This window comes from Dromiciops gliroides, chromosome 1 (assembly GCF_019393635.1).
Source record: "Dromiciops gliroides isolate mDroGli1 chromosome 1, mDroGli1.pri, whole genome shotgun sequence".
Classification (NCBI taxonomy): domain Eukaryota; kingdom Metazoa; phylum Chordata; class Mammalia; order Microbiotheria; family Microbiotheriidae; genus Dromiciops; species Dromiciops gliroides.
This window is the reverse complement of record NC_057861.1, coordinates 496,314,332-496,386,420: the sequence shown is the minus strand read 5'-3', so window position 1 is coordinate 496,386,420 and position 72,089 is coordinate 496,314,332. Positions and strand designations below refer to the sequence as shown.

Sequence of the window (72,089 nt, the reverse complement as noted above, 5' to 3'; positions counted from 1 at the left end):
AATTATACCTCATGCTCCCTCTGCTTGCCCTTCCCCAAGTTGAGATGGCTGCTGACACTTGAAGTAGATCTGGTTTCAAATGCCATGGCAATCTTCCCCTCATTACAGCTCATTTGCCCTTGAATCTGTATTAGCAGAGAAAGGGAAAAAATGTTCAAAAGAAAACTTGGAAAGGGAACAATTTCTGAAGGTCAGTTAGAAAAAAATCACCCACAATTTTCATATGACAAAGTATTTTTGGACATCCAATGTCATTAGATAAAAGAGAGTGATTTTCCACTAAATAGTCTACAAGTCAGTAATTTTATGAAACCCACAAATTCATCATTTGAGAAGCTCAAATCACATCTCATTGATTCTCCACAACCCTCTGGGGCAGAGGTGGTACCAGGCTTAGGCAGCCATCTGTGCAGGGTATAACACAAATTGGAGTGTGATATACTGGGGGCTGAAAAGGGATATTTAAAAAAAATGCAAAGGAATCTCGTGATCTCTTGTTTGGAGTTAAGTTGCTTGTACTACAGTGAAGGATCACAGCCTCCAATGGTTGGTAACATATAGGGGGTATGATTTTCATTTCTTTGCATTTAATTTAATTTAATTTAATTTCTCTCTCTCTCTCTCTCTCTCTCTCTCTCTCTCTCTCTCTCTCTCTCTCTCTCTCTCTCTTTCTTTTTTGCAGGGCAATGAGGGTTAAGTGACTTGCCCAGGGTCACAGCTAGTAAGTGTCAAGTGTCTGAGGCCAGATTTGAACTCAGGTCCTCCTGAATCCAGGGCCGGTGCTTTATCCACTGCGCCACCTAGCCGCCCCTTGGGAAATATTTAAGTAGAAACATTTTAATTCCTATTTTATAGTTGGAGGGGAAAAAAGCAGGGATGTGGGGTTCAGTTGGTAGGAGAAGGCAGTATAGGGTGTAGGGTTATCACTTTGGAGGATTTTTTGGATATGGCATGTGTACTCATTTCCCTCACTGTTATTAGAAGAGTGAAATAGCACAAGATGAACACAGAGGGCATTCTGTAAGGGGAAAAGAAGTTCTAAAATGGAATCATAGAGTTTATTAGAAGTAGGAAGGAATGAGAGAGAGTTCTATTCTATCATGTTGATCAAGAGAGAGGAGAGGTGGTTGTAGGCAGATTTATGGGAATAAGAATTAGGCCACCTTGGCACCAGCTGCTATAAGGGTCTTCTTCCTCTTCCCTTACTCAATGCCTAGCTTCCTGTTAAGTAGGAGCACTCCAAAGTATCCCATTCCTATATGCATCCTTCTTTGGATGATTTTTCATAGTCGCTGTTTACTGAGTGTCTGCATGCTGGGCATTATTTAATATACTTTAGAGAATACAGATGTTGCACAAATACCACCCCCTTGATGTATTTCTTATAAAGTGACAGAAAAAAAGATGGTTATAGAATACCCCTTAGTATTTAGCTCATCCATTATGTACCATTTTGATTCCTCTTCCTAACCATCTTTTTTCCTCTTGTTCTTATACCACTCACAGAATTGGACAAACTGGACACACATTTATATACCTACTATGATCAAGGTGCTAGGGATACAAAAACTAAATAAGATGCAGATACTACCATCAAAGAGTTTTCCATCTAATGGGTGAAGAGGAACAGAGACACATTAAGTTTGATGAAATACACTGGATGGGGAGAAACCAGATGATCCCATATATAGTCCATAAAATTCACTGATGTTTTCCTAGTCTAAACTGAAAACTGGTTGGGCATTATCAATTTGGATGTCGGGGCTAAGATGCTGCCATGTTGCTTTGAGAATGGGCCGATATGATCCCCTTAGCTAAGGATGATAAGGTCCTTCTTCTTAATAATGCTCTTTGTGTCAATCAGAGCATTTGCTTTTGAAGGATCAGTATGATATGATATCATGTGTTTCATGACCTGCTTTTGACTGACAGATTGATTATAGTGGCCCTTGTCCCCCATCTTAGTGCAAGAGGTTTCCTCTTATTCCAGTTTACTTTCAAGGAATGCCAATATGATACCACCATGATGGTTACTATCCAAGTTCTTATAGAATATATCTTTTTTCCTTATAGGACTTTTGCACCATTGCCTCTGATCAGGACATTCCATTTACTGTGTCACAGGTTTAATACTGGGCCAGCTACAATGACATCTGCTGTGTTTTAAAATCTTCAGTGTGGGGGGGCAGCTAGGTGGTACGGTGGATAGAGCACTGGTCTTGGATTCAGGAGGACCTGAGTTCAAATCCAACCTCAGACACTTACTAGCTGTATGACCCTGGGCAAGTTACTTAACCCTCATTGCACTGACCCCCCAAAATCTTCAATTGGTATTGTTGAATGCTAGAATGGACTTTTAAAACAAGTTTCATTTTCATGCCCCTGATTTTTGAGACTGTGTGTTCTCTCTCCCAGAAGTTGTGTCTGTGATAACTCAGTGCTACCCTAGGAAGGGGGAAAGCTCTCCAGTCTATCAGTTTCTTGGATTCAGCCTCCTGGAAGATTTATCTGACAAGGATAAGCTACTTCTAAACATAGTCCCAGTTGGCCTTTTCTTGTCCTTCCTTATTCCATTCTTTACTCAGAGTTGATCAGTTCTTGAGGTTTCTATGAAGTTCTAGACTAGTGGTGCCAAATTCAAATAGAAATGGATTGCTACAGGCCACCTATTAACTCAGAAAACCACAAATTAACATTATCTGGATTGTACTATAATTTTACTTTTTTTTTTTTTTTTTTTTGGTGAGGCAATTGGGGTTAAGTGACTTGCCCATGGTCACACAGCTGGTACATGTCAAGTGTTTGAAGTTGGATTTGAACTCAGGTCCTTCTGAATCCAGGGCTGGTGTTCTTTCCACTGTGCCACCTAGCTGCCCCCTATTTTTACTTATTTAAATAAAATATTTCCCATTTATATTTTAATCTGCTTTGGACTGCACTTATGGGCCAGTTGCTGCCTCTGAAACCTCTGTAATCTAGATATCCCTGAAAAACAGTTCAGATCCCCCTTAAATGTCTTATTCCCCCATGGATCATTCAGACAACTTTTTCATGAAAAGGATTTTAGGGGTCCAAAAGGGGCAATCATTAGGAGGTATTTTGCTTTTTAATGATGTGGGTAAGGTAAAGCTGGCTTTTTATAATCTTGATGAAAAGGAATTCACCTCAAGGAGAGGGGATTCTTTAATGGGCTTGGTGTCCCTAGGAGAAGGAGAAGGTGAATCTGTTCCAATAGCTACATAAGAAGGAGATAGACCTCTACAAGGGCAACAAAAGAGAACATTCTGCTTATTGGGCTCTGAGGGTGGAGGAAGATTTTATTAATGGGGCAGAGAATAATGAATGAATGGTAATATGGGGTGTCTTGTTATCAATGTAGACCCAGGGACATGATGCATGAAAGGAGTCTCATGACCTATTCGCTGTCTCACTGTAGATGACCTGGACTTGTAATGGTAATTGGTACAGGAGATGTGATCATTGATATTGTACCAAGAGGTGTTACTGTTCATCATTGTTGTTTTACATTGGAGGATCCTTTATGAACTGCTCCTGATATATTACTCTTACTTCCTTGATTGTATTTTTAAAAGAATCTTTGTATTTTCTGTTTTTATTACATATGTTCTGCCTCTAGTGAAATCTGTGCTAGGTTTCTTTCTGAAGTCAGAGTAATTTTAATGAATTATTAGAGGTGGATGGTCCTCTGGAGGATTTTTGGCCTCTTGTCACTAAGGGGTGGGATGTTATAGGAACAGTATTTATTTTATATACACTGGGATGGTTTCCTTTTAAAAAGTCAATCGGGGGAAGCTAGGTGGCACAGTGGATAGAGTACCGGCCCTGGAGTCAGGAGGACCTGAGTTCAAATCCGGCCTCACACACTTAACACTTACTAGCTGTGTAACCCTGGGCAAGTCACTTAACCCCAATTGCCTCACAAAAAAAAAAAAAAAAGCCAATCAGGATATCTTTGGGACTTAGTTGATTTGGAGGATGTATGTAAAGTCCAGTCTAGGTAGAGTTGTGAGAGTTTAAGCAGAATTCCCTCTGTGAGGAAGCCTTTATGACTTAACATGACAATTTATTGCTATGGAAAATATGAAGGTGGAAGGGTATAGGTTTTTTTTTTTTTTTTTTTTTTTTTGGTGAGGCAATTGGGGTTAAGTGACTTGCCCAGGGTCACACAGCTAGTGTCAAGTGTCTGAGACTGGATTTGAACTCAAGTCCTCCTGAATCCAGGGTCGGTGCTCTATCTAGGTGGGGCACCACTTAGCTGCCCCTGAAGGGTATAGTTTTTTTTTTCCTGCATTAGTCATGTTATAAGAGAATCAGAGCAAAAAAGGAAAAACCTCAAAACAGAAAAACAACAGCACCAAAAACAAAAGAAATAGTATGGTCCAATCAGCATCCATATTCCATAGTTCCTTTTTTTTTTTCTGGATTTGGAGAGCCTTTCCCATCATGAGTCCTTTGGAACTTTCTTGTACCATTGGATTGGTGAGAAGAATCTAGTCTATCACAGTTGATCAACACATAATGTTGATGATACTGTGTATAATGTTCTTCTGGTTCTGCTCATCTCACTCATCATCAGTTCATGCAAGTCCTGAAGGGTATAGTTTTAAAAAATTTGTCTTTAAGGGGGTAGCTAGGTGGCACAGTGGATAAAGCATCAGTCTTGGATTCAGGAGGACCTGAGTTGAAATCTGGCCTCAGACACTCGACACTTACTAGCTATGTGACCCTGGGCAAAAAATTGTCTTTAATAAGAAATTTCATCCTTTAAAATCTGATTATAAGGAGATTCAAGATGGTTTTATTGTATTTTATGGTTCTCAAGTATTTATATCATTGATTTCTAATCCCAAACCTGAATCACTGGACTAGTCTTCGGCTAGGCTTGGCCCAGAATAAGAGAAATGTCCATTTCATTCAAAGCATCTAGTTAATGACAGTCCCCAGAATCAGATTCAATCAACAGATCTGTAACTAATAATTCATGCTTATTAAGAACAGAACAATGTTTGGTTTCAAATAAGCCTTTTTTTAAGGTGGGGAGTGGGAGGAGGCAGTACTAAGGTGAATGGCCAAAGGAGCATGTATAAAACTTTCCAGACATGGCTGCTTTCTGCTAAGGTTGTTGACATAATCTTTCATACAAATGTTAACTGTCTAGTGCTTATTACTGAAGCGCCATCTCATTCTGGACAAATGGAGTAGCTGTCACCACTCCAGTAGAAGCATGTACATTTCATAAATGGACCTTGAAGAGACTTAGTTCCAGGTTATTAGCTGTGTTAACTTCAGATGGGAGATGCTGTCCCCTGTAGCTCACTATACTTTTAGAGGTTCTTGCCTTGGATTATTGGGGTGCTTAGTTACTACTTTATGAAAGTATTTATGTAATAACTATATCCCTACAACCAAAATCAGAAATTTGATATATTACATGAACCCAGTATGATATTCACATTTTTGTTGGCATATACAGACCATTAGTTCCTGGCAATGATTGTTGCTCTTGGTACTATGAAAATGTAATAATAAAATATTATTATTCTAATTTATTTTGTGACTAACATATTTACACAAGTTTTCTTTTCTGCAATTATTTCCTATTACTCCCCATATTATTTCAATCAATTAACTCTTTTGTTTCCAAATCACTTTTCTATTCCTAAGAGAATAGTGATGAACCTTGCCTTGTAACAAGCAAAACCAACCAACTGTAAAGAATTAATTGTTATTTGAGGTTTTTATGCCTCGGGGTGCACTGGCCTGGGGCTCCGCAAACCGCAAGGTGCTCCACCCACTGGTTATAGCTGTTGCCAGGGCTCTGGCACCTCAAGTCATCACCACTACATGGGCCTGGCAAAATTATAATGATTGGAAGCCTAGTGAGGGCAGTCATATGACTGTCAGAGCGGCCATCCCATTGGCTGGGGCTGTGTGGGGTGTTTCTAGGTTTGGGGGAGGAGAATTGGGCATTAGAGGTGGAAGCTGGAAAGGGACAGGCGTTCTGCTGCGTATTTTCAGCTGATTCCTGGGCGGTGGTATTTTTTCAAGTATTATAATTTCCCTTTCCCCATTTTATTTCCTTTCCCTTGATCCTACTGATCCTGTTTGTGTTTTGTTTTGTTTTAAGTTCGTTCTTGTTAAAATAAATCTTGTTCTGTTTTGAGGGAGGCTGCCGGTCTCCTTCCTTGCCCCAATATTATGGCGAGTCGCTTAGCTAGCACTCCCGAATTAAAAATTGGTCCCCACACAACATACAAAATTGAAAATATATGCAGTATCTTAGATCTGGCCTACCCTTATCTAAGAGAGACTATAATTTCTCTCTAGTAATAGTTTAGATAGGTGATAATGAATGACATAGTATAGAAAAATTCTCATCTGTAATCTGTTACTAATTTAATATACTTCAAGGATATGTGTTCTTTTTGACAATGGTACTGCATTTATCAATGTAAATTACAACCCATATATAACTTAATATATAATGCTTAGCATAGTACCTGGCACATATTAGGTGCTTAATAAATGCTGATTGATTGATAATCTTAGAACATTCCTGAAGCAGAAGACTTCATTATTCTGTAGTCAATCTAGTAATGAATTTTTCTGAACTTATCGAGGCTAGCCCACAGATGACAAGCATTTGATTTGCCCCCTGACCCATACTCAAAACCTTTCCAGATGAACATATCTTACCAGGGTTTGCATTTCACTGGTGTGGCTTCTGTTTTTTTTTTTTTTTTTTTTTTTGTGGGGCAATGGGGGTTAAGTGACTTGCCCAGGGTCACACAACTAGTAAGTGTCAAGTGTCTGAGGCCGGATTTGAACTCAGGTACTCCTGAATCCAGGGCCGGTGCTTTATCCACTGTGCTATCTAGCCACCCCCACTGGTGTGGCTTCTGAAAAACTTGGGGTCACTTCCACACCTTGATAAGACATTGGAGTCAATTCCAACTCCACATTCTCTCTTCTCTCCTTTCTATCCATATTCTATCTTCTCTATCCTCTCACCTGCCCTTCTTTTAATACATCTTCTCCTTTCTATTTCCACTTCAATCAACCCAATACATGTACTCATTGCTGACCACCTGAACTATTAAAATAACCTTCTGATAGTTTTTTCTGACTATTTTTCTCTAAGCAATCCTTCATGTTCCTGGCAGAATCATTTTTTTAATACATGTATCTGGTCACATTCCTCCTTTCCTCAAAAATCTTCAGTGCTTCCTACTGTCTACCAAGGAAAGTTTAAAGTCGCCTTCCCACTAGTCACATGGCTCTATAACCTTCTACATGTATACTAAGCACAAGTCAAATTGAGCCTGCCCTCTAAACAGGCACTGGTCTCCATGGGTATTGACATGGTATGTTTGGAATACCCTCCCTCCTTTATTTTAACTGTTGAATTCTGACCTAACCTTTAAAGACCAAATCAAATGCCACCTTCTCTCTGATCCATCTTGTTAACACTAACCTGCCTCCTCACACTTCTTATAGCATTGTTTTACCATAATCCGAAGCACATATCAAGCAATATTATATATTCCCATTCTGCTTTTGCCTACTCCTCTTGCTAGACTATAAACACTTTGAAGGCAGTAATTATATCTTATCTAAGGTTTGTATATCTCTAGCACTTGGGACAGGTAGAATTAGTTCTTAGTGTTTGCTACACTGAGTATTGATGGGAATTAGAGAGGAGGACATGGATGCAAGAAATATTTTTTAAAGTAGAAGTGACAAGACTTGTTAACTGATTGATATGAATGGGAGAGTGTGAGGTTAAGAATCAAAGATGACATCCTGGTTTTGAACTTGGGAAAGGAGGTATATAATGTTGCCACTGGCAGAAACAGACAAATCAGAAGGAGAAGCAGGCTTAGGGAGTAAGATAACAAGCTCACTTTGAGACACATTGAATTAAAGTCTTGGGAAACTTCAAGGAGGAGATATAGAAAAATGAAGATATAGATTTAAAGCTCAGCATGTAAGTCAGAGCTAGAGATTTGAAAATCATCTGCAGAGGCATTATAGAGTTAGATTTGCAAGAAAGCTTCATGTTATCTAATCCAACCCTCTAATTTTTCAGGTAAAAACAGCCTACAGTGGTAAAGTCACTTATCCTGTCACCCATGTAGTAAGTGGCAAGGTCAAGATTAAAACTGAAGTCCTGGGGCAGTTAGGTAGCACAGTGGATAAAGCACTGGCCCTGGATTCAGGAGGAACTAAGTACAAATCTGGCCTCAGACACTTGATACTTACTAGCTGTGTGACCCTGGGCAAGTCACGTAACCCTCATTGCCACACCCAAAAAATCCCCCCCCCCAAACTGAGGTCCTCTGACTCCAGATACAATACCCTTCCACTGTCCTAAGTTGTGAGTTAATGAAGTTGAAAAGAGAGTTGCCAAGAAAAAAGAGCTAAGGGCATGATCCCAGGGAATAACCAATTTCATTTATTGAGAAGAAAATGAAGAGTTAGCAAAGGAGACAGATCAGGAATGGGTGAAAAGATAGAGGAACTATTAGAATATGGTTTCACTGAAGCCAAGGGAGAAGGAAGTATTTAGCAAGAGGAGTTGAGAGAGCAGCTAGGTGGCGCAGTGGATAGAGCACCTGCCCTGGAGTCAGGACTATCTGAGTTCAAATCCGGCTTTAGACACTTAACACTTACTAGCTCTGTGACCTTGGGCAAGTCACTTAACCCCAATTGCCTCACTAAAAAACAAAAAACAAACAAACAAACAAAAAACAAGAGGAGTTGGAAGACAGAGTCAAAATCCAGAGTGATAAGGGAGAAAAAAGACTGGGAACAGGGAGGGGGTGGGGGAGATATTGCATAGATTCATACTTTGGTGTGCCCCTTTTGATTTAGTGATAACAGATTTCAAAGGGCAGAGAAACATAGGTAGAACCCCCTGACCTGAACTTCTATAGGCAAAATCAGATCAAAAGATTTGGGAAGTTCTAAAAATTGAAATTGAAGATGCAACCTTTGTTGCAGTTCAGATGAGGAAGAAAAGGGGGAGCTGTCTAAAGAGACAGAGGTACAAGGAAATTTATTAACTGACAGATTTGAAAAAGACATGCATAAAAGATGAAAACAAGGGTAGATAATGAAGGATGAATACAAATGATTGACACAGTCCTATAAGAATGTTGTCAGGAGTGCTAAAATATGAATGATTTGAGGCTGGTGAGGAAAGCTAAGGAGAACAATGGCCAAACCCCCCTCTTTTTTAAAGCTGAATTCATTGGTAACAAGAGGAAGGTCAAAGGACAGAAAAGACTAACTGGGATGGAGAAGATGATCATAAGGAATGGTGAAAAAGCCTAATATCTTGTTGATTTGGTCATAAGAGAATACTCCATTTTTAAAACCTTGATTAGAAAGAATTGAAAGTGATGGGGAAGGGGGCAGCTAGGTGGTGCAGTGGATAAAGCACCGGCCCTGGATTTAGGAATACCTGAGTTCAAATCTGGCCTCAAACATTTGACACTTACTAGCTGTGTGACCCTGGGCAAGTCACTTAACCCTCATTGCCCTGCAAAAAGAAAAAAAAAGAAAGTGATGGGGAAATCATAAACTTTAATTTTTTCATGTCATCAAGGAAATTACTCATCATGCATTAATTTATCAGGTACCTATTATGGGTCAGGCATTGTGCTAAGTGCTTAGAATTCAGTGCAAAAAAAAAATCAGGCAGAATTCAAGAAATCTCTTGCCCATTGTGCTACTGGGACTCTAACTCCCTATAAGATCTATAGATATAAAAATAGTCATAGCCACACTATTTGTGTTACATAATATTTGTGCCCACCAATTCATGAATGACTGAACAAATTGGAATATATGAATTGAATGTAATATTACTGTGCCATAAAAGAATGACATATATAAGAATTCAGAAAAACATTAGAAGATTTATATGAATTGATGCAGAGTAAAGAAAGCAGAGTCAAAGGAACAGAACAATGATTATAGCAATATAAAGACAATATTTCGAGGCAAAAACATTTGGTTCAGATAAAACCCAATGGTGGTACCATATTTCAAAGTTGAAACTAATACATTGTCCTTCTGCTTACAATAAATAAACTACAAAAGTGGAAAACAGGGGGCAGCTAGGTGGCACAGTGGATAGAGCACTGGCCCTGGATTCAGGAGTACTTGAGTTCAAATCCGGATTCAGACACTTGACACTTACTAGCTGTGTGACCCTGGGCAAGTCACTTAACCCCAATTGCCTCACCAAAAAAAAAAAAAAAAGTGGAAAACAGTATGCTATTATGTGCAATAGTGTTATCAGACCATTTTGCTTAACTATTTTTAGAGAATATACTTTGTAATGAGGGAGGGAGATATGATTGTTTGGATATTTGCTGGAAAGTGTTTGTTGTAGCCAAACAAAATGTATCTCTGCCCTTCCCTAACAAAAAAGACATAAATCCCATATTTAAGTAAAAGTCAATATTAGAATTACATTCTCTAGGGAATTTCTAAAATCTTAGAGCTAGAAGAGATCTGTCTGTTTGAATCATATTTGTATTATATCAAATAGGATTTGGTAATCTTTGGTAATACAAGCCAGTACCTAATGTTATATGCCAGCAGCTAGATGGCACAGTGGACAGAGTGCTAGAACTGGAGTCAGGAAGACCTGAGTTCAAATCTGGTTTCAGTCACTTACTAGCTATGAGACCCTGGGAAAGTCACATAACCGTATTTGCCTCAGTTTCCTCAAATGTGAAATGAGCTGGAGAAGGAAATGGCAAACCATTCCAGTCTCTTTGCCAAGAAAACCCAATGGGGTCATAAAGAGTTCAACAGGACTGAACAACAATAATAAATTGTTATATATATTTAAAAATAAAATTTTGTTGATATCTTTTATATTTCTACATAATCAAAATTTCTCCCAATATTACTGCCCCTCATCCCTCCCGGTGAGCAATCTCATTTAATGGATAATTTTTAAAAGAGAAAAATAGCAGCAAAATCAATACATGGGAAAAGTGTGAAAATGTGTGCAATATACAACACCCATATACCTCCTAACACTATGAAGGAGCAGATGGGATTGTCTTAAATCTTTTTTTTTTTTGAGTAATTTTTCTTTTTGGTAATTTTGTAACATTCACTTTTGATTTTGCTGTGTTTGTTTTTTTAGTTACATTTTTTTTGGTGGGGCAATGAGGGTTAAGTGACTTGCCCAAGGACACACAGCTACTAAGTGTCAAGTGCCTGAATCTGGATTTGAACTCGGGTCCTCCTGAATCGAGGGCCGGCACTTTATCCACTGTACCACCTAGCTGCCTCTATGGTTACATTGTTGTCATTGAATATATTGTTTTCTTGGTTTGGTTTACTTCGCTCTGCATTAGTTCATGTAAATCATTCTGTATTTCTCTCTGTTCATCATATTCGTCATTTTCTTATAGAACAGTAATATTTAATTGAATTTGTGTACCAATTTATTTAACAATTCCACTACCAATGGGTATGACTGTTTTTAATTCTTCACTATTTAAAAAAGTATTGTTATCGATATTTTGATGTACATGAAGACTTTCTTCTGATCAATGGCCTCCTTGAAATATAAAACTAGTAATGGAATCTGTGCGTGAAAGGGTATGGAAATTTTACTTACTTTATTTGCCAAATTCCAAATTGCTTTTCGTAATAGATATACTAATGCTCCTACCTTCCCACAACCCTTTCAACATTGGCTATTTCTATCTTTTGTAATTTTTTTGCCAATCTGCAGGCAATGAGGGTGAAACCATGGAATGTTTTGATTATGTTACTCTTATTATTAATAATTTGGAACATTTTTTCATATTGTTGTTAATAGTTTGCAATTCCTTTGACAACTGTTTTTCCATATCCTTTGATGCCTAATGGTATATTTGTCATAGGAAGAACTTTTTCCTCTGAATTCCTCTAGCTCTTTATTTGCTTCTCTTTATTTTACTTTTGTATTCTTTATATGAATAGGTAAACTCCTAAAAGGGCCAGGATTATATTTTACTCTTTGTATTCTCATAGTATTGTAAAAAAAATTATTATTAGTTTGCTAATCTAGTCTGAAAAATTATATAATTGGCCTTATAAAAATTATAACTATATGAAAAATTATAAGCTTAGAAAAATTATAATTGGGCTGTAAGTCCTGCCACAGTCACCACTCAAATGTAGAAATATTTTGATTTACTGGCCTAATTTGGGGGGACTAATCTGACTGGAGGACTAATCTGGGGACTTTTGACTAACTGGCTATTTGACTGCTATTAACTTAATATGGGCCGTTTAAAAGTTCCACCACACTGCTCCCAAATTGATAAGCAAAAGATTAAGAAGCCTCTTAACTAAATAATCAAAGCAGAGTTTATTTATGAGATACTATTTAAAATTAAGAATACAGGGAAATAAAATGAACAATTTGACTGCATTGCTGCGCATCTCTTTCCACTGCGTCTCTTTCCCACCTGCTGGGCCTGGAATTTTTTTTTAATGCAATAAGGGCCTTGCCGCCTCTTGCCTTAGGGTATGTTCCACTTTCACTACTCAGGTCCTTTATTCTAACTCTGAGCCCCTTTCACTTTGTGGATCCCCCTGCTTCTAACTTTCCTCTCCTTACTGCCACTGCTGAACCCATGTGTTTCTCTCTCACCGACCTCTCCTTCCGTTCTCCTAGTGCTCCAGTGTCCTTCTGGTCTCTTAATCTTCGCTTTCTCCAACCTGTACCCTGTGCTGACCGCTTCTGTGCTCTCCACTGCCTTCTGTTCTGTCTGTCTGTCTGTCTGCTTCGTCAGTCTGCCCTCTGCCGCCTTTGCTGCCCGTCCTTCTCCATTCTTCTAATCTTGTCAGTCCCCCTGAGTCTAGTTTTTCAGCCTCCCTCCCTTCTTGCTCTTAGCTTTTTCTCCTTCCTCTGTCTCTTAGTGCTACAGCCTTTCTGCTCCCCTAATCTTCTCAGCCCCTCTCAGTCTTGTCTGCCGGTCCCTCTATCTTGTCCTTTGGCCTCCACTCACCGACCTTCTAATCTTGTCAGTCCTCCAGTCCTCTTAATCTTGTCTGCTGGCCTCTCCCAAGCTCTGTACATCTGCTTCTAGTCCTTTAGCCTTCTCCTGCATCCTTATCCGTTCCCTAATCTTGTCAGTCCTCCTCTCTGTTCTTCTAATCTTGTCAGTCCTTCGGCCTCCCCTCTTTTCTGTCTTGTCTCCCAGCCCCCTTGAGTCTAATTCCCAGGTCTATATATATTTTCCTTTACTCCACCCAAATCTCGGGGCTTTTTTTCACCCCCACAGACCCCAAGCTAATCTGCCAGCCAGGGCTGCGGCTGGGGCTGGGGGGGACGCTTGAGCATCACGTGCCTCAGCACAGGCTATGCCAGAGCCTGGCCTGGACAAGCCCAGGATCTCTGGGATAGATCTGCTCAGGTCAGAGGGAGCTGGGGGCTTTTCTGACCTGGTGTCTCATACAGCCCAAGGGGCTTTTTGGCTCAGCTGAAGTGGAGGGGGAGGGGCACCAGCACCTCCCACACAGAAGAGACCCTGAAGGCCTAAGGCTTTCTAATCTCAGCCCAAAGGTAGGGTCCCCAAATCAAAATAAATTTCCACAGTACCTAAACAATGACATATACATAGTAGATGATTAATAAATATTTGATGAATGGATAGTTTAATACTACATAGAAACTTCATTCCTTTCTCTATGCTGTATTCCCTGCAAGTCTAGTCATCACCTCTTTCTCTCATTAGAACTCAAGCTCCCAATCTTGGGAGCTCTGATTGGTCAGCATTTGACTTAGCTCATATGGTTCTAGGCCTACCATGCTACTTCAAGTTGCTGGACCTGTACCCTCTTCATTTTAGCTCCAAGAATAGTAATTAAGTCAATACTACCATTTCTGGAAAGATAATGCCAATCAATAAATTGTTGTTGTTACTGAGTCATTTTAGTCATGTCTGACTCTCCATGATCCCATTTGGGGTTTTCTTGGCAAGGATACTGTAATGCTTTGCCATTTCTTTCTCTAGATCTGTGTGTGTGGCAATTGGGGTTAAGTGACTTGCCCAGGGTCACACAACTAGTAAGTGTTAAGTGTCTGAGGTCGGATTTGAACTCAGGTCCTCCTGACTCCAGGGCAGGTGCTCTATCCACTGTGCCACCTGGCTGCCCCAGTGCCACCTAGCTGCCCCCAGATCTTTTTACAGATGAGGAATTGAAGCAAAAAGGGTAAAATGACTTGTCCAGGGTCCCACAACCATTAAGTTCCTGAGACTAGATTTGAACAGGGGTCTTCCTGAATCTCTGGTACAATGCTCTCTCCACTGTGTCACCTAGCTACCCCAACCAATCAATTGCATTACGAGTAATCAATATCTCTCTGACATCTTGGTCCAAACATTCCTTCCTGGCCAGCATTCCTCTATATGTGTTGTTTTGCACTATTAAAATGTAAGCTTGTTGAGGACGGAGGCTATCTTGCTTTTTCTATTTCTATTCCTAGTGCCTAGCATAGTGTCTGGCTTATTTACCTTGGAAACTAGTTAATTATGGTTAAATATATGAATCAGGAAATTAGATATTGTTCTAGTTTAACTAAAACCCATGTTCTAACCATCCCCTCTCCCCCTCTGCCAATTCTAAAGTACTACTACAGATCCTCCCTGCTATAAAAGAAAAAGGTCACTGTTTATTAGTACCAGCTTCTGCTCAGAATTGTCTCCCCAAACAAGGGACCCATTGGCATTTTATATAGCTATGATAAAATGGCTGGGAATTTTTGGTATATAGGCTATCTGGCAAGTGTTAAAAATGATCTTTCTATTTATGCTTATGGTTTTGAAAAATCGATGCAGCTTTAACAGTCTTTATCAATCAATCTTGGTCTGAGAAGAGCTGAGGAAGTGCTTCTGCTTCTTTGCACTAGATAGATAGGCAATTGACTAAGGGCTTGGAATTTTACATACACTGTTAGATACAACTAGTTTTACCTAATATTTTTGGGGTTTCAAGGGAGGGCTAATTTAGTGGTGTCTTCCTATTGGGGAACTGCTAAATAAATTATGGTTTATGTAATGGGATATTATTGTGACAGAAGTAATGAGAGTAATAGTATTGGAGGAAAATGGGGAAATCTCTGTGAAGTGATCTGAAGTAGGAAAACAATTTATGGAATGGCAACAGTGTAGAAAAAACACTTGGAAAGATTTTAAATTCTGTCAATGAATTGATAAATCACAAGTCCAGAAGACAAAGATCCTGTTGGAGAGTTGATTAATGTAAAATGCAGAGAGAGATATCAGGAATGGGCAATGTGGGAATTTGTTTCGCTGGAATATGCAGGTTTAAGATCATAGTTTAATTTTTTTCATCTTTATTATTATTCAACTGGGGGGCATGGATAAATAAGCAAAAAATTAAATTTGGTAATAATTTAAAAAATAAAATTGTGTATAAATAACAAGAAGAAAGATAGGGATGGGTAGGGATAGTCTAGACCTCACGCTCATTTCAAATATCTTTGTTTTATTTATGTTATGACTATTATTGTAAAAATAGCCTCAACCTAAAAAAAATCCTTTGAGAAATATTTTACACACATTCTATCTTGCCACTATGGTGCATTTTCCCCACTGTCTTCCATGACTTGCTTTATTGCTGGGGATGATTGTACAAAAAGAGGATTGTTATTGCTTGGGAGTCCATCTGCTACTGCTGCTGGTTTTATATATGGCTATAATCCCGTGCATGTGACTTTCCATATATTTAAAAGTATTTGAAGGGAAAGTAATGCTGATGACTCACAAAGATGGTCATGACCCCTATGCAAAAAAATAAACAACAGGCACAGATAGACTATGACAAAACAGAGGGAATAATTTGATGCAAAATGCTATTTAAAAAAAATAGTACCAAGGGTAGTGAGCAATGTGAAGTAGATTCACATTTCAGTGCAAGACTTGAAAGAGGAATTGAAAATAACACTTCATTGGGGGTGGGGTTACAAATATCTTTCATTATTTTCTCTACTCAGAATTGATATCTTTTTTGCATACTCTTCATGATGAAAACACTTGACATTTATACAATGTATTGCAAAGGTGCTAGTTCAGTATGAAGCTTTAATAGCTATTAAGGCTTAAATTTTTTCAGTTTTCTGTGCTCAGAATTTATACTTTTATTTAAAAAATATTCTTCATGAGGAAAGCAACTGACATCTTTACAGGCTATTCTAAAAGTCTTAAAACTTCAATAGGGACACTTTTCCCCCATATAAATATTTTATTGTTTTCCAGTTATACTTGTAGATGATTTTCAACATTTATTTTTATAAGATTTCTGGTTTCAAATTTTTCTCTATCCCTCCCCTCCCTTCCCCCTCCCCATGACAGCAAATAATCTGATATAGGTTATATATGTACAATCACATTAAACATATTTCTGCATTAGTCATGTAACGAGAGAAGAATCAGAGCAAAAAGGAAAAACCTCAAAAAAGAAAAACAACAACAACAAAAACAATAGAAATAGCATGGTTCGATCTGCATCCAGATTCAACAGTTCTTTTTTTTCTGGATTTGGAGAGCATTTTCCATCATGAGTCCTTTGGAACTATCTTGGACCATTGTACTGCTGAGAAGAATCAAGTCTATCACGGTTGATCAACACACTATGTTGTTGATACTGTGTACAGTGTTCTCCTGGTTCTGCTCATCTCAATCATCATCAGTTCATGCAAGTCCTTAATAGGGACACTTTTGCAAAGTGCCTTCATCTACATTATTTCATATGTGCTTCTCAACATTCATATGAGGAAGGTTCTATGAGTATTAGTCTCCATTTCACAGATATAGGAGTAGTACTTGTCCTCAGCAAGTATTCATTCTACTGGGGTTTGTTGTTGTTTGGTGGTGGTTGGTGGTGGGGAGAAGATGAGAGAGGCAAATCAGGTATAGAAATAAGTATGTTACAGAGAAAATTTAGTAGGGAGAAAACACCAACAACTGGAAGAATGGGAAGGATGGGGGTGGGTGGCTAATAGAGAGGGTAGCAACTAAGTTGAGCAATAAATGTATGCAAATATTTTGAGAGGCAGAGATGAAGAACAAATTCATTGTATGTAAGGCAATGACATGTAAATTTACAGAGATGGTAAATAGAGTTTTGGTTTAGGGGGCTAAGGGAATGACTGATAGTCTAGTTTGGCTGGAAGATAGAGTTTCTAAAAGGGAGCAGTATGAAATATGGCTGGAATTGTTAGGTGGGATCCAAATTGTGGAGGACCTTCAATGCCACATGAAGGAATTTTTATTTTATCTCATAGGTAATTGGATGCCATTGGAGGTTTTTGAGTAGTGAAGTGATATGGTCATACCTGTGTTTTAGGAGGAATATTTTGTCAGCTATATGAAGAATGGATCAGAAGAAGAGAAAGCAATTAAAAGTCCATTACTATATAGAGCAGGGGAGAAGTGGTAAGGGCCTAAACTAGGATGAGGCCTATGTCAGTGGAGGAAAGGAAACCACAGATACTGTGAAAGTAAAACCAACCAATAAGATATGGCAACTGATTAGATGTGGAGAATGAGCTAGAGTGAAGCATCAAGGATAATTCCAAGGTTAATAACCTGGATTCCTGGAAGGATGGTGGTGCTATGAAAGAAACTGAGACATCAGAAGGAACAGCAAGATTAGGGAGAAGGTGATGAGTTCCCTTTTGGACATGTTGAATTTGAGATGCTAGAGAGGATCGGGGACTATGTATCTTGCAAGCAGTTGACAGGAAGTCCAAATTAGGATAAAACCTCCCATGAACTTCCCACAAGAAGGAGATTAAGATAATGAGGAGATAACTTACTTCTTCTCACTATAAATATAACCATTTTCCTCTCCCTATTTGAGACACCTGTCTCCTTTGGGTAATTCTCCCTGTGGTCAGCACCATATTTTAATAAAACTTGGGAAACTGAGTCACTGAGTCTTGTAATTATTTGGGATGACTCATGATGAATTTGATTAATTAAACCCACCCCCACATCATTTCCTCCTCCCTCTTTTTGTACTTCTCATCCTCTTCTTCCTCCATCAGGAAGTGGCTTTACCCCTTCTGGAAGGGCTAAGTTCTCCAATAGCAAGAAGTAGGGAACATTCCCTAAAACATCTGGTGTTGGGTGGTGAGGACAGATTTGTATGTGTGCATGTGGTAAGGGGGGCAGTAAATGCTTTATTGACAGCACTTTTCATGGTTTCTACTGCTGAATGTCATTAGGCACTAGTAACATTATCCACTATAGGCTATCAATTAAGTTTACCAATAATATCCAAATTCCCCTATTATAAGTATATTATAAAAATGAATAAACTATGATTTCAGTTAATGTGATAAATAGAGCAATATCTGTTAAATGATCTTATCTTATTTGACTGAAGGAACAATAGGGACATCCCCTAAAAATCTAAAAGAATAAAAAGTAAGGATAGTCCTGGTATGTGTGTGTGTATGTTATTGTTTTTATTTGTTTGCTAGTGTTTTAAATAGGGGTCAGAATTGTCCAGCTTATATTTGTATGATAAAGTCAGAACAGAGTCCGAAGATTAATATAACCTCTATATTTATTGAGTCTTTCCACCATGTTACAAAGCCACATTTACCCAAGTACTACATGTTTAGGCTTAGAGACAGATGCCCCTGTACTATTCATAGTCGGTCAGTACATTCAGATCACAGATAACATGGGGACTTAATTTACAAATGGACCTTGGTCAAAAATTAAAAGGGCAAGCATTGTCACAAAGACAGCATTTACTAGAAACACATTTTTCTACTGAGTAGGGCTCCATACTTGACTATACAGTGTTTCTCAAAAGTCAAGACTTTTGGAAAACTCCATATTCCATCTAGTGTTCAGAACAGGAAAGACCACTGATTGTATTTATCTTGAGTTGACAAGTGAGAAAGACATTAATTTTGTGAGTGATGCTAACCTGAACTTCTATTCTCAACTTAACCTTTACTGATAGTTTCACCTACTGGATTCCAATGTTCCCTTTAAAAATCAGTTAGTTCTTTGCTTTCTCAAGTACAATTTTAGGGATAAATTTACTTTCTGGGACCCCAACCTAAAATTTCAGCAAAATCTTCTTGTACTTTCTTAATAAGTAAATAGACCTCAGGGACAGTGGTTTTATTCCCCAGCTTAGAGGTAGCATAAGGGTTTCATGAGCAGTAGTTGTACTTATGCCCTTGATTATATTACTTTAGGCTTGTCTCTTATGTGATGATTATTCTTATTTATATGATACTTTATGCTTTCAAAACTCTTTCCTCACAACAATCCTATGAGGTAATTTGTGCAAATATTCTAATCCCCATTTAATAGATGAAGAGACTGAGGTTCAGAGAAGGTACAATGCTAGTAAGTGTTGAAACTGATATCTGAACTCATGATTTCTGAATCCAAGACCAGTACTCTTTCCATTATATCTGTGTTGCCCAACATATTGGCCTCTATTCTGAAAAAGTACAAAAAAAGATACTGACCCAATAGAATTTTTTCTCCTTACTATCTGTGTCCATAACCATTGCCCTTTCTACCCACAGTCAATTCCTTCTCTTTCTTTTCTTCACTTTTTGCCTTTTGACCTCAAGAGCTTCCACTTAACCTTTCACAAAGAAAAGGCAGATGCTAAAAATAAAGAAAATGTGGTTGAGAAATCACTAGAACTCTCCATTACCAAGACAGTGTTTAGCATCAAAGAGTTTAATTTCAAAGGAGGTGGTCTAGATACCAAAGGGTGAGTGAGATGATCACTACGTGATAGTAAGGCATAAACACAAATGTTCTGGAAGATACTGCACCTCCTAATTTTAACACGAACACACATTTTATGAGTGTGCTCCAATAAAAATTAAAACATGAAGTCATGAAGGTACTAATTCCATTCTAAATATACCATCATATAAAATTACTTCCCTGCATCTTACTACTGTGCAAGTCGTGTCCGTTAATGCATAACTTTCATACTTTTAATTGACATACTATCTCGGGATTTTATTTATCAATGGGAGGTACAAAGAAACAGTGGTGACCAAGGGAATATTCACCAGGTGATTTTCTAGCCTAACATTAAATACTTTAATTACATAAAACTAGAAATGAGTTTATAAGTGTAGATCTACCAGGAGCACTGGACTAGGAGGAAGACGAACTAGTATTTAATGTCTCAAGGGCTCAATAAAATGGAGTTGGACTAGATAACAACCTTGGTCTCTTTCAGCCCTTAATCTCAAATCCCTTTCTCTCAATAATCTTGGCCAAGTCATTTAATGATCATAATGAATGAGAAATACTAACACTTCTCCCGCTGGAATTGCTTCAATGCAGATACTGACCACCAAAGCAGAAGAACTGCAATGTGCATAAAGTGGACTTTAAGACATGAATACTTTTGTTATGTGTCAAAACTATAAAATGATAGAATTGGTAACTGATCTCATCAGCTAAAGGCAAAAGTTCCACACTGCTTTTTGTCAACATTATCCTCAGCTCCAAGTCATAAAATAACATATTGCCAGCTAATATAAGACAATCATAAAATAAAACTTCATCAGAACTTATACAGTAACAACAACATTGTAGAGAAAGAAATCTTTGAAAGACTTAAGAAATTTGATCAATGGAATGACTGTCTATAAATAATTCCACAAGACTCATGGTGAAGTGTACTACTCACCTCCTAATACAGAGGTGACAGACTCAGAGAGATGGAGAGGGTTTTTTTTTTTTTTTGTACATTGTCTATGGGGGAATTTGTTTTGTTTGTGCACAATTGTTACAAGGATTTTTTTCTCTCTTTTTTTCCAGTGGGGTATGAGGAGAGAGCTGGAGGGGGGGGGGCGGCGTGGAGAGGAAATAGATTTTTGTTCAATGAAAAAAATAAATTAAAAAAACCTCTTTCCATAAGCCTAGATTTGAGGAAACTGGAGAATCTAGTAAAATCTGAAGAGGAAAAAGTTCAAGATCCTAAGATTATTAAAAATCTTCATGAAATGCAAATTTCATAGATTGCAACTACCAATTAAATAGAGGACAAAACCATCACTGACATCCCAAATCATTTTGAAAAGGAAAATGGCATACATATACTGGAATTTCAAGCAATAAAAAACTAACAACTTCCAAAATATAGAAATCTAGCAGGAAAGATATGAAAAATGGGATCAGGATTTGGATGCATATCATTTGTTTTTCTACGAGAGGATGCTTTCAGCAAATCCACAGAGGATGAATTTACATTCTAGTTTTTTTTAATCAAACTATAAATGTCAATTATTTCTCTACCCATGAAATACTTGTTAGGACATTAAATATAAAAGAATAATAGCAGGATAGTGACTTGTAGCTGGTTAATTTCTAGCTAAACCCCATGGAAAAAGATAAGAAAGAGCTATTAATATAAATCACTTTAAAGTCTACAAAAACCTCACTATAATCCTATGAAGTGGTAATTGTAAGTATTATGTTCACTATTTTAACAGTAAGGAAGATCTAACATGGTTTAGTGGATAGAGTCCTAGGCTTGGAGCCTGGGTTCAAATCTTGCCTCTGATACAGACTAGCTATGTGATCCTGGGCAAGTCACTTAAACTTTATATGATAACGTCAGATTATCTGTAAAATAATCTAAAAAAATTAACCAATAATACCTAGACATAGTTTAAGAGGAAACAGAGGCTTAGAAAGTCTAAATGACTTTTCCATCATCACAAATCTAGGAAGTGTCACAGACAGAACCCAAACCTAGGTATCCTGATTCCTAGTCCAAAGGTCATTACCATGTGCTATGGTCCTTAATTTTCCTACTTTGTGCTTCAATCTATTTTAACTACAAGAAATGAGAAGGATGGTACTTGCTTCATTTGTCTCACAAGGTTATTATAAGTATAAAATGAAAAATTTGTAATCACATTTTGAAGAAAGAGTTGAAGAGCAGTTCTATACAGATATATGTGTGTGTGTGTGTGTGTGTGATTTTATTGATATTTACTGTGGTAAAGTTCTCTTTAAGTTAGTTTTGAGCATTCATTGCTAGACAAATTTTGCTTAAATTAGCCAGAAAGAGAGGCCAAGGAACTGAACAGGACAAGAAATAGAGTGCAGTCATTTATAACTCTGGTGTCAGGGAAAGGACCTGTGAGATATTGTGTGTGTGTGTGTGTGTGTGTAAGTGATGGTGGAAACAGGTGGGGGCAGTGGGATGAGATTATTCTACTCCACACCCCTAATGGGTATGGAGAACTTCTAATTTGGAAACTCCCTAAGCCAATTTGAATAAGAAACTCAAATATGATTTCTAATCTTAGAGAATTACCAGAGGACCTTGAGAGGTTAAAAGGTCACAAAACCAGTTGTGTCATTTGAAAGACTTGAACTCAGGTGTCCCAGACTCTGGTCCTGGCTTTCTTTCAGTTACAGTACTTAAGTTGGGGGAGACAGAATCTGATCTGTAGAACAGTTAAATCTATATCATGAAAAGTAATTTTCTGAAAGGATTCTACTGTGATCTGAATGCAACAATGAAACATAGCCACAATTTCCATATCGAATATATTCCTGCATGACACATATACATCTCAAATTAATACTTTAAAATTCCTGCCCAGCATTCGGGTTGGGCTACATCTTTTCACTGCTCCACAGGAATCTCTTAAGGGGGTTTTCACTCCCTATGAAACAGTGCTTTTCCTATTACCATTTTATTTATGACTTTAGGCGACCATTTTATCGACAAGGTGGAAAGATATGATTGGGAGTAGGGATGACTTCTTGGGCACTTCCTAGGGCTGTTGTAGCATCTTGATTCTCCTTTCCAGTCTCTGAGTCCATTCACAGCGGAGTCTGTAGACAGAGAACAGATACTTTGAGCACACATGAGCCAACTTTCAGACCCAAGTTTTTTTAAAAAAAATTATTATTCTCCTCCTGTTCTCCGCCCCCCCCCAACTCCACCCCATTTCTCTCATCACTCTAGCACATGTGTGCTGGAAGGCTCTACTCTGTCCCATCCCGCCACCCCTGGCAGCCCTTTGACTTTCAAGGCTGAGAAATTTGGAAAACATATGGGTCGCGGGTATCACTTCACAGTGAGAAGCCTGTGTGACCTTGTCAGATTCCTAATGAGTCACACAAGTGCAAAGTGTTCTCATTAGTATTTAGTGTCATATATTCTGTGGGTTATGTCCTTAGGCACAAGGAAAGGGCTCTCTTCTATTCAAAGACTTTTCACTCAAGGCCAGAGTTTATAAGAGAGAAGAGAAAGCTTTAGCTTAGTACTGACATTACTTTCTGTCTTTCCTATTGTGCTGGGATAATGGTGGTTGTAGTATTCTGGAGTAGAAGTATTATTGGGGGCAGCTAGGTGGCGCAGTGAATAGAGCACCGGCCTTGGAGTCAGGAGGACCTGAGTTCAAATCCGGATTCAGATGCTTACACTTACTAGCTGTGTGACCCTGGGCAAGTCATTTAACACCAATTGCCTCACCAAAAAAAGAAGTATTATCGGGGGGGGGGGGATTGTCATAAACTCATGAATCAATCAATGAACATTTATAAAGTGAATGACACTCTTTAAGAATTTACTTGGGAGAGGAGAAATGCCTACCTTGCCAAACCTTTCCATCTATCTGGGATGAGGGGGTAGGATACTTAGAACACCTAATCCAGGATACATTCTTTAGGAAAGGGCTCAAATGGAATGACTAGAGCCCTTGTTATCCCAGCCATACTTCATACACAGACTGGTGAATCTTACAAGTGGATACATATATGTGAAGTTTTTATGCTCGTAAAGCAATTCCTCTTTTCCTTGGAACCTTCCTAAGTCAATATGTCCTACACGCTCCAGCCCTAATCTGGAACACAAACTCCATTGCGATAGGGGCTGAATCTAGAGTCCAAAAGACTCTGGTTCCAACTCTCCCACTTGCTACTTATTTGACTTTGGGGAGGTCATTTCGCTTTTTAATTTTTTAATCTTTAAAAAAATAAAAAAAAAATTTTTGGTGAGGCAATTGGGGTTAAGTGACCTGCCCAGGGTCACACAGCTAGTGTCAAGTGTCTGAGGCTGGATTTGAACTCAGGTCCTTCTGACTCCAGGGCCAGTGCTCTATCCACTGCACCACCTAGCTGCCCCGGTCATTTCACTTTTATGTCTATGAATAATCATAGCTAGTATTTATTTAGTGCTTTAAGGTTTATAATTGAGTACCAAGGTGGTGTAGTAGATAGGGCAGTGGGCCTAGTATCAGAAAGCCCGGAGTTTAAATCCAGCTTCAAGACACTTGCTTTATGACCCTGGGCAAGTCACTTAATCCCATTTGCCTGTTTCCTCATCTGTGAAATGAACTGGAGAAGGAAGTGGTAAAGCACTTATATATATATATATATATATATATATATATATATATATATATATATATATATATATATATTTTTTTTTTTTTTTTTTTGCAGGTCAATGAGGGTTAAATGATGTGCTCAAGGTCACACAGCTAGAAAGTGTCAAGTGTCTGAGGCCAGATTTGAACTCAGGTCCTCCTGAATCCAGGGCCGGTGCTTTATCTACTGAACCACCTAGCTGCCCCTCACTTCGGTATTTTGCCAAGAAAACCCCAAAAGGGGTCACAGACAGTCAAACATGACCGAAATTGAACAACAAAAAGGCTTGCAAAGTACTTTATAAATATCTCATTTGATCATCACAATAACCCTATAAGGTAGTACAATTATTATCTCCATTTTAAAATAAGGAAACTCAGTCTTGGAGCCTGTGATTTGCCATGATAGATCCATACAGCTAAGCAAATATCTAAGGTAGGATTGGAACTAATGTTTTCCAAGTTCAGAACTCTATCCACTATGGCCCTTAGCTGCCTATAAATTGAGAAGGTTGGACTAGATGACCTTGAAGGTCCCTTTCAGCTCTAAATCTATGAGTCTCAGCCAGCTACATGACCAGACATTCCATTCTTGTTCAGTAATTGCTACTCTCTTGTCCTGCAAAAGGAAAGCTCTTTGGGGAGTAGTTATGATGATTGCTTGTGGAAGAGAATGAACCTTCCCTAACACTCCATGTAAAGAGAAGGTCTAAGCTCATAAGTAAATCACCCATATTAAGCTATTTCTTTGGTTGTATGTTGGGAGACTTTGAAATTACTGTGAACTTATCAGACCACAAGGATAGTTTGCTAGAGTGTTCTGTAATGCACTAGGTGTCTACTAGGAATTAATTTTGTTTTCAAAGGTGCCCTTTGGAAATGAGAAAATCTGGCTTAATGTTTGTATTTCTATACAAACACCTGGGGATTCAGAACTGGATGGTTTTGATCCCCAACAGTTTTTGAAAGATTGATGGCTCATGTGTTAATCCTGGAGCATAAATGCCAATGCCAATTGTCAGAGTCCTTGCCAGGAAAGCACACACACATACACAACAGCCGACTTTAACATTGACATCTCAGATGTCCTAGTTAGTACTTCATGGAATGGGAGCTTATATAATTTTACCTATTTTTTTTAAAGGTAGGAAGTGACAATCTCTGTCCCTAAAAAACCAACCAAACACTTAAAGAGAAAATTAACTAAAATACTCCTTAAGGATATATTGCATTTATTTTCATAGTCCCATAAACTCAAATTTGAAAGCAAATACAACATTTTTTTGAGTTAAAAATGTCTTCTTTTGGGATTTCCTTTAGTTATTAACAGGATAGGAACAGTTAAAGAGGTGTATGACCCTGTTTGCTGAAAGTCACAGTGTTTTACTACTGTTCTTACAAGTTGTCAAAAGCTCAACGGTGGGAAAATTAATGCTTGGGTTTGTAAGCATTGTGTGTATCCATATGAAATAGAGCTTAGCCTTGTTCCTCTGCTTGGCCCCCAGAGGACAAAAGTTGGAAGAATAAATGGAAGTTGCAGAAAGGCAGATTTTAGACTTAATATAGAGAAAAACTTGCTAAGAACTAGAGCTATCCCAAAGTAGAATGGGTTGCTTTGAAAGGAAATGAGTTTCCAATCGCTAGAGGTGTTTAAGTGGAGAATGACTGAGTATTAGGATTCCTTTTGAGGGGTGAGTTGGACAACGTGATCTATGAGATCTTTTTATCCAATAAGATTCTGTGACCCTAAGTTGCTAGAGGTAGCAGTACTGGTGAGACTTCTTGGTTCAGCCTGTCAGTAGTAGCAATTTAGAGCTACTAATGTAAATGAGCACAGTGCCTGGCTACACCTAGTAAGTGAATTTTGTTGTTGAATCATTTCAGTTGTGTCTGACTCTCTGTGATCCCATCTGGGGTTTTCTTGACAAGGATATTGGAGTGGTTTGGCGTTTCCTTCTTCAGCTCATTTTACAGATGAGGAAATGGAGGCAAACAGGGTTAAGTGATTTGCCCAGGGTCAGACAGCTAGCAAGTATCTGAGTCCGGATTTGAATTCAGGTCCTCCTGACTTTAGGGTCCATGCTCTATCCACTGTGCCACCTAGCTACCCATAGTAAGTGAATAATAAATATTTGTTACTTCTTATCTTCCTCTCACCTTTATGAGAGCAAATGTGTGGTAAAAGGGGGGGATTTGGGGTGACTGCATAAATTGATGGGTATCTCACTATAATGTGACCTTTCATTAGGTGGGTTCTATACTCTGACTATAGAAAAGTTAATTGCTAAAAATACTAGAATGAATCTTATTGTATTACTACCTCATTTATAATGCAGAACGTTGAAGATCTTTGAAGACAATATTAACTGATAGACTCAACTGAAACATATCTTTTCTTTTCTTTTTCTTGTTTTTTTCTAGACGTGGCTAATGTGGAAATATATTTTGCATGACTTCAAATGTATAATGGGTATCATTATTGTTTTCTCGGTGGGTGGCATAGGTGAGGGAGGGAGAAAATTTGGAATTCAATATAAAAATAAAACAAACAAAAAAAGAACATCGTATTAAAGAGAGCCTCTGTTGTATGAAGATACAAGAGGGCAAGAACCATGGGGAATGGAATAAGGATGACTCACATTTTTGTAGCACATTAAGGTTGAAAAAATATTTTTTTCTCTCCCAAACCTTGTGGGTTAGGTAATACAACTGTCATTATCACCCTCATTTTCCAGATGGCAAAACCAAGGCTCAGAAAGGCTAAGTGACTTACCCAAGATCACTTTGCTAGTAAATATCAAAGACTGAACTGCAGATGCCAAGTCTCCTGGCTCTAAAGCCCTCTGCTCTTTCCACTACATCAACAGGAAAACACCAAAAGTATGTCCTTGGCCTTTAGGGCTGGTGTAATGACAACTGCATCATGAGAAGACTGTTCTGTTGCCTCTTGACAGGTGTTTGGGGTAGGATTCAGAGGATAAAAGGAAGGCACTTGTCCATGCCAAGTATGGTGGGCAATCTCATGGAAGGTACAAAGACATGTAAAAGCTGAATGTAATAGTCAAGAGAGGGGTGGGCAGATGAAAGGTGAGAAGAGATGGGGACAGAACACTGTGTAGTGCTGTGGTGGTTAGAGGATTTGTTTAAGCTTGAAGCTTTGGTACTTAAAGTATCATCTAACCATATATGTGTTTAATAAAAGGAGCAGACATCTTGAGTGACAAAGACAGGGCTCATGTCTTAAAGACATAGTGGAGGGAAGAGGGTGCTGACAGAGTAGATTTTCAAGGGGAACCTTTCACACTTGGCACAGGCAGTACCATGGGATCAAATCTCGTCTGGCCGTGCCAGATCTGCAGACTGACAGTCTTCATTTCCAACACTGGCTTAACAAGGACAACAGCTGGGCACTTTCATTTCAAGATTAGCGCTGTGGATACTTCACATAGAGCACTTTGTTAATTTCTAACTCTTCAGAGTCACACTTTCTTGCTATGATTACAAATTAATCTTCCTACTTGGATATATCCTATGGTGACAGGCACTTAATGAATATGTTTTTGGGTCACAAAAATTAGTTTTATATGCTACTCAAAGCACAGAACCCACACTCAGTTCACAGGAGTTAGAAGGGGCCTGAAAGGGTATTTAATCCAATCCCCTCCTTTTTACAGATAAGGAAGCTGGATCACAAAGATGTTAAGTAACTTACCCAAGGTCATATAACCAATAAATTAAGATATCTTTCCTTTGAAGCAGGAGCCTGGTGGAATGGAATGAACAGAGGACCTGAGGTCAGATCGAGATTTTAGTTCCGTACTAGACATGTCATAGAGGAAAAGAGCACGACAGGTGTCAAATAACTTGGGTTCACATTTACCTAGGATGCTTACTACCTGTGTGACCTTGGGCAAGTCATTTCTCCTCCCTGGGCTTCAGTTTCCTTATCTGTAAAATGTGATTGGATTAGAGGGTCTCAAAGTTCCCTTCCAGCTCCAGATGTGTGTAAGATACAACCTGCTTGGCACTGTCTCACCATCTGTATGATAAGAATAATACTTATAAAGGGAGGCAGCATTATTAGGTAGATAAAAGGCTGGCTTAGGTGCTTAAAAAGACCTGCTTTCAAGTCCTCTCATATACACGAGCTGGATGACCATGGGTGAGTCACTTTACTCTCAGTATTTAAGGCAACTCTTTAGAATTATAAGCTGCAACTGGGTAGCCAGTATGCATCAGTAGAAGGAGTTTTGATATTAAAAGTGTTTTATACTGATGAAATCACAAATTAAGACTACTACCTCCATTTTTCCCCTCCTACCTTCCCAACCCCTCCTCCACAATATGCTAGTATTTGTGCAAAATACACAGACTGGACTTAGTCTATCAGCAAAGAGAAGGAATATTAGTTTTGGTTTCAAACTTTTTATTAACTTCTGGGACCGAGTCTGGATACTATTACTATATATGTTACTCATCGGTCACATATCTCCCATAAAAACTGACATGTCAAAGCCCAGAGTCCCACTCCACCATTAATAGCAGGATTCATTCTTGAAATTGTATCATTCATGAGAGGAAGTCTCTCCAGAATTATGACATTATAGTCCTAAAGATTTCTGAGTCATTTCTTTGGAAATACTTTTAAAAGCATGTAATCAACACATGGAATAACCCAACTCTCACATGAAGAAAAACTCTTTCTTTGCTCATTTATTACTTTCAACTCCTTGCCCTTCCTTCTGTGCTTATTTTTTCTTTAACAATTCTAAGCAGAAATTAATAGTAGTCTCTTCTTGGAATTAATTCCCAATTCTTGCATTTAATCATTTACAGGCATATAACTCCTCTCCAGAAAGTGAATAGAAGGCCCCCAAGAAGAGGCTGTGGCATCCTCTGGTTCATCAGTATTCTAAATAGCAGGTGGAGACTAATAAAACTTTATAGTAAACTGCAAGATGACAGTGCTAATAAGTTGAAGGGCTTCCAGTATCTTGTAAACATGTAGAAATACTATAATCTTTATATAATCCACCACTGTATATTTGGGTGGGGGTTGTATAAAGCCCAGACAAAATTTACCATTACATGATACTACTCACTTATTCAGGGCACTCTTGCTTATTCGAGAGTTTTCATTTTGCACTTGCTTTGCATGGCATTCAATTTTTTTCTCCCAAAAGTTTTTCAGCCCCCCTGCGTCATGCACAGTCATTGCAGGGTGTTTCCATCTATAGCTTTTACTCATTTTTCTGGAAGAAACAAAAAAATAATTGCAACAGTTTTTGGGGCTATGCTTTAGGATGATTATAGGTGGGAGGCAGGAAGTGGGCTGAAATGAATGAAACAACCCCTGTCCCCAAACCAAAACAAACAAAAAGACAGAAACAAAATCCCTCAAAAACCAGTCAGAAAGACTAATTGCGCCTTGCATTTTGCACAGTGGAGGTCCACAGTTCACATCAAGAGACATATCTGAAAGCAACACATAAGCATCTTATGAGAAAAAATTACATTTTGGGAGGAAACTCTGGCATGATGCTATACTTATCCAACAATTCATTATTGATATGCTACCATTAATATTATCTTTTATAATCATAATAGCTAACCTGCATATAACTATTTTTTAATTTTAATTTTTTTTGCAGGGCAATGAGGGTTAAGTGACTTGCCCAGGGTGACGTAGCTAGTAAGTGTCAAGTGTCTGAGGCCAGATTTGAACTTAGGTGCCCCTGAATCTAGGGCTGGTGCTTTATCCACTGCACCCCCTAGCTGTTCCTATATAACTCTTTAAGATTTGCAAATCTCTCTCTCTCTCTCTGTCTCTCCATATATATATGTATATATATGTGTATATACACACACCTACATACCCACACACCCCCACACATATACATACATATATAATATACATGTATAGGCACACACATGTGCATATGTATTATCTCATTTGATTTTTACAACAAATATGTAAAATAGGTGTTATTATACCTTCAATTTACAGATGGAGAAACTGAGGCTAAGAAGTTAAATGACTTGCCCAGGGTGGATTAGCATCTATATCTTTCTTACTCCAAACCCAACACTCTAACCACTATGTAATTTTGCTGCTGCTGAATTATTGTTTGGGAGTGTTCTATGGAAGTTGTAGAATTGGGAACTGATGGCAAATCACCTTGATGAATATTTGAGGAGTAAGATTTGGTGGGGAAATAGGATTGTTTTCTGTTGGCTCTCTTACAATCTACTCTGCATTAGAATTATATACATATATGTCTTATCTCCCCTATGGGACTGTAAACTTTATTAGGGCAGGGACTGTGCCCTTTTAAGAATATTTTTTGTCTCACATAGCATTTAGCAAATAATAGTTGTTTGAAAAATGTTGCTGAATTGATTTTAATCATTGAACAGAGTTTTAGTGAGCTTGATTCTGTGACATATTGAAAAAAGAATGTGATATTTTCTTGAAGTATTTCAACAAGTTCCCAATTAGTCCAGATAATGAGTCCCCTGAAGTGATCATATTATTCAAAATTGCACTTCATATTTCCATTGAGTTGGAGCCAATGATTATCTTTTAAATAATTATAATTTTCAATAGTATGAATTCCAATACATGCAACCACCTCATGGAATTCATTATTTACATTAATCAGGACCAGCTCCATTTCCTATAAGGTAAATTCATTCATGAATACATGGTCATTTGAAAAATGGCCAAGACATCAAGAAATATGCTGGTGTTCCAAAACATTTATTTTCGTTGATTTCAATTTGGTCAAATTCATTTTCATGACATCTCAAACTCAACATGTTCAAAATAGAACTCATTACTTTCCCTAAACCTGTCCTTCCTCCAATCATCTCTATTTTTATTGAGGATACCACCATCCTTCCACTCATTTGGGTTTACAACATAGGTGTTATCCTGGACTATTTCCTCTCTGCGATTCCTCTCCCATATCAAATTAGATTGCAAGTTATATTTATTTATTTTACCTCCATATCATCTCTCACATTTATCCCCTTCTCTATCATCCTTCTCACACAGCTACAACCCTTATTCAAGAATTCAACACCTCATTTGGACCACTGTAACAGAGTCCTAGTTGGACTGTAAGCTTCCAGACTTCCCACATTGCAATGTGTCTTCAATATGGCTGCCAAAATAATCTTCTTGTCATGTCAGTCAGGTGACTAGAGTTTATTAAGTGGCTACTATGTGCCAGGAACTGTGCTAAACACAAGAAACTTCAGTGGCTGCTTTTTACCTTTAGGATAAAATATAAACTCTCTACTTCATCATTTTAAGCTCTTCACAACATGGCTCCAGCCTACCTTTCCAGAATTATTCTATATTGCTCCTTTTGAAGCACTATACTTTTACAAAAATTGACTTATTTGCTTGCTAGTCCCCAAATTCTGTATTGTGTATCCCACCTTTATGCCATTGCCTAGGCTGCCTTCCTATGCCAGGAATGCACTTTCTTTCCTTCTTTCCTTCCTTCTTTCTTTCTTTCTTTCTTTCTTTCTTTCTTTCTTTCTTTCTTTCTTTCTTTCTTTCTTTCTTTCTTTCTTTCTTTCTTTCTTTCTTTCTTTCTTTCTTTCTTTCTTTCTTTCTTTCTTTCTAGTGAGGCAATTGGGGTTAAGTGACTTGCCCAGGGTCACACAGCTAGTAAGTGTTAAGTGTCTGAGGCCAGATTTGAACTCAGGTACTCCTGAATCCAGGGCCGGTGCTCTATCCACTGCGCCACCTAGCTGCCCTGAATGCACTTTCTTTTAACTTTCACCTCTTAGAATCCCTAGCATTATTCAAGGCTCTACTTATGTATGTATGACCTCAAATGATAAGCCTTTGTTGATCAACTTTTTTCTAGCTCTAAATCTTTGCTGTGTGGTCTGTGATTTATTTAGGGTTGTTTTCATCCTTTTCAAATTATCATCTATATACTTACCTGTTTGTGTGTTTTGTAGCCACAGTATATAGGAACTAAACTCCTCGAGAAGAATTACTCTGGGCTTTTCTTTGATTTCCCAGAGGCTAGCAGAATAACTTGCATAGAGTAGGCATGTAACAAACTCTTGTTGAATTCGACTGACTTAGATCAGAACCTTTATTAGCTTCCATAATAGAGCTCATAGGATCAGAGGATTTAGAATTTCAAAGATATCCAGGCCAATTCTCTCATTTTAAAATTATATGCACAGTTTAGATAAGACAGTCCTTGCTTTTATGGAATTTATCGTTTAGAAGGGGAACATGACACATATAATAACCCTAATACAAAGTATTAGGGAATGAAAAATACATACAAATACATGAAAATAATTCAGAGAAATATAAAAAAAGATTATGTTAGAGCCAAGGTGGAAAAGATAATCACTAATCAGTGGAAGATCAGGATGAAATGGAATTTGTCAGGCTTTTAAGGATGGGTGGGGATTCTACCAGTTAGGTAGTGCAGTGGATAGAATGCTGGGCCTGGAGCCAGGAAGACATGAGTTCAAATCTGGTTTCAGACACTGACTAGCTGTGTGACTCTGGGAAAGTCACTTAACCCTGTTTGCCTCAGTTTCCTCAAACGTGAAATGATCTGGAGAAGAAAATAGCAAACCACTTTTGTATCTGCCAAATCCTCCCCAAACCTCGAAAAACCCAAATGGGGTCACAGAGAGTCAGATAGTACTGAAAAACAACTTAACAAGAACCACAAAAGGAGATTCTACTGACAAAGATGAAAGGGGAGGGCATTGTGGACAAAGAAAAGAATATAAAAGTCTAGGTACTAGAAAGTAAAAAATCTGTATACTTTATTTTGGCTGGAGTAATATACTGTATGGAGGGGAGAAGTTTGAGATCACTATGGAAAGGAAAAGTACATTCAGATTGTGGAGGACCTTGAATATTCACTAGGACAAAGAGTTTGACCATTACTCAGTAGACAATTTTAGGGAGATGTAGGATTTTGAGTGTAGGAATGACATGACCACATCTGTCAGTATTTTGAAGATTAGTTTAAAGAAGGTGTGAGTAGAGAGGAAAGTGGGAAGATTTAAGATTATCTTTAACACTTCAACCCTGTTCATACCATTATTATCCCCATTTTACCTACAAAGAAAATGATATTCATAGAGATTAATAGGTTTATTCAAATTCACAAGACTAGCAAATATCTGATTTGGTTTCTGAACCCAGGTCTTCCAGATTCCAACTTTCTATCCGCTCTGCCACACTATCTCTCCTATGGGACTTTATGTACTTATAGGGAGGAACAAAACACTATTCAGTGTGTATCTTATTCAAATAGTACTTCAAACAGTAAATCTCAAGAAGATATTACAATTAAGTAATTGCTATAGCCAGAAGAGCTCTGTCTACTCAAACAGAATCATTAGCCTTTGGAAACCCCACCAAAACTACTTTAAGGAAATAGAGGAATAACATATTTTAATCCTTTATAAGTTTGTTAGAATATGGAGAAAAATAAAGTGAAATGTTTGTGAATACCTCTGAATTGCAAAACTTAAGAGACAGAAAGCTACAATTGGGATGAGTTAGAAAATAACTGGGAAGTTACATCTTTAGGAGGTCTGCAATGGAAGGGTTGCTAATGAGCTGGGTCACTTCCTGTGTTACCTGATGAGGATTTTGTTTTAAAAGGAGAAAAAAAGTAGCATGCAAAAATAACCCTTAGTAAAGGAAGAATTTTATTTTAATGGTGTCCATTTTCCAAGGAGTTCAACGTATTCCTCAGAATTGAAATAATTATTTCTTCCTTGTTTCTATGAGACTGGTGGGTGTTTAGGATGGTTCTCTTCCTTTTCCTTTTGGGGAAAATGAAACATAAAAAGATAATGATTGATTTGCAGTCATCTAACTGGGAAGTGGGTGGCCAAATTTCAAACCTATTAAAAGGATGCTTTAAAAATAAATTTCTAGATAAGGTATGATAAAATTTAAAGTGGAATTCAAGCTCTCTGGGAGTCCTATTTAGACTTCTCAGTACCACCCATTGACTATTCATTTCCCCAAATTTTACCTTGAACTGAGTTTGGAAAATGAAGAACAGTAGGAAACAAAATTAAAATACTGTTAGCTCACAGCTCTCCCTTTGGGGAAATTGATTTTTACTGTAAACTGTTATGTTCTATAGAAAGATTTAATCAATGATTTTAGAATAAAAAACAAGAAAAAACAGCCATGAGCACAGCTGGGATGCTCAGAGGCCATAGCATAATAGTATCCTGACTGCTGCCAGCAGCACCTTGCTTTACAAAGCAAATGAGACATATATTAATGGCTCCTGGGAATTTGCCCTTTCATATCTTGAAACTGTGTTCATAGCATACTTCATGAAAATATTAGACTGTCTTCCCCAGGAGCCACCATTTGTTTAAAAAAAAAAAGTGAGAGAATGTGCTATTTACATCCTCACACCCTTTCATCATTCTGTATCTATAAATCATGCTGACACCCAGAAACTCTTCCAGGATGGACTGTTGGCTCTCAGACAAGCTCTTTAGATAGTTACACTCTTGTCTCTAAAATCCAGTGCAGGCTGTTGATGGGCTGTCTAAGCCAGCCTGCCCTACAGATGCTGTTCTCCTCCGAATCACATTACAATTCCTCCATGCTGGGCTTGACTTTGATTCAAGGCTGAGATCTGAAATATCCTTCACTGTCCTACTGCTGACTTATTTGGTATTAAACGAACAAACAAAAAAATAAAACACCTCTCACCAACCTTTCCCTAATAGAGCAGGAGACTCCTTATGGATATTTTTCTCTCCAAATCTTCTTGGTCAATTTAAATGTTACCAGGTACTCTTGGGTGAGTTTTTTTCTTTTCCATTTATAAAACTAAGCACCCAGCACCCATTTTAGAGAGCTGTTGCTCAGTTGATATTTGTTTTCTAACATGTTTTATATCCATTGGGGCATATCAGGGACACTGGGTTTTTGACTCTAGCAGTGGAGACCAAACTTAGGCCAATTTGAGTATGATCATGGAGAAAGACTTTGGCTGTTTTCTTGGGACCAGTCTAATTAAGTGTGGAGAGACTAATCACCAGTAGACTGGCCATTAGACGATGAATTATTTGGTCATGGCAACCAGTAAAATAAAGAAAAATATATAATCACCATCATTCCTAAGCACCCTTTATTTCACTGCTGCAGTAATGATAGGCAGACTGGTGAAACTGGGGACAGAGTTTTCAGAATCTAATGATTTTTAGAGCATCTAAGAATATTATCTCTTGGTACTCTGAATGTGAGGTCCTTGAACAATGCTAAATGAGTTGATATTACTATTAGAGGAAATGAATCATTCTGATATTGTAATTTTCTCCATAAATGAAACTTGAAAAGAAAAGGAAAGTTCAGTTAAATGGCTGATTCACAGATTCCCCTTAGAGAAGCAAATCAGAGATCTAATGAAGTTGGTGTTATCGTATGTCCAAAGACAGCAAGAAACATTTCCTGGGATGCTTAGTTCCCTCACTTTGCAGTGCTCATGATGAATATTTGTAAAAAATACTCTGAAGATAATTATACTCTGTCTGCTAATAACTCGCAGATGATGAGAAGTAGCGAAATTATATTATGAACTTGATATGACCTTCCAAATTAAATCATCACATATTTTACTACTTAATAGCTCAATTCAAAGAAAGATATGGGGAAGGTGATGAAAAATATATCGGAAAATATGCCTCAGGATTAAGAAACAAAAGAGTTCAAGGATCTGTAGCCTACATAGGTGCCTCACACTTTTATATCATAAGTGCTTTTTCTAAGAAAAGCATAAAAAGGAATTGGACATGATTAGCATTGACTGAATTGCAGGTCAAAAAAGAAATTTGTCTATATCTTAGACAGGAAGAAAGATAATAGGAATGGGGACTGAGCTAGAGATTTCACTGATCTCAGGAACTCTTGGGTGAGGAAACTCCCACCAATGCAGCTTAGCACCTTCTCTGCAATGTATAGTATTAGAGAGTTGTCTAGAACAGTCAGAACTTAAATGTCTTGACCTGGGTTACATAGACAGTATATGTGAGAGATGGGACTGGAACCCAGGTCTTCCCTAGCTTCAAGGTCTTCTCTTTATTCACTATGCTACACTGTGCTTATACTAACTGTAACGATTAGAATGACGCCACCTGCTGGAGACTTACTGTAGAAGAGTTCTGCCCATGAAGCAAAGGTCTTTGAGGGCAAGACCAGGCTTCAGGAAGTGACGCGGACTAGTGGGAGGAGGAAGGAAGAGACTGGTGCTCGGTCTCACTCTCTTTCCTCTGGACTCTGGCGGAGGAGGGAGCTAGAAATGTGCTCTCCCTTTAATAGATAGGAATCTAGGCCTTTTTCTCTCTCTTTACCAAATTCTTATTCTCCTTAATAAATGCTTAAAAGTCTAACTCTTGCTAAAGCTTATAATTTATTGGCGACCACTCATTAGATATTTTAGACAGTTTAGCTAGAATTTTAGCCTTAACATAACTGTGCTTGAAAGTTTGGAAAGCACTTTGCACACATAATCTCTTCTGAGTGGGGGTTCTGAGCAATAAAACAGGAATACATGAATAATACATGAATACATTATTATTATTGACATTTTATAGGTAAGGACTTGAGAAAGGGTGAGACTTTCCCATAGTCACATAGTAAGTAGCAGACTTGGGATATTTGACTCCAAATTGGGACTTTTTGACTCCAAAGCTAGGACTCTGCCTACCACACCATGCTGCCAGTAATCAGCAATGACTGACTACTAATGTTAGGATCCTGTATGAATTTGCTATATGGATATAGTTAGCACACTGACTTATTAGAGGAACAGCAAATTCAACATCACATTAGAAGATAGAATAAAAATGAATAGAATCTATAACATAGAATTAGAACATCTCCAACCTATCTTGCTTAAACGAGCTATTGCTCCCCCTAAAGGAAATGTCTAAAAGGACAGACATTAATACAAAATATGACCATTTCCTACAAAGGTTTAACTGGTATAAATCAGTTGTCCCAATAAGTACGTCAAATGATCCTAGAAACTGCCTCAGTCAACAAAAGTTTAATATCTTTGTCAAATAGAGGTAAGGAAGTCAGGAGCAACAGTAGCTTAAAATGGAAACTCTACAAAAACTTAATTTATAAAATCTTATGGAGGAGAATGAATTATTATGACCAATAATATTTTATAAAATGGGTTTTGTAGGACCCAAATGGAGAGAATTTTAATGGAATCTTTGGATCTTTATCCTATAGCAACCCCAAATTTCTAGTGGGAGGGGGGAAGGGTAAGAGCTAATGGGTCACTTGAGTGCTTAGGTGTTTCTGTATCAATTTGTGGACTCCTGTGACTTTTTCATATTATGTGATGTAAAATAAAGGCTTTATCATACCTTATTCTTATTTATGTCTTCAATGATTTTATAGAAAGGAAGAAAGAAAGTAAATAAGTATCTATTAAGTGTCTACCATATTAGGCATTGTGCTAATAATCACTTTATAAATATCTTATTTGATCCTCAAAACTATAGGACATAGGTGTTACTTTTATTGTTTTTGTTCAGTTGTGTCTGACTCTTTGTGATTCCATTTGAGGTTTTCTTGGCAAAAATACAGGAGTGGTGTGCCATTTTCTTCCCCAGCTCATTTTACAGATGAGGAAACTGAGGCAAACAAGGTTAAGTGACTTTCCCAGGGTCATACAGCTAGTCAGTGTCAGAGATTAGATTTGAACTCAGGTCTTCCCAAGTTCAGGGCTGGCATTCTATCCATTGTGCAACCTGATGCCCATAGGTTAATAACAACTATTATCCCCATTTTATAGATGAGGAAACTAAGGCAGACAGGAAACATGACTTATCCAGGGTCAAACATCTACTAAGTGTCTGAGACCAGCTTTCAACTTCAAGTCTTTTTGACTATCTACTGCACCACTTGGCAGCCTGGGAACTCTTTTTTGCCATATTTGGTGAAACCTAGACATAAGATATACCCTGAATATGTTAAGATACTTTCTTGGAGAAACTTCAAATTGGAGCAACAAGCCAAAGAAAGAAATTGACCTTTTGGAGGTTAGGCCCCAGAAATGAATTTGGTCTTTGTGATTCCAGATTTTTTTTGGGGGGGAGCATATGGATTCAAAGTGTTATAGCTTATCTAAAATTCTCTTTCAAGATTTAATTGTTTGAAAAAGAGAAGCTTTTGCCTTAACACAAGCCATTAGTGACTGAGTCAATGAAAATGTTTACATTTTTTCACATCTTACATTCTAGCTTTAAAGGTTTATGAATGTATGACTCTAAGACTCTATTCCAGCTCAGCTACTGCTTGAAAGTGACGATGTCTGTAATACAAGATAAACGAGGGGGCATGGTGGAAAGAGCCCTAGACTTGTAGTCAAGAAGCTGTGAGTTCAAATCCAGTGTCAATCACTTGCTAGCTGTGTGACTTGGGCAAATCACTTAATCTCTCCCAGCATAATTTTACTCATCTGTAAAATGGGGATTATAATAGGGCCTACCTTACAGAGGTCAGAATAAAATGAGAAGATATTTGTATAGCACTTAGAAAATCTTCATGTATTATATAAATGCTGGCTACTATTATCACAACATCTTGTTTGTTTTTTGTGGGACAATGAGGGTTAAGTGACTTGCCCAGGGTCACACAGCTAGTAAGTGTCAAGTGTCTGAGGCCAGATTTGAATTCACATCCTCCTGAATACAGCACTGATGTTTTATTCACTCCACCTAGCTGCCCCCTTTTATCATAAGATCTTATTCCAAATGGCTCATTCAGGGTGGGAAAAATAGTATAGTTAGAACCCAAAGTCATGAATTTCTAGCTGTTCTCCATTCTACAGATTGTTTGGTATTTGAATTATGTTTTCTAGGGAAGCATTACTTTTTTGTTAAAAGTCCAAGAATACTGAAACATAATCCCAAGGAGGAATCACATAGGAGAAGTGGTAGAAAGGATGTCATCAAAGAAATGCAGGATAGGAAAAAAATGTTATGTGGTAATGTTGAAAGATGGACAGTCCCATTGGTATGCGTGTGCCAAGGGAATATGAAGAAGGCATCTACCAAATTGAATGGAACCAATTTTGAGAATTTACAGGAGGACATGGAAAAAAGTCACATAGGATGGGAAGGCATGGCTGGGTTGAGATCTGTGTCATTGAAAGATATATCCTCATCAATGAAATTATAACTTCACTGCAGTGTTCTGGGCTTTTCTTTCTTTTTTTTTTTACTCTTAATAATATTTAATTTTTCCCACTTACATGTAGAAACACTTTTTAACATTAGTTTTAAAAAAGTTTTGAGTTCCAAATTCCTTCTTTCCTTCCCTCCTTCCCTGAGGTAGTAAGCAATTTGATACTTGTGATATATGTGCAATCATGCAAAACATATTTCCATATTAGTCATGTTTTCATTCTAGTGTTAGAGCATCTATTATGACTCTGTGTCTTTCCACTGAATATTTAATAATTATACATTAAAAAACAGAGCTGCTCTTGTCTTTGTATCCTTAACGAATACAAAATCATTTCAATGCAAAGAAAATATCATAGTTCCTGTCCAGAGTGTTTTTTTTTGAAAGGCTTAGCTTCACCATTGCTTAATTTTTGTGAGAAAAGTACTTTGCTACTAAGTAATCTTCCTAAGGTAAGCTACTTTCCCCTAATTCTACTGTCTTTCTTTCCATTTGTTCCATAATTGCAGCAAGTTTTGAAAATGAGCTCTGCAAAGCAAGTCATCATGAATAATTTTTGGAGTTTAGATGGAAACAAATAAACACTGAATAATGACTTGAAGAGCTGCTTTGCAATTCTTTCTCTGAAAGAATCATTTGCATTTTTTAAAGTCGTCATGTTTTAAGAGCATCCATTTCCCTTTGAAAAACAAAAAGATAAAGAATGAGACTATCTTCTATGCCTGCAGTGAAATTGCAAGTACTTTTAATATCACTATTTTCTATATAGACTCAATACCAACACACTGAGCTGTACACAGTCACCAAATTTAAAAACAGACATCATATAACAAGGCAGAATTCTAGAGGTATAAACAGCAAAGTTCGGAATGAGCAGAAAGAAGTTTATAAACTTACCAGGTTGATAAATGCAAGAAGACTGATTCAGATGAAAGGAACTGTAAGGGAAGAAAAAAAATTCAATGATTCCTTCAGAGTTAAGGTTGAAGATGGAAAATGGCGTTATTGAGTAGCAACTATAATATTGTTACAATAATACCAACTTAAAAATAAAATGATAGTTCAGATTTTTGTAGCACTTGATTGCTTACAAGGGACTTTTCTCACAATAATACTTTGAAAAACGAAGCACTGGTACTCTCATTTCACTGATGAGGAAACTGAGCCCTACCCAAGTTTATTCCCCACTTCTCTCCTTTTCTGCTTCCTTTTGTGTTATCTTTCCCAATTAGATTGTAAACTCTTTGAGGGCAGAGATTGTTTTTTTTGCATTTTTGTTTTCTTTTTGTTCTTTTCTTTTCTTTTTTTCCTTCCTTCCTTCCTTCCTTCCTTCCTTCCTTCCTTCCTTCCTTCCTTCCTTCCTTCCTTCCTCCCTCCGTTCCTCCTTCCCTCCCTCCTTCTCTCTCTTTCCTTCTTTCCTTCCTTCCTTCCTTCCTCCCTCCCTCCCTCCCTCCCTCCCTCCCTCCTTTCTTTCTTTCTTTCTTTCTTTCTTTCTTTCTTTCTTTCTTTCTTTCTTTCTTTCTTTCTTTCTTTCTTTCTTTCTTTCTTTCTTTCTTTCTTTCTTTCTTTCAGTATTTGTATCTCCAGTGCTTAGAACAGTGTTTGCCTCATAGTAGGTACTTAATAAAAGTTTAATTAGTATTATTAACTACATCTAGGAAAGAGAAGAGTTGGGACAATGTTCTTTTCACTATACAATGCTTCTTTCATTATAGAAGTCTTTTTTTTCCAATAGAAAGGAGAGACTGATATATTAAAAGATATAGAGGGACTAAGATCAGGTAAAGACCTTGGACCCTGGCAAAGTCATTTCTTTGGAACTTACTTTCTTTTTCTAAAAAGTGAGAGCACTGGGCTAAATTAGTGGTCTTCAAAGAGGGGTTTATGGAAGGAAGTACACGAGACATTTCCTTAGGGTATGTGTTAACAGTCATGTCCTCACTCATCTATTCACTTTCTATTTATTGCAACTGGATTTAAGGGTAACTAATTAAGGATTAATGTAAATTAAATCTCATAAATTGGACAGTGGCTTAAAAAGATGCCTGCAAAGGAACTTTGGTTGGAAGGTAACTTTAATAATGTAAGCATGAGCAAACAAGAAATTGGCAGAGTTGATACTTTTATTCCTAGCATGAACTCTTTGTCAACCAAGTTATGAAGGGAACATGATCTAATCAGAGCTGACAAGAATCGACCCTCCCCATTGAAATTATCAACAAGATTTTTTTGAAATATGGTTTTATATCCATGATTAATAATAATGACCCTTACTCAAAAGGTATATTGTGCTTTGAGTCATTGGTTAATGGTAATATAGTAGAGTTTACAGTAAGAATCCTACATGTAGCCCCATAGCTCTCTCTGTAACCATTATTGGCTTACATATATTCTGTCATTTCCTCATAAATTAATAGAAGTGCATAACCTTTCTCCAAAAAATAATTAATTAATTATATCTGAGTCCCCACCTCAGTTTATACAAACTGGAGAAACTTCATTTCCCTTGTTTCTCTTCTCTTCAGTATCAAAGCCTGTTCTCATATTTTTCTCATGACATAACTAGGTGGTGCAGTGGATAGAGTGCTAGACCTAAAGCTGAAAAGAACCGAGTTTAAATCCAACATCAGACACTTACTAAATGTGTGACCCTGGGAAAATCATTAAACTTCCGTAGGTCTCAGTTTCCTCATCTGTAAAATGGGGATAATAATAATAACACCTACCTCCTACAATTGTGGAGAAGATCAAATGAATTAATATTTGTAAAGCACATTGCAAACTTTTAATTTGAAAATTTGAAACAGCATGTTGTGCAGAGTAGATTCGCAGTTTTATGTACAATCATCTTTTTATTATATATGTTATGGAAATGCTTGTTTTATTACATAAATTAAAAATAAATTTTGTTAAAGTTATAGCAGTTGGTACCTCTAACCATAATTTGTAGCTATTGAGTCCTCCATTGAAACCAGTGTTTCACACTGGCAGTTAAAGTCTATTGGCTTATCCCCCCCTGCCACACACCTTAATAGTATTTTATTTTTTCCCAATTATATGTAAAGATGGTTTTCAACATTCATTTTTATAAGATTTTGGGTTCCTAATTTTCTTTTTCCCTCTCTTCTTTCCCTTCTCCCCAAGACAGAAAGCAATCTGATACAGGTTTCTATTGTTTTATAAGACTCTTATTAACCATCCAGAAAGAGGTTGTCTCAGTTTTTTCTTTGTATACCTCAGTCTTTCTTTATCTGTGAAATGTATTTTCCAGAAGCCATTTAAATGATAACTCTCACTAAGATTCAATACCCTTTTATAGAGTCAGAAATAGCACATGTAATCTCTGTGAGAAAGGTTATTTAAGGTAGGGTTGCAATAATATTAAGAAACTTTTAAAATTAAAAAAATTAAAAAAACGAAGCTTTTTTTTGCAGGGCAATGAGGGTTAAGTGACTTGCTCAGGGTCACACAGCTAGTTAAGTGTCAAGTGTCTGAGGCTGGATTTGAACTCACATCCTCCTGTATCCAAGGCCAGTGCTTTATCCACTGCACCACCTAGTTGCCCTCACAAAACTAAGCTTTTCTTGCCAAAGATGATTTGTACCTCCTATAAAAACTCATATCTGCACAATTAAAAAACTTAGAGTTTTCTAACCTGTTTAAAAAACCCTCCAAGAATTCTGGTGTATTTTAATCTATTAAAAATATTAAAATTCTATACCAATTAGGTTGCAAGAATAATTGATTGACATAGGTGATGGAATTCACTATCTGAATTTCAGGAAAAGCTTTTCACTTCCAGCTAAGATGGCTTTGGGAATGATGGCAGACCACCCAGCTCAAGGAGAGATAATTTAAGAGTCATTAGACTCTGAATCCATGCTTTTTTGAAAAAAGCTTGGACACTATATTTCAAGAAATCATAAATGAAACCTTTCCAAATCTGTTAGAACCAAAAGGCAAAGGGAAGATCTTCTGAGTACCTCTTAAAAGAAACCCCCCAAAGAAAAGTTTTAGAAATTTCACAACCAAAATCCAGAGCTTCCACATCAAATTAAAAACACTGAAAGCATCCAGAAAGGAGTTTAAGTACCAAAGAACCACAGGCAGAATCTCAAAAGACCTGGCAACTTCCACTAAGAAGCCGCAGGAGACTGAAATATTCTAAAAGCCAAAAAGGTTTTACACCCACAATCTTAAGGGGGGGAAAAGCAGACTTTTAATGGAATAGAGAAATTTCAAGCATTTCTGATGAAAAGACCAATACATGGATCAGAAGAAATGTAGGAGGTAAATTTATCTGAGCAATTGGAAGGAACTTGATGGTGATGTAGCAATGGCATTCTAATACTAGGAGAAGAAACCAGTGTCTCTTCAAAATCTTAATATCTTCAAAGGATATTGAGAGAGTTAAATAAAAAAATTGATTCTGTTCTGAGGGTTTTAAGAGGGTAAAGAAAAGGAAAGGTAAAAGGAGGAGTATGCCAGAGGAGAAAGGAGGAAAGGGGGTGGTGGTAATTTGCTTATCCTTATAGTTGTGGCATGTGAAGTATATTCAAATATAGAGGAAGGGGAAGGGAGATTTGAGATGAACTCCATTCTTATCTGGCGAGTACAAAGTAGAATTGAATAGACAGACCTCTTGATTTTCTATGTCAACATACACAAGAATACATGCAATTTGATGTGGGCATGTATCATACTCAAGCAGGGAGATGAAGGGGCAAGTGAAGAGATAGGGTACAGTGGCAAACAAAATAAACTTTTTGATCCTGAAGGGACAATTACAGAGAAAGCAGAAAGAAAAACAAAGAATTAGAATCTAAGTGGTGGTGCACATCATTTCAGAACAATTGTGCTGAACAATTGTGGTGCATGACTATAATGGAATATTACTACATCATAAGAATGAATAAACATTGTATTGCTGAGAACTAAGTCAATCATAGTTGATTATAGCACAGTGTTACTATTACTAGAATGTAAGCTTTTTAGGACAGGCATTGTTTCATTCTTATCTTTGTATATTCATCACCCAGCACAGTGACTGATACAAAGTAAGTACTAAATAAATTATTTTCAAACAAATCAGTCAACTAATTAATTAAATAATAAATTGTTGATAATTAATATTAAATCAAATTAATAAATAAATTGAATAAAATAAATTATTTTAAAATTTAAAAACCACGCACTTTCTCCATTTGATATGTGGGATTGAAAAATGAGTATCATGATTTATTTAGTGAGCCCAACCAATAACATATTTCTTCTATTTGGATTTATGTATCTTTGTGAACTATCTTTTCACAGGTATGACAACCATTAAACTCAACTATCAGAATAAAATGAACTTAGAACCAGACCTTTTAATCACTGTAGATTTAAGCCTAAATTTTCTAAATTAGTGAAGTATATTCAATCACATTGCTCTCATTAAAAATATAGGTCATTAATGCTAACATTGGAGTGAGAGCAAAAAGCTTTTTGATTCTGTTAATAAAATCAAGATTTAAAAAATATTGTTTTTTTGGTATTTTTATCTTATCCATTTTGATTTCTCTTTTGAGTATGTTTTCTAATGGGTTGCTGGCTGTGTTGGTTAGAGTGCTAGGCCTGGAGATGAGAATTCAAATCCGGCCTCAGATGCTCAATAGCTGTTTGATCCTTGCTAAGTCACTTAACCTATTTGTCTCAGTTTCTTCAGCTGTAAATGTGGAAAATAACAGCACCTATCTTGCGGGGTTGTTGTGAGGAGCAAATGTGATAATATTTACAGAGCACTTAGCATAGTGCCTGACACATCGTAGGCACTACATAAATGTTAATTCCCTTCCCCCTTCCCATGTACATAATACATTAGTAGAGTAAAGCTGCAATGTAGTGAGTTTATGTTCATTTTTTAAAAAGATAGCTTTATGCTAACAAAATAGTTTTAAGACCACTAGATCTTCATAGATGACTAAGATCATTGCTAAATCCTTCCAGCTCCCAGTCTTTCAATCCTATTATTCTAAGAATAAAAAAAAATCTCAGGGAGGTTTATATTTTAAAGAAAGAGCTTTGGAAAAGACATTAATGCAATTACTTTAGAATAGGAGTAGGCAAACATACTTCTTGGGAGGTGTGTGTGTATGTGTGTTTGTAAGAAAGAGAGAGAGGTAGAGAGTTAGAGAGAGAGAGAGAGAGAGAGAGAGAGAGAGAGAGAGAGAGAGAGATGGAGAGACAGAGAGAGACAAGAGATAGAGAGAGAGAAGAGAAGAAAAGATTCACACCACACTTCATGTGTCAAGAATCTGGAAGGCTAAGGAGGTTGACCATGAAAAAAAATTTTGCAGTAGTTAAAGGAAGGGAAGGTAAAAATCTCAGAGAGAACTTCAACAGAGGTAAAAGTGTTGCTTGGCTGGTGACAGGCCAATTTGCCAAAAACAAATCAAGAGAAAATCACAGAGGGGGAAATATTGGAGCTACTTTTGATGATTTACACAGCAAGATACATTTTGATCATTGATACCTGTTTGTCTGGTGGGACAAGCAAGCTGGATGGATTAGGGGATTTCAATACATTACTTCATGACAGGCTGACTTTTCCCCTTTCACCACCCAGTCCCTGCCAAGAACCAGCATGCCTGCCTAAGCTCTGCACAGATCCTTTAGCTAGAGCACTAGGAACTCCGTTCTTTTTATTCCTGCTCATGGCATCAGTGAGATTAACTCTTTCACACAAAATGGGCAAGAAGGATGCACACAGAATTCAGAGGACATTCATAGAACCCAACCTCAGGCAGGTGATATCTGAAAGAAAGCTTTCTAGTTTTCTGGAAAAAAGGAACAATAGCCTTAAATCTAGAAGTCAGTCAGTTTATACACATAGTATCTTCTATGTGGCTTAAGCACTGGAATAAAGAGAGGCCTTTGTATCCTTTGGATACAAAAGTTGGTCCCTGGTCTCAAGGACCTCACAGGCTAAAGAGGAAGAAAACATGCAAACAACTATGAACAAACAAATTTTATACAGGATATATTGGAGATAATTAACGGAGAGAAGTCACTAAAATTCAGGGAGATTAGGAAAGGTTTCTAGTAGAAGGTTTGATTTTAGTTAGTTCTTGAAGCAAGCCAGGAGGCAGAAATGGGGAGGGTGAGAATTGCAAGTGTGTGGGACAGATAGTGGAAATATATGGAGCCAGGAGATGGAGTGTCTTGGGCAGGGAACCGAGAGAAGGCCACTGTCACTGGATCGCAGAGCTATCTGGGGAGGGGTAATACCGTGTAAGAAGACTGGAAAGGTGTGTGTAGGGGAGATTATGCAGGGTTTGGGATGCCAAACAGAGATTTTATATTTGATCCTAGAGATGATAGCGAGGTTATTGAGTAGTCAGTGACATCATTAGATCTATGGTTTAGGAAGATCATTTTTGAAGGGATCTTAGAAACCAAATAGACCAACTACCTTATTTTAGAGTTGAGGAAATTGAGACCAAAAGAAATGAAGTGGTTTGTACAAGATGACAAAAGCAATAAATATCCAGATGGAGATTTTAACCCAGATCCTCAGTGTATAATCAGGAGTTTTTATTTTGTTTTTGTTTTTCTGGGGCAATGTGAGTTAAGTGACTTGCCCAGGGTCACACAGCTAGTAAGTGTCAAGTGTCTGAGACTGGGTTTGAACTCAGGTCCTCCTGAATCCCAGGCCAGTGAGTGCTTTATTCACTGTGCCACCTAGCTGCCCCCAGGAGTTTTAAAATGTGTGTGTGTGTGTATGATGGACTCTTTTGGCAGTCTGGTGAAGCTTGATGACTCCTTACAATAATGTTTTTAAGTGCATAAAATATAATACATAAGATTATAAAGGAAATTGATTTTCTTGAAATTCTCTCTCTCTCTCTCTCTCTCTCTCTCTCTCTCTCTCTCTCTCTCTCCATCTCTCTCTGTCTCTCTCTCTCTCCGTCTGTCTCTCTGTCTCTCCTTTCCTGATCTCTACCTTAAGAATCTGTGTGAATCCAAATCAATGACTCTTTACACTACACTGTGAAGCCTCAAGTCCTAAGAATAAAAGAAATACTGTCAAACACCAGGCAGGAATCCAGCCTTTAGGCTGGCTCAGAGTTAGAACATTCTGGGATGATGTACTGTGTAGCTAAAGCAGAAAAAACTCCTCACTGACTAAGGGTAGGTGTTAAGCTGATACGTGTTACCAGTCAATCTCAGTGATCATGCCCTGTTCCCTACTTTACCCAGATTTCTTAACAGTCAGTCTCAAGGATTTATTAAACCACCACAGAGTACAAAACAAAACATTAAGCATCTGATGATATTAAAAGGGCTCATAGCAATGGGTACCCAATGTTTGATATGGAAACTTAAAGTTTTAAATTACTCAAGGCCTAATTTCTTTCCTAATTGCTATACTAATGTATAGCCTAAACTTCTTGAGGAAAAGGATTATTCTTGTGTCTCGTCAAAGTTGAGAATGGCATCTTGCACATGATATCCACTTTGTTAGACACTTGAACTGAATTAATTCTTACCTTTTTGTATTAAAGTTATCTGTAGGGGGGCAGCTAGGTGGCGCAGTGGTAAAGCACCGGCCCTGGATTCAGGAATACCTGGGTTCAAATCCGGCCTCAGACACTTGACACTTCCTAGCTGTGTGACCCTGGGCAAGTCACTTAACCCCCGTTGCCCCGCAAAAAAAAAAAAAAAGAAAAAAGTTATCTGTGTATCATTTAAGTCATCCTAGTAGTCTGCAAGATACTTGAGATCAGGGACTGATTTGTATTTGCATCTGCATTCCCAGCATCTGCTTCAATATTTTAATTGATGTATCAGTCAGTCAATATATATATCCGGCCTCAGACACTTGATACTTACTAGCTGTGTGACCCTGGGCAAGTCACTTAACCCCCGTTGCCCCGCAAAAAAAAAGAAAAAGAAAAAAAAAGTTATCTGTGTATATTTCATCCCCATCCTCATCCTGTGACCCACTTCTACTCCTAAAAAAAACTTTAAAAAAATCTGTGTAGCCCTGAGCCCCAGAACCCTGCATTGAACATAAAAGGTACTTAATAAATAATTACTTGTGCCTCTTTGAAATGATCATCATTTAAGTCATCGTAGTAGTCTGCAAGATACTTGAGATCAGGGACTGATTTGTATTTGCATCTGCGTTCCCAGCATCTGCAAGCTACCTGCATATGCTTCAATATTTTAATTGATGTATCAGTCAGTCAATATATATTTATTAAGTGCATACTACACACACTGATATGGTATGTCCCCAGAAATGTAGATCACAAACCAACCATGCTTGCTCATCTTGTGTGACTCTTGTTCATACCTCCCATAAGTTCACTGCACTGTTCTACTCAATGTAATAGAGCATGAAGACTATCTGTAGTCTGCACTGTATGACCCATCTAACTTCTCTTTCATTATATATTATTTGGAAACTTTCTCGACATTGCTTTTCCTGTATAGTCCCTCATTTATAATGTATCACAACCAGCTTATACCCACAATGCATCTCTCCATTTCCCTTTGGGTGTCCCTAGACTTACATGTAGTAGACACTTAATAAATGCTTATTTATTGAATTCTTTGCTACCACTACAGTGACTGTTAATAACAACCTCAGAAACACTAGTCATATGCAATCTCAACTTTGCTCCTTCTATGTCCTGAATGTGATCCATAAAGTTAGACACATGACTAAGTTCTCCTTGGGCTAAGTGGTCAGATGCAGAGCTATAGCTCCCATGTGAGGAGATAAGCTTCTCATCCAAGTATACGTTAGATCATTCCTCGGAGAATAAGGTAAAATTCAGGACTGATTGAATAGCTAGATTCATCCCACAAACATGCACAGGAGGATACTTAGGGCATACCTCTAGAATTTTATGGTATTTCATTTTCCCCTTTATGGTATGGGAAAGTAAGGACTGAAATGTAATAATGATAGTGCTAATATAGTAACTGATAGTTATATAATACTTTCAAGTTCACAAAGTATTTTGTTTCATGCAAATTAATATGCATTAACTTATCTGAACCTCATAACAATCCTGTGAGGTAGATACTAGAGGTATCATTATTCAGATTATTTTTCAGATTTTAAAGAAGAGTCTCAAAATATGTCTGACCTAGAATGTTCTTATAATTGTAGGTTTTTATACCATACATTAGCTTTCCCATATTAGAGACTATTTAATAAGTTCATTTTAAAATTGAAGAATGCCTTAGCTCCCAAGAGAATAGAGTAAAATTTAGAACTGGTTGAGTGGCTAGCCTCAAACAATTCAATGTCACCTTGGGAGGAGGTCTCCAGTGGAATAACCCATGGTTTTTTCTTGGGACAGATACTGTGCTGAACTATTTGACATTTTTACCAATAACTTAGAGTCATAGATGATATGTTTATCAAATCTGCAGATGACACAAAGCTGAGGAGAATAGCTGACAAGATGACAGGATCTGAAAATATCTCAGTGTGTTGGGCCAAATCTAATAAGGTGGATGTTAAAAGGAATACATATCAAATATTATACTTAGGTTTAAAAAGTCAGTTTCATAAGTATAAGATGAGGATATGTGTCTGGATTTATGTCAAAGGAGGCATGGTTTCTGGGACCAGGGACACCATAATCTGCTTGGGTAAGAACACGTATGGATTATAATGTTCTAATGTAGGTACCACATTTTAATAAGGACAGTATTGATGGTGGGAAGCAACCAGAGGAAGGCAGACATGAATGAGACTATACCATATTAGGATTAGCTGAATGAACCTAAGATATTTAGAGGTAGGGATGCTCCAGGAACATGATAGCTCTCTTTAATAATTTAGATGTTTATCATGTGGAAGAGGGATTAAATTTATTCTGCTTGGTCCCAGAAGGAAAGACTGGGAATAATGGGTAAACTTGCATATTAGGAAGATTTGGCGGGGGGTGGGGGGGAGGGAATTCCTTAAATTAGAGATTTTCCAAAATGGGATGTTTCCTCACTCTTCAAGGAAAGGGTACATAACAATTTGTCAAGTATGTCATGGATGGGTTTCCTGTGTAACTACAGGCTGGACTAGGTGGCATCTGCTGAGATCCCTTCCAAATCTGAGATTCTGGATGAGAACCAGCCAGAAAATTAGATGACCTCTCCTCGAACACATGGATTTACCCAGACATAAGACCTTATCTTCATTCTTATTAGGCTTTAGGCGGCACAGTGGATAGAGTACCAGGTCTGGAGTCAAGAAAACTCATCTTCTTAAGTTCAAATATGGCCTTAGACTCTTACTAGCTGTGTGATCCTGGGCAAGTCATTTAACCCTGTTTGCCTCAAGTTTCCTCATCTGTAAAATAAGCTGGAGAAGGAAATGGCAAAACACTCTGGTATCTTTGCCAAGAGAAAAAAACAACAACAAATGGGATTACAGAAAGTTGGACACAACCGAAACGACTGAATAACAACAATAAAGTTTAGGAGTGTTATCTTAATCAAGGAGGCAAAGCTATTGAATTGTGGGAATGGGAAAACAGCCATTGCTTATAATAGAACTAGGTAGGTGGTATAGAAAAACAGGGAAAGCTCCATCTTCTGTGCTGGTGTTCTTAAACTTCCCTTATTCTGTAGCTAAGGAGCTAAGTGTTTCTGGGAGGTGGAGCAAGAGAGCCAGATAAGACCTCTTTCTGGCAGAACACTGCAGATCAAGGAAGTAAATCTATATTTGTATTCTCCTGTTTTGAGTGTGTCCACGGGAAACTCTTATGCTCTGTAAGCTGCTATAAGCCTCCTAAGAGTTTAGGCACAGAAGAAGAGGACATCAAAAGGCTTGCTGATAATTATGTCACAAGGTCAGTGACAGCTGTGTCCTTGACGATGTCTTCTGAGGGCTTTCTTATTTTCTTAGGCATACTTTTGTCTGTATTAATGGAATCCCAATAGGGAGAACATTTATTTGGAAATAGGATATTGCTGATGCCTTCTCTCTTCTTGAATTGTAAAAACTGATGAATTCTAGGACAGGAAGTAAGGAGATATAGAAAGTGCATCAAGACTTTTCATTTCTATCTAAAATAGTAGCATTCCTCCCATAACATTCAACTAGGATGCCTCAGTGTGCTGGGTAAATTTGTGTAATCCTTGATTCTTCATTCTTTCTAACTCCATATATCCAATCATAAATCTTGTTCATCTTACCTCCACAATATTTCTCACCACAATTCCCTGCCCCTTCATTCTCCACTTATTTCACTAGCTGTCAATTAATAATAATTGTCTACTAGGTAGCCAGTTGGATAGCAGATAGAACATCTGTCCTGGAGTCAGGAGGACCTGAGTACAAATCTGGCCTAAGACACTTACTAGCTATGTGACTCTGGGCAAGTCACTTAACTGTCTCAGTTTCTCCAACTGTAAAATGGAGATAAAAATAGCACCTGCCTCACAGAGTTGTTTCATCATCACATAAGCATCAAATAACATTTGTAAAGTGCTTAACACACTTAGCACACAGTGGGTACTCAAGAAATACTTGATCCCTCCCCCAACTGTATGTCAGGCATTGTGTTATGTTCTAGGGATGGAAAGAAAGGAAATAAAATAAACAAAAAAGTCCCTGCTCTCAAGGAGCTCACAGTTTAATGGGGAAACCACACTCTAGGACTTTAGGTCCTGAATTATTACAATACCCTCTGAAATTGTGTCTCAGACTCAAGATTGAAAACTCTGGTGAAAATGATGGAAAGCCTGCAGGGAAGAGTACACTCCTTTTAAGAGACTGTAATATTAAAGGAGAAGAATTGTGAACATTGTCTGATATACATCTTAGATTTGGGGAGAGCAGTTTTCAAAAGGTTCAGAGGAGAGATGGGTATTGTTATCTCATGGACTAAAATGCTGTAGATGAAATCAGTTCAGGAGAGAGATGTTTGAGTGAAATTATGAAGACACTAGAGAAACCATTTCAGTGAAGAAAAACAGGATTTATCTGAAGAGACTGCTGTAGATGCACTGGCAACTCACTAAGAAATTTTGATTTTATTTTGTTTCATTTTCACATTGTAATTATTTATTTGTCCCTCCTATCACCATCCTTTGATTGAACCAAGAAAAAAATATGAAAAGGACAATTCTCATCACAACCTTGCATAGTCTGCTAAAACAAATGCCAATATCGACTGTGCCTGAAAATGTATGTGTTCCTCTGAATTTTAAGTTCACTAACTCTCTGACAGAAGGTGAAATGAGGATTTTATTTTCAATCTTCTGGATTTGTGCTTTACAATTGCATTGACCAGAGTTCAAAAATCTTTCGAAGTTGTTTTTCTCTACAATGGCAACTTAGATTTTTAAGAAGATACATACAGAAGATGGAATTAAGACCAGATATCAGAAAAGTTAATAGAAGATCATGGCACTGTTCTGTAAAAATAGCATCAGGAATGTTAAAACTCAGAATGGTTGGCAAAAGAAGCTAAAAACAAACCAATGTTTAAAAGCTCTACTGGAAGAAAAAGTAGGATTAAAGGAGGAGGAACCTTTACTTGGAAAAGATCTGGTAATGAGCTGCATGTGGGTGTACTGGGTTCAATCCTGAGGGGACAAGACTGCCGAATATAAGGGTCAGACTTTTTTTTTTTTACCCTTTAGCTCTGTACCTTTCCACCATGGTTGGTGCCCAGGGAAAAATTACTTAAAGTTTATATTTGGTTAGGATTTCTCCAAAGGGCAGGAAGAGTAGAAAGATAGACAATGTGTATTCTACTTCTTCTTCTTTCTTTTTTTTGCAGGGCAATGAGGGTTAAGTGACTTGCCCAGGATCACACAGCTAGTAAGTGTCAGGTGTCTGAGGCTGGATTTGAACACAGGTCCTCCTGATTTCAAGGCCAGTGCTTTATCCACTGCGCCACCTAGCTGCCCCTACAATGTGCATTCTAGATAAGGTTTTGGATAGCTATGTATTTTCTTCACACAAAAAGCTAAATGCAAAAAAAAAAGTTCACAAGAATGCATATTCATAGATACAAAACAGGATTAGTAACATAACTGTTTTTATACTGTTCTGGGACGTTGAGATTTAAAGTCATTAAAATGTAGAACATTTGAGAGATTTCATTTTTTTTTTTGTGGGGCAGTGGGGGTTAAGTGACTTGCCCAGGGTTACACAGCTAGTAAATGTCAAGTGTCTGAGGTTGGATTTGAACTCAGGTCCTCCTGAATCCAGGGCCAGTGCTTTATCCACTGCGCCACCTAGCTGCCCCCATTTGAGAGATTTCTAAAGAGTCATTTCACAATTCTCTTTGGCTCTGCACTGTCCTTCTTCCTCCAGGTCCATGACTTTTATCAAGAGAGGCTAAGAGTAGAGCTTCTCCCCTCATTGGTGATCATCTTCTCTGATACAGAATCTCCTTACTAACAGCCAGCTATGACTAAGAGACCCAGATTCTTGAAACCACTCCAAGTCACAAAGTTGTTTTCCAAAGCTGGGCACGTCCACCTCAGGTATTGCTATTTAGTCAATTACATTCAAGAAAACAACAAATAGAAGAGGTAGCCAAGACCCAAGGCTCAAGTTCATCTAAACTTGCCCGTGTACCTTTGTTGTCGTATGATCCCAGTTCACTATTTCTCTCAGAGGTGGGAGAAGGTCAATAGCTCTCTCCTCTACCCTCCTATAGATTGTTTCAAATAGTCTTGACATAATCCACAGACAGGAGGGAAAGAGAGAAAGATGACAGTTACTCCCTTTTTAAAAGTTTACTGAATCAGAGTTCTTCCTGCTCAGTGGCCAATATAGAGACTGGTACATCAGTCTCAAATCATCAATTTCCAAAATGCAGAGCAGTTTCCTCAGAAGTAGCCATTTCTTAGGCTCAGCATTTCATGGAGTATACACTTATCCCTTTCACATTGCGGAATTAGGGATGCAGTGCCCTCGTGATCTGGAAACTCTGCACAAAATTTTTTGGCTCTCCCTTCATACCAGAGAAGTCTGAGTTTTTTCTTTTTCTTTTATGGAGTGTTTACAGTACCTTATTGTGAAATTTGGATTGGTATTATACAATACTATACATCTGTTTTATGCACTTCTGAGTTTCTGAACTTTTCCTGTGTTGTCTTCTGGCCTTTGCGTAGCAAAACTCCCCCCAAATTCCCATTTAATTTCTTATGCCTACCCATGATATATTGAAACTGTGATGAGGAAATTCATAATATGGAAGGGATAACTGTACTCTAATCCAAGCTTCCACTATATAATTAAGTTGATTGTAAGAGAACTAGCTACCCTCAATGAGCCTAGGTCACTTAGCTCAGATGAACTATACCAACTGTACTCACATAACTGGCTGATGTGGTTTCTAAGTCACTGTCAGTGATATTTGAATGATCATGGAAATCATGATAAGTCCCACAGTACTGAAGAAGGGAGATTGGTGTTCTAATTTTTAGAAATGGTAAGAAAACAAGCTAAAGGCATTTAAATTTGACTTCAATTCTTGGGAAATTTTAAAGACAGAGCATTAATATGAAGGTTGACAAACGTTTAGAAAGGAAAAGAATGATTTCAAAGTGTGATTTCATGGCTTTATCTAGAACTGGTCTTTGCTTATTTTCTGAGGATTAAATAGGCTGACTTGCAGCAATAGTTTAACAGTTGTGGGTTTTATTTCCCTGAACAAAACTTTCCTTTGCCCCTCTGTATGACTGATCCTGTTTTATTATAGACTTGAATCATACTTAAAACACTAGTACCAGTAGCCATTGTAATATCTAATAGTTATTGAAGTGTGCTCCAAGAAGCTACAACTTTTACACATTTCTTTGGAGTAATATCTAGTCTTAACAACTACAGAATTAAAAGCACAACAAAAGAGAGCAATGAAATGTTTTTATGAAATGAAATTTAACACTCAGCTGGCTGAGGACTTTCAAACTGTGGGCAAGTTAGCTCAATCTGTTTTCATCTGGTCAAGATCAGTCATTCTGTGTCAGCCTAATGTCAGTAGAACATATTCTCACAACCATTGCTGTCATATAAAAAAAGAGAGAAATGCAATAATATTAAAATATTGCTTATCCCTAGGAATCCACACATCATTGCAGTTGAATGTATCAGAGATAAGATATGAATCCCCATTTTGTTGATTCTAAGGGTGGCCTTCTAACCACTACACCATACTGCCACACTTCAAAAGAGAACAGTTGTCATAATTTGCTTAGTTTTTCTCATCTGACTTCAAAAGAAGGGGGAAGGGGGCAGCTAGGTAGTTTAGTGGATAAAGCACTGGCCCTGGATTCAGGAGGACCTGAGTTCAAATATGACTTCAGACACTTGACACTTACTAGCTGTGTGACCCTGGGCAAGTAACTTAACCCTCATTGCCCGGGGGGTGGTGGGGTGGTGGGAGGAAACAAAAGGAGGGGGAAATGCTACTCTTCTCAGAAATGTAAAAGCAAAAATCCTTCATCTCTATATTGAACTACTTTCTTGATCACAGTTTGTGTAGAGAATGAATCATCTGTATTAGTCACTGGCAAGTACAATTTCTTAAATTACCCATCCATAAGGCTAACTGTCAGAATGGCTGTATAGGACCATGCTACTGGTAGAATAAAATGTTTTCATTACCAATCTCCATAAATGGATGTATGTAGTCTTAACCTAGTGACACAGATTTGGGTAAGGAGGTTTTTATAACCCATTGTCTGCCTGTGGAGATGTTGAGCTAGTCATATTATACATGATGACAAAATAGCTGAATTGATCCATTCAGTGAAAAAGTCAGCTTCAACAGCTGTTGATAAATTGCAGGCTATGTCACAGTTTCTAAATGTTTTGCTTTTCAACCCGTTTTCTTGGGAACATATAGATACAACCAGTCAACATTTCATGATGTCTCTCTTTCAGGTCCTGATACTTCTGACATAGGCATTCCAGAGGGATTAAGTAAGGGCTTAAAAGGTGATATCAAGGATGTAGCTAGCAGTGACATGACACAAAATCATCATTTTCTAGACCCATTGGCAGCTCACTGCATAGGCCAGCACACGAGACTTCCCCAGGCTGGCAAACAACACAGGGAAAGCCAGCTGGGAATAACAGATTGCCCAGACTTATACTATTCAGCCAAAAAGAGGTCTTACATGATTTTCTAACTCTCCTTCCTTCAATGACAAATATTCTTGAAATAATAGTTTATATAAAAGGCCAGTCTACAAGTGCCAACCAGAAAATTCTTCTCTCTGCCATTATCTATTGCCTACAGGGAGTCCTAGAGTAGAAGAATATTTAGTCTAGACTAGGCTAATCTTGTCCTGAAGGTTATTACTTAGAACTGCTGTTTTTATTCCTTATATATTGCCTGTCTGAGCTTCCTTAGTGTGGTAGTACAAATGAAAGGAATTACAGTCAACAAGAATTGCCTGATGCAATTCTTTTTTAAATCATAAAAATATTTTATTATTTTCAAGTTACATGCAGAGATAGTTTTCAACATCTGTTCCCATAAGACTTCTAGTTCCAAACTTTTCTCCCTCCCTCCCTTCCCTCCCCCCTCCCCAAGACAGCAAGCAATCTGATATAGCCTATATATGTACAATCACGTTAAACATATTTCTGCATTGGTCATGTTGTGAAAGAAGAATCAGAACAAAAGGGAAAAACCTCGAAAAAAACCCCCCAACCCAAAAAGCAGAAACAGTATGTTTCAACCTTTGATGCAATTCTTTAATGAATTTTCTTCTGGATGACAAAGGGCAAATGTTAAGGGTCATTTAGATTAAAAAAAAAGTACTTTGTATGGCAAATTGGTGTGTGTGTGTGTGTGTGTGTGTGTGTGTGTGTGTGTGTGTGTGTGTGGTGGAATCCTAAAACTCTATAGGAGGTTTACAAAATGAGAACATTCCTGAAAACAGAGTGATTTACGAATGAATCAATACTGTGACATGCTAGTCTCAATATTGGAGAATTTCCTATGCTTGTCTTTAAACAAGAAAATTCTGCGAGTAGAGGGGATTATCTGGTTATTACAGGCAAAAAAGAGACACTACTGGAGCCAGTCATTTTATTAATATGACTTTAGTTACCTAGATGTGTGGTCTACAATGATCAAATTCTAAATTATGCAGTTCTTCATTTTATTTTACTGATATAAAAGACTAGTGTTCTCCAAAGTATTGGCCAGAATCCCTAGTGGGGAGAGGGAGACCATTATCCTCTGATCCCAAGAAGGGGCATGACCTGACTCCAAGGGTATGTCATCAACCAATAAGAGGGGGGGGAAATGAGTCTCATCCCACTACTGTTCCTTGTATTTCCCAGAATTCCTCTGTTCTGCTCCCTCTCTCTGCTGTGCAAGGTCCAAATTTCTCCCTTTCTACATTTTGTACATGTAATACATAATATCATACATTAATAGATATAATACATTGATTCATAGATGTATATGTCATGAAATTATGGCACAATATATACATACATGTACAATTAAACATGCATATATACCTGGTATATTATATACACATATGCATATATGTACTTATACATTATATAATTATTTATAACATATCTATTATAAACAAGTATATAGCATGCATATATGTTCCATATACATATGCATATAATTATACATATTACTATACAACATACAATACAGTTATACATATTATAGACCCACACATATGTGCATATATGTGATTATGCATTACATAGGCTATATTATAAATAAGTGAATATGCATAGGCTAGAGGGGTGTGCTCAAATTTTTATTTTTATTGATGGGGCGGTGTGAGATCAAAAGCATTTGGAAACCATTGTAGCTTACATGAAAAAAAGGATTGACTAATAGAGAGGTCAGGAATGCTGCTGTCCTGGTTTCTATTTTAGGTTTTTCCATTACTTTATGTTGTTTCCTAAGGTGTTGCCAAATGCACTTGTATTTGCCCACTTGTGTTATAGGATCATGCTGTATATTTGTTAAGCTATTTCACAGTGAATGTTAGAGTACAGAACACAATTTTTCTAAAGGTCTAACACAACTGGAGCAAGTTAAAAGAATGAGAAAAGCCAAGACAGCTTCTCCCCCCTGCCCCGCCACCGTTTCTGCCCACCTTCCCCAGCACCCCCTTTCCCCCCACCAAGTAAAGCAAAATATAGTGGAAGAGTATGGGACTCAGAAAAGCCGTATTCTTGTGTTGCCACTATCTAACTGTGCAGCTATTAGAATTCAACTCAGCTAGCAGTTATTACTTCGACTATTCAGTCAACTAGCATTTATGAAGCACCTCCTATGTGTCAGGGAGTGTGCTAAGTGCACCGTTATCTGGTAAAAGTTTAACAATTGATTCTTTGAAGCAGGGAAAGAAATGTTCGGCAGGATACACTTTTAAGTTTAATCTACATTATTAAAATTTTCTCCATTACTTTCTTAAGTCTAGGCAATACACACACACATCGAGCCCTGATTTGTATTGATCTGCTGATTTCCCAGGTGTAAATGCTCACCCTCCGTGTATGTCCATGTCAACGTCTATAATGCTCCAGAAATTGTGATGGGTTTGGGGGATTTGAAGACAAAAATGAAAACAGCTCCTGCCCTCAAGGAGCTTATGCTGCATTCGAGGAGCTTACATATGCCTAGATAGGCACACTTTCTTTAGGTTTCATTCTGTATTTGAGTAACAAAAGATTTTTGATGATTTCTAAAACATCATTCTCATTATTCTATATGAACATTTTCTTACTAGAGAAGGGAACTGCAAAGCTGGCCTTATAAATAAATGAGATTATTATTTATTTTATTATTATAGGATCATAGATGTATAGTTAGAAGGAAACTTAAAGGTCAAATAGTCCATTTTTCTCATTTTGCAGTTGAGGAAATGGAGGTCCTGGGAAGTGACTTGCCCAAGGTCACATAGGAGTATCAGAGTTGGAATTAAAACCCAGGTTCCCTGACTCCAAATCCAGGCCCCTTTCCATTTCATTAATCTATGTGAAAGGGTTTTGCAAAGTATAAAATATGGTTTAAAATGTAAGGCATCATCATTAATGGTGAAAAGAATGTTGTACTAGGAGTCAGGAAACCCAAATTCTTGGCAAGGACCTTCTTTTCATTCTGAGTGTGATCTCTGGCAAAGTCACTGAGGCCTCAGGCTTCAGGATCCTCATCATTAAAATGAGTTGGAATAGATGGCTTCTCAGCTTTATATCATATTTAGCATTCTTATGGCACTTTATAAATATTATCTTATTTTGTTCTCACAAAAATCTTGGGAGGTAGGTGCTATCATAATCCCCATTTTACATATGAGATAACTGAGGCAGAGAGCTAGTAAGCTTCTTGCCTAGGGTTGCATACCTACTAAGTGTCTGAGTGAGGATTTGAATTCAGGTCTATCCTGACTTCAGATCCAGTGCTCTAAGCAGTTGCCTCTAATCTGAAAGGTCCTGTCTAATTATTTTTTTTTTCAGGACAATGGGGGTTAAGTGACTTGCCCAGGGTCACACAGCTAGTAAGTGTCAAGTGTCTGAGGCCAAATTTGAACTTGGGTCTTCCTGAATCCAGGGCAGGTGCTTTATCCACTGTGCCACCTAGCTGCCCCCAGGTCCCGTCTAATTCTAACAAACTATTTGGTGTTCTTATTTTTGGTATCATTCTGGTTGTCAACATTGTGATTTTCACCATAGACAGAAATAGGTTAAAAATATGTGAAATGTGAAATTGTTAGGATGTTTGGCATTAGTGGTTCTAAGAAAACAAATAGTTTGATGTCTGTCTCTTCAACATTTATTTTAAATATTCTCTGATGTGTAAATCACAGATAATTAAGCTTTTGCTTTTCTGGTTTTTTTTTTTTTTTAGTGAGGCAATTGGGGTTAAGTATCTTGCCCAGGGTCACACAGATAGTAAGTGTTAAGTGTCTGAGGCCGGATTTGAAAAGCTTTTGCTTTTCTGAATGGTGCTGTTTGTTTGCCTGTAGCTTGGAAACATGACAATTTATCGAAAAGTGACTGAATGAGCCATAACTGTCTGTGCTGCATAAATACTGTCCATGAATTAAGTAAATGGAAAGGTCAGTATATGAAAAGGACTATACATCATGAAATTATAGAGTCTCATTAACTAATCAGCATATTGCTTACAGGCTAAGGTGATAGAACAAAAGAACTGACCAGAAATCAAGTTTACACCCCAATTAGCGTTACAATGTAATAGCTATAATGTTAGCCATTTTAATAAGTTTATTTTAAGGTTTTAAAAAATATGGATGGCCAACCTTTATATCTATGATTGTTGGAGAAGACTCGTTTTATATCTCTCTATTTTCATCCCAAGTGGGTGTGTAAAAGTATTCCTCACTTTTTTGCTAGGCTTTCTGGGCCATCCTCAGAATGAGTATTAAGGAAATACAACGCAACAGTAATGTCCTTTAAGCCCTAAGGTTTAGAGTGAGATATCGGCAATTTGTTCAAAGTAGACCAAAACATTCAAAACACCTTTTAGTGCTTAATTTTAAGAATGATAGAAGCTAGAGAGGGCCTTAGAGGTTATTTGTCTAATCTAACCTCCTCAGAACCTTCAAAATCTTTTATCTTTTATTTAGTCCAATTCCTCATCTTTCCAATGAGGAAACTGAGACTGGTAGTCAAGTGACTTGTTTAGGGTATCACTGGTAACTGATTTTGAACCCATGTCCTCTGAATTCCAAATTAAGTAGTTTTTCCCTTGTTCCATACTGCCTCTCCTTTAAAAAATTTTGGGTGGTGAGGTCAGTTGGTAAATGACAGTTGAATTAGGGGAGAGGAGAAATTTATATATGACACACTTTTTTTTTTTTTTTTTTTTTGCAGGGCAATGGGGGTTAAGTGACTTGCCCAGGGTCACAAAGCTAGTAAGTGTCAAGTGTCTGAGGTCGGATTTGAACTCAGGTACTCCTGAATCCAGGGCTGGTACTTTATCCACTGTGCCACCTAGCTACCCCAGTATGACACACTTTTAAGATTGATCTGCATGAACGCCTTCTTAAGTCTAAACAATCAAGAAAAAAATAAATTCAACCTGATTCGGTTTTTTTTCCTGAGGTATAAATGCTTACACTGAAAATTTAACAATTGGTTTTCTTTAGTTTGTTCAAGGGGGCTCCAGCATACTTTTGGTTGAAGTGCCATTTTTTTCTATTAAAATGAATGTCCATTTTTAAGCTAAAAAAATGCTATTTGCATAGGTTGCTAGTATTTGGTGTTTTCAAGGTATCTACCCTTCCTGAGCGTAACCTTTTTATTCTTTTTTTTTTTTTTGCTTGTTCCCCCCCACTGCCCCCCGCGGGGCAACGGGGGTAAGTGACTTGCCCAGGTTCACACAGCTAGTAAGTGTCAAGTGTCTGAGGCTAGATTTGAACTCAGGTCTTCCTGAATCCAGGGCCAGTGCTCTATCCACTGCGCCACCTAGCTGCCCTTGTAACCTTTTTATTCTAAAGATTTGTAAGCCCTGTAAGATTATTCTTTCAAAACACACAGAGCCGGGGCAGCTAGGTGGCACAGTGGATAAAGCACAACAAGGTGCTACAGAAATGCTAGGCTTTTTTTTGAAAAGAAAATAAATGTGACTCATGTAACTGGCAAGATGGCAGTGTATTTTCCACATAGTCATCCCATTTAATAATCTCAAAAGATATAAAATGTACATTAAATCTAGAATAATTAAAGCTAATCAACTTTAAGATGAGAAGATAGAAGCTTCAAAAAAGCAAAAGCTTTATGAAATAATACCGGACAGCTGAAGTACTTAGAACACTCATATAACATTCCTCACACTGGTTCATGACACTAGACAAGGGCAATTAACACAAGGAACCTTGAAAGCTTGAGTTTCAAGATCTGCCGCCAAAGTCTCTGACTAGTTTTATCATAACAATTAGTCTGAACTCTGTTTCCTTTAAAGAAGAAAGGGAAAAATAAAGACACATTTATTAAATACCTACTATGTGCCAGGTACTGCACTTAATGAAAATTATGTCATTTTATCCTCACAACAACCTTGTGAGATAGATGCTGTTATTATCCCCATTTTATAGTTGAGACACAGAGAGATTAAGTGACTTACTCAAGGGTGTACAGCTAGTAAGTATCTGAGGTTAGATTTGAACTCAAGTCTTCCCGACTCCAGTTCCATTGATCTATCTATTCACTGTACCACTTAGCTGCCTCTGCCTCATGCGCAAAGTTTCACAAGAGGAAGAAGGAATTGCAGGGATCCCGCCCGCTTATTCAAAGGAAACAGAGTGCAACTCGAGGAGTGGGGTTGTGGTAGCAGCAGAGAGCTAACTAGGAAAGAAATGTCACCACAGGGGATTTAAAACTCTTTTTTGTGGGTGTGTGTATGTGTTATTGATTCCTCTGGTGGTCTGGTGAAACCTGCTCCCTTTTCAGAATGATGTTTCTAAGTGTACAAAATACCTTCAGAATTCAAAGGAAATCAACTATATTGAATTACAGTTACACACACATATGGGGTTCATGAACTTGTATGTGTGTGTATATATATGTATGTATATATATTATATATATATATAATGTGTCTGTGTGTAAGTTCATGAGCCCCAAGTTAAGAATCCTTACTATAACATCTTCTGTACTTCAGAAAAAGTAGAGTAGAAGCCCAACTTGAGTCAGTCCTCTCCCCACTAAGCTTGTTGTTTTAAGGAGGGAGCCAGCTGAACCTACATACCCTCTAACATCAGGAAACTTTCAACCACAAGATAGTGAGAGGCTGAGAATGAGGAGGGAAGGCCTGAGAAAAGGTAGAGGTTATTGAACAAAAAGACTGAAAAACAAAAATTTCAAAAGAGAATAGGTAGGGGGCAGCTAGATAGCATAGTGGATAAAGCACCGGCCCTGGATTCAGGAGTACCTGAGTTCAAATCCGACCTCAGACACTTAACACTTACTAGCTGTGTGACCCTGGGCAAGTCACTTAACCCCAATTGCCTCACAAAAAAAAAAGGTAGGTATAAGTCTAGCTCCTAAGCAAATAAACCCAAAGTGAGACTCATATTGACAAGGAAAAATGAGTAAAAATTCAAACACCATGGAATACTGAAAAAAGCATTTTTCATATTATGAATAATTTGTATCACCTATAAAAACTCTCATATCATATTTCTAGTGAAAAAGAGACTTTTGTGGATTCCCCAGAAAACAATGAACAAGAGTCAAGAAATTTTAGAATGTTTCAAAAAAAGAAATAAAACTAAAAGAAGATATTAGGATAGAAGTGTGATAAGAAATCACAATTCTCACATCAGAATCAATGGAAGGAAACAATAGGTTGTACAACTTAGAACAGACGATGGTGAATTTCTCTAAAGAAACAGAAGTTTTGCAAAAAAGAAAATGGTAGGTCAAGAGAACAAAGAAGGAAGTAGAAGAAATATTTTAGAAGAGAAAGAAAAGATTCTGATGGAACATATGGAGTCTATAGTAGTAAAAGCAAATGCCCTTGAAAATGGTATTCCTAGAGACAACTTAAAGATCATAGATGTCCCAGAAGCACTAATTATTATTATTATTATTATTATTAATAATAATAATTTGCGGGGCAATGAGGGTTAAGTGATTTGCCGAGGATCACATAGCTGGTAAGTGTCAAGTATCTGAGGTCAGATTTGAACTCAGATCCTCCTAGAAGTAAGCAGGAAATTCAACTATTACAAATAAAAGAATAGGAAAAAAGCTAAATAAGTGCAATTATCAGGACAAAGCAATGAAAGAATTCCCTTCACATTTATAAGCCATTAAAAAAAAAGCAAGTGGACTGAGAAGTAAAAGAAAGAATAAGACAGGAATCATCAACGGACAACAAAGGACCTAATGAGCTAATGATTTAAGAAGATCTCAAAACTGTGATGGATTAGATCCTTTGTTCCCCTGTAAGTGAATCAATGTCTTTTGTGGGAGGAAATATACGTTTAGAATTTGCTTGATAGGGAGAGAGAAAGAAAGAAAGCTATCTGAAGATGCACACTCACAGCCAAGGTGTGAAAAAAAAATGGATAATAATTTCTTTTAGTCTCAACAAGAGTGTAAGCTTTGTGAAAGAATAAGAATAAGAATAAGATGGGGAGGGACTTGGAGGGAGAAAATGGAAGGTGGATCTTGCCCTAGAAGGGGAAATGATCAAGTGCCATTAAAGAACATTGAGGGAGGGAGGTGTATGTTTCTGGTATGAGGCAAGGGCATTATATATGCATATACATAGGTATGTATGTACACATACAGGAATACTTATATGTGTATATATAATGATCATATATTATATATAAAACTTCCCCTAGGGGAAATGGAAACACTAGGAAATTACTTTCTCCTAACTACGATTGTATATCCAAGGATTAGTTTTCTCTCAGGATGGGATGTAAAAGTCTCCAACGGTGGTCAGTACACAGGAAGTTAGGGAGGACATAGAACTAGAGATAGCATAACATCATATGAGAAGTAATGGGTGATCATAGTAAAGGTTAGGGGCAGGACCATGTTAAATAAATTGGGATAAAGAATGACTCCCATCAAATAATATTGATTTCTTCATGAGTGATATTGCTTAAGATTGAGGCACAGCAGAAAAATGCCCCCCCACACACAAAAGGAATAAGACACAGGTTAAAGGGTGATCTGGATTATCAAATTTTTAAAAATGGAAAAGAAGAAACTCATAATTGGTTTTCTAGAAGCTCTATCTTTCTGAGGGACAGAGTGAGAATAAAGAAGGAACAAGTGAGAATAAATGGAAATTTGGGAAAATGGAATTTGAGAGAGACTAGAGGCAGATAGAAATAAGGACAACAAAAAGGAAAATTTATAGAAAAGTGACACCAAAAATCATATCCATGAAGTTTGGAAAGAAGAGAGAAGGATGATTTTTGAATTACACACTTTTCTTGGCAAGGAAAGTGAAGGGTCAAAAATGGGGAAGGGGAACAGGAAAAGAAAGAAAGAGAGAAAGAAGGAAAGGAGAAAGGAAAGAAGGAAGAGGAAGAGAGAAAAAGAGAAAGGAAAAAAGAAAGGAAGAAAGGATATCTACATTTTGTCCATATGTGCATATATATATATACATATATACATATATATGAAAGAGAGAGAAAAAGAGAAAATTTTAAAAGAAAAAATGCAAGTTGGACTTGAGCTGGCTTATGTATTATAATTGGTTCTAGAAAAAATACATACACACACACACACTCAAATCCATCCCAGGATAAAAGTCATAATCTTAGTCACAAGATAATGTAATTTATCAAATAATAAAAGGCTTACTTTTCAATAGCAACCTCTTCACCTCAATCAATGGATTCTCCTGAGTGCTGAAAAGGATGTCTTTATCTCAGGCTTCCTCTCTGTAATATGTCTCACTGAGTGAATACCTTTATTTCATCTGTCACTCATATTTATTTTGGATTTGGTGACAGGGGATATTTGGGATTGATTCAGTGACAGCAATAGACCAACCCCATTTTGAGAAATTTGCAACATGCAGCGTGAGATGGTCAGACACTTACAGGGCATTGACTCAATGCCACACGAGCTGCACTAGAATTTTTGGCAAGTGCTGCTGGTATCACAACTGGGATCAGGAGCAAATAGTTCTTCTTTGACAGGCACAAGTGACTTGGAGCATGCTTAGTATAGGACTCACTGGGACTCTAGGCTATCCTCATCCAGAAAACTACACAATGTACCGTGTTCGACACAGCTCACATATTTTGAGATTGTGTTACTACGGTGGCTAACAGAACTCTTTTTGATCTTACCCCCCCCCCCACCTTTTTCTCTTTTCTTTTAAAAATAGCTTTGTTAGTTACAACAGCAAAACTGTAAATTCTGCAACTGACACACACATGCAACTAAATTTGATATGGATGCAGCCTCTGTGATATTTGCAAATCTATTCACTTTCCTTCAGAACAAAAGAAGAGAAATCTCAACCGTGCTTCTAAAATGTCACAATAAAAGTGTTTCAGGCAGCAAATGAAGTAAATGATGAAACCCTGGGCTTAAAATTCAGGTCTAGCTGATTTATGCTCAATTAGCTATGAAAAATGAAAAAACAGATAGAAAACTAGGATCATTTGTAACTTACATTTGTATAGCACTTTATGCCTAGAAAACATTTTGCACGTGCTATCTCATTTCATGCTTAAAGTAATACTCTGAGATCTTGCATATGAAGAAGTTTTGAGGCTCAGGGAATTGCCCGTGATCACATAGCTAGTTAGTGTGGGAGCTGGGCTTGGAATCAGGTCCTGGGACTCTCAGTCTAGTGTTCTTTTGATATATCAGAGGCTGTAAAGGACCATATTTCTGAATGTCCCAACCTCATGCTCACACTCACTTTTTTAACTTACCTTTTCCATCTTGTTATTTAAATCACTTCCCATAAGGCATTTAAAATGTTTCCAGATGAGAAATGTAGTGTTAAAGAGGGAAAAAAAAAGCAACTAATTTTTGCACATATTTTATGGGTCATATTCCCAAGGGTTTATGTCAGTGACCTGGTATATTCTGAGAGTCATCTTTGACTCCTGTCCTTGCTCTACTTAGTATTCTATATTCCTTTAACCCTGACAGTTTTTCCTTCAAGATAATTTCTTCTATCTATTTCTTATTTTCCATTTGAAACATCACTAACAGTCTAGGTCAGGGATTCCTAACTCTTTAATTCATGTCATAGATTCCTTGGCAGATGGGTGAGACCTATGGACCCCTTCACAAAATAATTCTTTAAAGTAATTGAAGGAGATGCTAAATTTCAGTTAGAGGTTAGTTAAGATGTATTTTTTTTCCTCACCCAAGATCACAGACCCCATGAAGTCTATTTATAGGGTCTTTGAACCTGAAATTAAAAACCCAATGTTTCTATCCTCTCCCTTTGGGATTGTTTCAAAAGTCTCACCTGAAAACTCTGATGTATAAACTATACACAGAACTGTGAGGGAGTATGGTATATTTGAAAAGAGCATGAAACTGGGATCAAGAGACTTAGATTTGGGTCCCAATTCCCACATTAACTAGATGAGAGGCATGGAAATCTCTTAACCTCTCTGACACTCAGTTTCCTCATTTATTATTTGTGATAATACTTATAATACCTCCCTCACAGGATTATTGTGAGGAAAGGGCTTGTAAGCCTTAAAGTCTATGCAAATGTGAGTTACTATTATTAAAAATATTTAAGAATATTATCTAATTACTGCTTGTTTGGTGATCAAGGGTTACAAATAAGCAATTAAAAGAAGATGATTTAAAATTGAAAATAATTACTGGAAAAAATTTAAAATGAAAAAATATGAATAAAAAGATACCACCTGGAACTCACCCAGTTTGCAAAAATAAATAAAAGACTCAATAGTGGCAGCATGATGGAGAAATAGTTATACACATTCATTGCTGGAGGTATTTCAAGTCATTGGAAACAAGTTTCAGAGAAATTACTTTTGTGTTCTTCAAAATTAATAAAAACTATACCTCTGATAAATAATCCCACTATTTGGAATACATAATGAAAATATTATCAAAACATTTATTCAATTAATTTTTTTTTTGCAGGGAAGTGAGGTTTAAGTGACTTGCCCAGGGTCACACAGCTAGTAAGTGTCAAGTGTCTGAGGCCACATTTGAACTCAGGTCCTCCTGTATCCAGGGCTGGTGCTTTTATCCACTGTGCCACCTGGCTGCCCCCCCCCCTATTCAATTCACTTTTATTTTATTTCCATGATCTGTCTTCTCTTCTTCCCCCTCCCATTTATTCCCATTCCCATTGAAAAAAAGAAGAAAAAACTGTTAAAAATATATATCATCAAGGAAAAAAATCCCCACATTGGCCATATTAAAAAAAAATCTCTTTTTTTGGTTTGTTTTTGTTTTTGATTTTTTTTGCAGGGCAATGAGGGTTAAGTGACTTGCCCAGGGTCACACAGCTAGTAAGTGTCAAGTGTTTGAGGTCAGATTTGAACTCAGGTCCTCCTGAATCCAGGGCCGGTGCTTTATCCACTGTGCCACCTAGCTGCCCCCCCCAAAAAACATATCTCAAGCTGCATCTGAGTATTTATTTCATCTCTCACTGGGGAGGTGGGCAGTGTGTTTTATCATGAGTTCTCTGGAGTTGTGGTTGGTCAAAGTTTCTAAGTCTTTCAAAATTGTTACTCTTTACAATATTTTTTCTCCTGATTCTGTTCACTCTGCTCAGCATAGTTCCTACAAGTCTTACCATGTTTCTATGAAACCATCACCTTGCTTATTTTTTTAACTATCAAAGCACTATTCTAAAACAGTTAATGATCTATACAAGGATATTGGCAGGTGACATTTATAACATGGAAAAATTAGAAGTCAGCAGTAGAAAAATGGTAAAAAACAACAACAACAACAAAAAAACACACAAAGCCCCCCCAAAACCCAGCAGTATGTCACAGTGTAGTACATTTAAAATGATAAATATGAAAGTTAGGAATAATATGGCAAGACATACAAAGTACTATAATGCAAAGTACAGAAAGTAGAACTATACAAACAGTATAAAAATAATAATACTAACTGTCATTTGTATAGCACTTTATGGTTTGCATAGATAATCTCATTTGAACTTCATAACAACCCTGAGGATAGATATTATTATCCCCACTTTTCAGATGAGGAAACTAAGTCTCAGAAAGGTTAAGTGATTTGCTCATAGTCACAGATCTAGTAAGCACTACAAGTGAGGTTCAAATACAAGTTTTCCAGAGTTCAAGGATAACACTTTTAAAAAGGAAAAATACTTATATATATTTCTGGGAGGGATGAACAAAAGAGAAAGGGGGGAAGAGAGAGAGAGAGAGATAGAAAGAGAGAGCGGAGGGAGGGAGAGAGATTGAGAGAGTGAGAGAGAGGAGTCACAGAAGCAATAATCCTCTCTAGTTAGCTTTATGTTGGAATCAACTTTTTATATAAGTAGCTCAAAGTGTATAATTGTAATTTATTGATTTTTAAAATGTTTCCAATAAATTACTCAACAAGTTAATGCTGTTTTTCTAGTTTCATACATTGTTTCTTTTGTTCAAAAATTCATCAGGTTTTTCTACCCATTTAAATTCCTACTCATTTGATAGCAAATGCCTCTCCAAATGAGTGACTCTTTGGTAAATCAGCATTCAACAAAGAGAGAGAAAAGGATACAAGACCCAAACAAGAGGCATGTATCCAATTTAGATTCATTGAAGGATATCAATACCTATATTGATATAGATATCCTTCAGTGAATCTCATTTAGAGACATTTATTTGTATGTATGCATATGCACACACACACAGAGCTACAGTCTTCCTGAAGGTTAGAAGTAGGCTCCAAATCTCCAAGTCTATAAGCAGTACAATACATGTAGTTTGGTTGAGTGGTAGGTAGCAGCTCACAAAAATGGCTTCCCAACTTTTTTTCTTTAATACGAGAGGTCCCTAGAATATGGTTTGGGTTAAAGATCTATTTTGACTCCCTTTTTTCCCTATTTGAATCCCTCCTCACCCCTATATAATTTAGTACTAATCACACACCATCACATTATAGTAGCAAATAACTTGCTTAAAATAGGAATGCAGAAGAAAATAATCAGAAAAATACAGTAAAACTGTATACTCTATAGGATACCATTTCTCAGCTGTGACCCAGTTGACATAAATTCTGCCCTATTTTATTTGTGCTGCTTTAGTAGAATGAAAACCTTGGAAAATTTTCTTACTCTTTTCTATAAGAGGATATTCCTTCTAAACTGAGTGAGTAGCAGGAGAAGATTGGATTAGAAGAGAGGCAAATGGCTTTGGTAGAAAGAATCAAATGTTAGAGAATGAAAACATCATATATGGGGGAGAAAACAAAACAGGTTCTACACTAGGAAAATAAAAATATAATTAAGCATGATAGTCTAAAGGGGAGGAGACTAAATGTGTTTTCATCGCTCATACAACTTTAAAAAAATTAAAATTAATGTGGCTCATCAACAAAAGAGACAAAAGCCTTTGAACAGGCAAAAGGAAGCACTGATCATTGAACTGACGTTTAACATCATGGGTGTAAAACCACAGCAAGACGTACCATCAGCAGGGGTCTTTTGCACTTGGAGAAGTGGAATGCATGTTGCTGAATTCTGTAAGTCGGTATTAGTACAGAGACTTGGCAAACACCTTATCCAATGTTTAGCATAACTAAACATAAACAGGGTGTCACATTGCTTAGGAAACATGTGCTATGTACCATGCACGTACTCATAAATAATTTAGAGATCTAGGCAATCTCCTATGAATATAAATACATAATAGTGTTTCTAAAGTCTAACTTCCTACCCCTACCCCTTTTCTTATTTTTCCCATTTTCCCTATTTTCCTCTTCTGCTTATCACTATAGCTATTGAAGAGACTATGTTCATTATAAAACCTGAACAGGAAAGCAGAAGATGCAATGTAATAAAATCATGGTTCCTAAATAATATGGATGGGGTATAAATGTGTCCAGTGGTTTGAGAATATTAGCAAGGAATTGTGGTCATGGAACTTCTGCTATGTCTTAATTTTAGGGTTTAGCAGATGTATTTCAAATAATCCCTTCCTTTTCATTCCTTTTCTTTCCTTTCCCTTCCCTTCAATATTTATATTTTAAAATGCATTTTAAAAATATTACCAAATCTAACTGGCTCATAAAAAATGTGTGGAGAGGACTTCTAGCTAAGATAGTAATATGAAACAATCCCAACCCAGATATCCTGGGAACAAATGGAATTCAATTATTCAAAGAGAAACAACAACAATGACAAAATAGAACAAATTAAAAAAAAACTAAAAGAAAACAGAAGTGAGATATTTACTGTAAAAAAAATTAACAAGGAGAGAGAATTTAAGAAGCATTGGACTTTCTAAAAACCACGAGAAAACGAAAAACTTGGATACTATATTTTGAGAAATTATAAAAGAAGTATGTAGCTTAAATGCATACAGGAAAAATTATAACATGCTCACTATATGCCAAGCACTGGAGATACAAATAGAAAAGAAAAAGTCCCTAATTTCTCTTTGCAAAAGTTGGAGGAGGCAAAGAGAGGAAATATTTTAATAGAATATGATGAAGTAAAACATCATAAACATGAATGTGAATGGGATAAACTCACTCATTAAATAAAGGAGGGTGGCAGAATGGATTGGAAAGCAGAATACCAAAATATATTGTGTGTAAGGAACACAATTGAAATATAAACATTTACATAAACTTATAATGAAAGACTAAAATAAAATCCCTCAGGCAAATAAAATAATGGGGTTGCAAATCATGAGCTCAAATAACAGTGAAATTAGACATGATTAAATGAG

At 37.3% G+C, this 72,089-nt stretch overlaps 1 long non-coding RNA gene across 1 annotated transcript; it reads right to left on the bottom strand.

Moving 5' to 3' along the window:
- Window positions 1-22,259: 22,259 nt before the first annotated feature.
- Window positions 22,260-66,105, bottom strand: LOC122735710. Its single transcript, XR_006354144.1, has 4 exons — window positions 66,019-66,105; window positions 40,605-40,645; window positions 29,569-29,718; window positions 22,260-22,928 (listed from the first exon to the last, which is right to left on the bottom strand). It is a non-coding gene; the product is annotated as an uncharacterized LOC122735710 (long non-coding RNA).
- Window positions 66,106-72,089: the final 5,984 nt, after the last annotated feature.